General features: G+C 42.3%; 1 protein-coding gene across 1 annotated transcript; it reads left to right on the top strand.

Annotated features, from left to right (window-relative positions):
* The first annotated feature begins 11,474 nt into the window (after window positions 1–11,474).
* On the top strand, window positions 11,475–55,088 carry ZNF326 (zinc finger protein 326). The gene is made up of 10 exons (XM_050962233.1): window positions 11,475–11,663; window positions 18,310–18,439; window positions 20,570–20,975; window positions 23,739–23,934; window positions 35,589–35,703; window positions 37,277–37,424; window positions 38,619–38,718; window positions 41,387–41,517; window positions 42,943–43,038; window positions 54,343–55,088. Exons 1-10 carry the CDS (start codon window positions 11,648–11,650, stop codon window positions 54,520–54,522), a joined length of 1,518 nt encoding a protein of 505 aa, XP_050818190.1. The 5' UTR covers window positions 11,475–11,647; the 3' UTR covers window positions 54,523–55,088.
* Window positions 55,089–72,089: the final 17,001 nt, after the last annotated feature.

Raw genomic sequence — 72,089 nt, 5'->3', positions numbered from 1 at the left:
GGAGGGGGTGCAGGCTCTGGGAGGGAGTTTGGGTGCAGGAGTGGGTTCAGGCTCTGGAAGGGAGTTTGGGTGCCTGAGGGGGTGAGGGGTGTGGGCTCTGGGATGGAGTTTGGGTGTGGGATGCAGGCTCTGGGCTGGGGCAGGGGTATGGGAGGGTGGGAGGGGTGTGGTGCTTACCTCAGGTGGCTCCTGAAAGCAACCCACACATTCCTCTGGCAGTGGCTTCTAGGTGGAGGGACCAGAGGTTTCCGCATGCCACTGCTTGCAGGCACCACTCCCATAGCTTTGAGGGTGGGCAGGAAGCCACTTTAGCCCTGCTGCACTGCTGGTGGTGGCGGTGCGGGCCCCTGGGCTCTTTTAAATTGCCCAGAGGCGGTAGGCACGGACGGGAGATGCTCCGGGAAAGGCGCACAGGGGCAGCAGGTGGGGCTGGTGGAGAGACTTGGCCCCAAACATCGGTGGAGCCAGGCCCCCATGCTCTTGAATATTCCTGGAACAGGGGCACCCTGGGTCCATATAGCTCACCACCCCTGCTTACCAGGCATCTCAACTCCTGCTTCTTGCTCACCGGAGAGCAATTGCTGAGACTGGCTGGGCACCTCAGGAGTGGAGAAAAATTCCTGGCTGCCTGCCCTATTGGGAGCTCCACATCCTCATCTAGCTCCACTTCTCATCAATAACTTCATCCTCCGGGTTAGGTCTTCTTTCCACTGCCTCTGTTCCTGCTGAAGTATCCACGGGGTTCTTGGCAGTGAAGGGGGGTCACCATTGAGGATACCGTCCAGCTCCTTCTAGAAATGGCAGGTCTTAGGTACAGCACTGAAGTGACCATTTGCCTTCCTCGCCTTATGGCACACCTACCTCAGCTCCTTTATCTTTGATCTGCACTGCAGCATGTCCCAATCATAGCCCTTTTCACCCAAGCCTTGAGAAATGTGCCCATAGGTCCCAATTCCTACAGGTCAAGCGCAGCTGGCACTGCACAGACTCCTCTCCTCATGGACTGATCAGATCCAACAGCTCTGCTGTGGTCCAGGCCGGAGTGTTTGGTGCAATAGCCAGCCATGGTCACTGGGAAGACGTGATGAGACCCTCCCTGAGCCAGCAAGCAGAAAATGGAATTTAAAATTCCCGAGGCTTACAAAGGGGATGGGGGGATTGTTGTTTACCTGGCTGCAGGGCAGCGGAGTTCAAACTGCTGACCAAAGCGGTCAGGATGGGCATTGTGGGACACTTCCAGGAGCCCAGATAAAGCGATTAAAGCATGCATGGTGTCTGCACTGGCTCTTTGTTGATAATAAAGGGAAGGGAAAAGAAAAAAAGTCTCTCGTAGGGGTGGAAGTATTTTGTCGCCAAACCCGGGCATTTTTCCTGACAAAAGTCGCATCACAGTGTGTACACACTCACTGTTTTGTCGCCAGAAGGCAGTTTTTGGTGACAAAACTTGGTAGTGTAGACAAACCCTGAATGAGAATTTCAGCTTAAAAAGGTTTATAGCCCTCATGGCTGCAGAGAAAAGCTTGAAAATTTCACTCAAGTGCATCCTAATGGCTTAGAAATTAGAATGCAAATAAAAATAACATTTAAAAAAATCATGGTTTTTAAACCAGTTTCATAATTGTCAGGACCCTGATTCATAATTCTTGAATGCTTTGTGTTGGCAATACTGCATTCCAATTACTTTTCAACTTAGGTCAATATGGAGAAAGGTCTGAAATGGAGAAGTGATTAACAGAGAGCAGAGCTAGGAAGCATGCCTCTGCCCTCCTCCTTCCCCCAAAACACAGACTGAGAGGGCAACAGGGACACTGCTATGCAGTGTTGAATAGGTAGAGAACCAAGGCAGAACAGTAGATTGAGCAAAGCTGCCTGTGATAGGTTGCTTCTGCTCCACCCAGACCAACTGGTATGGAAAGAGACTTTTGTCTTTGGAGTAGCACATCCCCTGAGAGACAGCCCCCTTTCCTCAGGAAGGCTGCATTCTTCCCTTTCTGTCCTCCTGTAGCAAACCCAAGGTTTTTTATATACAGACACGATGTTCAGCAGCAGGGTGGAAACCCAGGCTCTTCAGCAGCAAAAGCAGAAGCCTCTACTACATGAGCTAAACAAATAACTTCATTAGTAAGGCTATGATATAATCACAGATATTTTTAGCAAAAGTCATGGACAGGTCACAGGCAAGAAACAAAAAATCACAGTCCATGACTCAGGGCCAGCTCCAGGCACCAGTGAAGGAAGCAGGTGCTTGGGGTGGTAGGTTGAGGTCTTTGGCGACAATTTGGCAGCAGATCCCTCAGTCCCTCTCTTCATCTTTGAGCTGCTGCCGAACTGCCGCTGAAGAGGAAGAGAGGGAGTGAAGGACTCCCCGCCAAATTGCCACCAAAGAATGAAGTGGCACGATTGAGCTGGAGCTGAAGTGCAGTCAATCCACTTTATCTTTTTTTTTCATTTCGCTTCACCGCTTGGAGCAGCAAAAAAGCTGGAGCTGGCCCTGCCATGACTTATACCATAAATAGCCCTGATTTAATCTTGGGGCGGGGAAGCCCATGGCACCAGCTGGCGGGGGGGAGGGGGAAGGAGGAGAAGCCCTGGGGGGGACCATCCACTGCTCTGGCTGCCCCAGTACTACTGCCAGGAGCCACTGAGCTGCAGTTGCTCCTATCGCCCCTGGGACCACTGCTTAGGCAGTCTCTGGGGTCAGCCACATGGGTCTCTACTGTCACCACTCCCAGTTGTATCCCAGCCAGTACCAAGCTGCTATAGAATGGGAGATCCAGAACATGCTACAGATGGGTATAATCCGCTCATTTACCAGTGCATGGGCGTCTCCAGTGGTTCTGGTACCCAAACCAGATGGGGAAATACGCTTTTGCGTGGACTACCGTAAGCTAAATGCGGTAACTCATCCGGACAACTATCCAATGCCACGCACCGATGAGCTATTGGAGAAGTTGGGACGTGCCCAGTTCATCTCTACAATAGACTTAACCAAGGGGTACTGGCAAGTACCGCTAGATGAACCTGCCAAGGAAAGGTCAGCATTCGTCACCCATGCAGGGGTGTATGAATTTAAAGTCCTTCCTTTCGGGCTGCGAAATGCACCCGCCACCTTCCAGAGGCTGGTAGATGGTCTACTAGCAGGACTGAGCGAATATGCAGTTGCCTACCTTGATGATGTGGCCATTTTTTCTGGCTCCTGGCCCGAACACCTAGAACACCTGGAAAAGGTCTTTGAGCGCATCAGGCAGGCTGGACTAACTGTTAAGGCCAAAAAGTGTCAAATAGGCCAAAACAGAGTAACTTACCTGGGACACCAGGTGGGTCAAGGAACCATAAACCCCCTACAGGCCAAGGTGGATGCTATCCAAAAGTGGCCTGTCTCAAAGTCAAAGAAACAGGTCCAATCCTTCTTAGGCTTGGCCGGGTACTACAGGCGATTTGTACCACACTACAGCCAAATCGCTGCCCCACTGACCGACCTGACCAAAAAGACCCAGCCAAATAAAGTTAAGTGGACTGATGAGTGTCAAAAGGCCTTTACCCAACTTAAGGCGACGCTCATGTCTGACCCTGTGCTCAGGGCCCCGGACTTTGACAAGCCATTCCTAGTAACCACGGATGCATCTGAGCGTGGTATAGGAGCAGTTCTCAATGCAAGAAGCAATGGATCACAACTTCCATCCTGTCGTGTTTCTCAGCAAGAAACTGTCTGAGAGGGAAAGTCACTGGTCAGTCAGTGAAAAGGAATGCTATGCCATTGTGTACGCCCTGGAAAAGCTATGCCCATATGTTTGGGGACGGCGGTTCCAGCTACAAACTGACCATGCTGCGCTAAAGTGGCTTCATATTGCCAAGGGGAACAACAAGAAACTTCTTCGTTGGAGTTTAGCTCTCCGAGATTTTGATTTTGAAATTCAGCACATTTCAGGAGCTTCTAACAAAGTAGCTGATGCTCTCTCCCGTGAGAGTTTCCCAGAATCCAGTAGTTAAAAAGTGTTCTTAAAATGTAAAAGTCTGTTAGTTATATACTTAGTGGTATATGTAAAGGTGCATGTGTTGTATTAATCTGTTTATTTTAAAGTTCTAGGAGGAAATCGCCGCCAGTGAGGTTCCCCACTGTCTGCAATTTGGGGGGTGTCTCATAAACAGATAGCTAAGGGTTAATGTCTCTTTCACCTGGAAAGGGGTAACAAAAAACACCTAACCAGAGGACCAATCAGGAAACAAGACTTTTTCAAATCTGGGTGGAGGGAAGTTTTCGGTGTGAGTTCTTTGTTCTTTGTCTTGTGTCTGTGCCCTCTCGGCTCTGAGAGTGATTTTTCTATCTCCAGGCTTTCTAATCTTCTGTTTCCAAGTTGTAAGTACAGGATAGTAAGACAATAGGTTTATATTGTTTTTTTGTATTTACATGTGTGTAGTTGCTGGAATGTTGCTGTATTCTTTTTGGATAAGGCTGTTTATTCATTTTATTTTCTTTTAAGCAATTGACCCTGTATATTGTCACCTTAATACAGAGACTATATTTTATGTCCTTTTTCATTCTTTTTATATAAAGCTTTCTTTTTAAGACCTGTTGGAGTTTTCTTTAGTGGGGACTCCAGGGAATTGAGTCTGCAGCTCACCAGGGAATTGGTGGGAGGAAGAAGTCAAGGGGGAAATCTCTTTGTGTTAGATTTACTAAGCCTGACTTTGCATACCCTCTGGGTGAGGGGGAAGAGAGATTAGCTCTCTCTGTACTTGTGTTTCCAGGACTTGAAACAGGGAGGGTAGAATCCTTTTGTTTAGATTCACGGAGCTTGCTTCTGTATATCTCTCCAGGAACCCAGGGAGGGAACACCTGGAGGGGAGGAGGGGGAAGGGAAATGGTTTATTCCCCTGGGTTGTGAGACTGAAGGAATCTGAGTCTTGGGGTCCCCCAGGGAAGGTTTTGGGGAGACCACAGTGAGCTAGGCACTGTATAATTCCTAGCTGGTGGCAGCAATACCAGGTCCAAACCGGTAACTAAGCTTGGAGGTTTTCATGCTAACACCCATATTTTGGATGCTAAGGTCCAGATCTGGGAAGAAATGTTATGACAGGGCCAGCCACTGCTCTGGCTGCCCCAGTACCACTGCCAGGAGCCACTGAGCTGCAGTTGCTCCTATCGCCCCTGGGACCACTGCTTAGGCAGTCTCTGGGGTCAGCCACATGGGTCTCTACTGTCACCACTCCCAGCTGTATCCCAGCCAGTACCACTGTTTTAAGGAGGTTTGTTTTTTTTTTAAATGGATAAGTATATTAATCAAACCACAAAAAATCCCATGTGAAAATATATATTATATATAAATGCATTTTATTTATTAGTTCACCACTTGCATTTTTCCTAGGAAAGAAGTGAGGCTTCCCCTGCATATGACTCAGCAGAAATTGTAACATCAAGCTGAAAGAAGAAATGATACAAGGCACTGGTGAGTGGCTACTAGGAAGAGAATAAGGAGCAATGGCAGGATTCCAAATCCTACATTTGCTTGGGACACCAATACAACTAGGATCTCTTTTCTCTCCATGGTCCACCATGGAGGGAAGAGGGGTAGCCAAGGCATGCAGTCCAGCCAGAGTCCTGTACATCTGAAAAGGCACTTTGATCTACAGATCAGATAACTGCAGTTGACATCCAGATTGTGGAAAATGAAGGCCAGTTGTAAATCTAAAAAGCAGTAAGCATAATTGTTAATGAGTAGGGCTCCATGTCAGTCACAGATATTGCAGAAGTTATGGATTCTGTTACTTTCTGTGACCTCCATGACTTCTATAGGGGACCAGTGTGGCTGACCCCAAGGCCACCTAAGTAGGCTCCGGGGACATCCACACCAGCCGCTGCTGGAGTAGCTCTGGGGACAGCCACCCCAGCAGCTGCTCCGGCAGCCCCCAGCAGTGGTCCTGGGGCAGCCAAGGTCCATGGCCCTGGGCAGCAGTCCTTGGGAGGCCAGTCGGAGCAACCGCAGTCTGTGGCCCAGGGCATTGGTCCCTGGGCAACTGGCTGGAGTAGCTGTGGTTTGCAGCTCCTGGGAGCTGGTGCCACTGGCCCCGGGTGTCCCTTCCTCCAGTCTCCTCCCAGCAGCAGCCCCCTGGATGTTGCCCTCCAGCACTACCTCCCACGTTTAATCACAAATATTTTTGTAAATGTCATGGATAGGTCACGGTCCATGAATATTTGTTTATTGCCTGTGACCTGTCCATGAATTTTACTAAAAATACCTGTGACTAAATCATAGCCTTATTAATGAGGTATTTGCATGTTGAAAAGTAGAATACTTCATTGGTAACTTGCTGGTTACTAATATGCTGCTGTGCAGAGATCTTCATGCTCTAGGGAGGTGAGATTATTAAGTCTTCATTCTGTATATATATATATATATATATATATATATATATATACAGAATGAAGACTTAATAATCTCACCTCCCTAGAGCATGAAGATCTCTGCACAGCAGCATATTATATATATTCCCAACCACATACTGCAAAACATATCAAAATTGAACTGGTGAATAAAATGACTGTGAATGCCACCCTAGTATATTTCACTATTGTCAAATTAAATGTTCTTTCAAATTATACTTCTGATTTATGAATGCTATTTATTTATTTCTGAGGAACTATGTTGTCAGGGAAAGAGCAGGGCGAAAGTTTCAGGAACTGTGGTGCTGTGTGCAATAGTTCCCAGAGGATCCCTGGGTTCTGTGGTTCTTACACTCCCAAACCTCTTCCTCAAGAGGGCAGCATATGAAGGAAAAGCTCATGGAATTTACTGAGTTCTCTGTCTACCTCCTGTGGGTTTGATGGTGGCCATCCCACACTATGTGCTATGTGGCCATCCCATCACAGACTGAGTTTGACCCTTCCCTCCCACTCTAGTGTCTGATTTAGTTTTTTGAATGTAGTGCAAAGGAAATGCCAGACTATGGTTCTGCTCAATCTTGAAATTAGAGCCACATGTGCATCTGGGCCCACTATTGGTCTGCCTGCTTGAAGAATCAGGGTCTGCTTATATCTAATTGAAATGAAGGAATTACATTTCAGATTCTAGAAATAAGAATGATTCCAGGTCTCCCCCCAGCTCCCCAGAATATTGTATTGAAATGTGAGAGAAGAAATCAAAGTGATTAGTCTCCTAAAAGTGTCAAATGAAAGAGCCCTTTGTTAATGTCGCTCAAATCCACTGGTGTTAGCAGCACTGGGCCCTGGGAATAGAGAGAAAGAGCTGGAAATCTTTTTGTCAATTAAACTTGCTCTAAATAGGGTTAGAAGACTGAGGCCATGGCTACACTGGCGCTATACAGCGCTGCAACTTTCGAGCTCAGGGGTGTGAAAAAACACCCCCTTGAGCGCTGCAAGATACAGCGCTGTAAAGCCTCAGTGTAATCAGTGCTGCAGCGCGCGGCTCCCAGCGCTGCAAGCTACACCCGCAGAGGATGTGGTTTACGTGCAGCGCTGGGAGAGCTCTCTCCCAGCGCTGGCACTGCGACCACGCTCACACTTCAAAGTGCTGCCGTGGCAGCGCTGCTGCAGTGCTGCCGTGGCAGCGCTTTGAAGTTTCAAGTGTAGCCATACCCACAGGGCCTTGAACCAAAGTCCATGAAAATCAGTGGAAAGACTTTCATTGTCTTCATTGGGCTTTGGATCAAGCCCACAATGCTTAAAACACTGATGACTTGTCCACAGGAGGGCTCCCAACATTGCTAATACCAGTGGAGCTGACCCAATAGTAGAAACTTTTTGCAAATTTTCCTCAGTTTTTAGACAATATTCTGAATGTAGAGAAAGTAACAGAAAACATGGCATCCAAAACAGAGAGAGAATCTGGGTAGTGATAATATCAAACTACAAAAGAGAGATATTTTTATAATAGTCTCATTGCTTCTGAGGCTTGACTAGATGACCAATCATTTTCTTATTCATGGACTGCTCAAAATAATTGACAAAAACACCAGTAAAATAAAGGATGGAATAGAACATAAATTCAAGAGCAGGATGAGAATTCTGAGGGGGATTCTCTGCTTAGCCAAAACATTCACATTTTGGATCACAAAGCACAGTACTATTCTACTCTCGCTCCCCTTTTGTCTCTCCATTTGTTTTTCTTTGCGTTGTTTTTCACTTTTGGGAATCCTGCAAGGAGTTAAAAAAGGAGCCTTTGTTTTAAAAAGGGTCAAACCAAGAGCAGCCAATTGATCTTAATTAAGGCTACACTTGTATTGGCCTGTTTATCTTGAATCGAAAGACTTGTGTGCTACGCCTGCTGCACCTTCAATCTGCTTGCAGGTCCAGTTTCTTAGCACACTCTATCATTTTCTAAGTCCCAAGCTTATTGGGGGCAATGCTTAGTGCCCAAAGCATCTCTGTGTTATTGTTCTGTGTTCATTTTTTTTTGTCATATATCCCTTCTATACCAGTGTGTTACTAATGAGACATATCACTGTCCCCAAGACAGTCTCTTTATCTGTCAGTAATCGTTTTATAATGTAAAATGACCCCAATGTATATAGCAATAATTCTAGTCAGAACTTTGTGTTTTATATTTAAATTATGCTGAACTTTTAATCTTTTTTTGGATGGGGCTCATTCAAAGCTCAGTGAAGTCAATGGGAATCTTTCTACTGACTTCAGTGGTCTTTGGATCAGGTTCTACAGCAGGGGTCGGCAACCGTTCAGAAGTGGTGTGCCAAGTTTTCATTTATTCATTCTAATTTAAGGTTTTGTGTGCCAGTAATACATTTTAACATTTTTAGAAGGTCTCTTTCTATAAGTCTATAATATATAACTAAACTATACTGGTATGTAAAGTAAATAAGGTTTTTAAAATATTTAGGAAGCTTCATTTAAAATTAAATTAAAATGCAGAGCCCCCTAGACTGGTGACCAGGACCGCGCAGTGTGAGTGCCACTGAAAATCAGCTTGTGTGCCGCCTTCAGCACCCATGCCATAGGTTGCCTACCCTTGCTCTATAGACATATTTTGTATGATGTTGATTGTCTCTGTGGGTTACTTCTATCCTTTTGGAATCGAATTTTCATATGCTGGATAGGGAGCTCATGAATCTCAATAGCAAACAGCAGAGAATTATGTGCTCTTGTCAATGGAGACTAGACTTGAGTGAAGAGGTGCTAGAACAGGGTTAGGCAATCTATAGCACGTGTGCCGAAGGCCGCACACGAACTGATTTTCAGTGGCACTCACACTGCCAAGGTCCTGCCCATCAGTCTGCGGGGCTTGACATTTTAATTTAATTTTAAATGAAGCTTCTTAAACATTTTAAAAACCTTATTTACTTGACATACAACAATAGTGTAGTTATATATTATAGACTTATAGAAAGAGACCTTCTAAAAATGTTAAAATGTAATACTGGCACACAAAACCTTAAATTAGAGTGAATAAATGAAGACTCGGCACACCACTTCTGAAAGGTTGCCTGTTCTAGAAGATAGCAGGAAAATTAACATAATAGAACTAGGTGGACATTGCGAATTTATTTCTATGAATGTTAAGTAGAATTTCATTTACTGTTTGTGTCCATTTTGTGTTAATTTTCCAGTGTATTCTAGCATATAAGTTTGGCAGTGGAATGTTAAGAGACAGTGTCTTTTAAGACAACAATGGAAAATATTTGCAGAAAGTCTTGTCTGTCTTGTACCAAGGCCACTTTAGCTCAGGATTGATGAGCCATAGAGGTATCTTAGTCCCATTTCTGTTCCTTCCAGACTTGTACAGAACACAGCTTAGTCAGTCCAGAGGATCTGGGCCATTTTCTGGTGTTAAATGGAATACTCCAACCTATAGGATTATGTGGTAAAGGAATGATTGTAATAGGCTGTTGTGTAGTCTGCTTCTACTTCATGAGCTGTTTATGGAGTCCATTTTATGCCCTTCCACGTGGAAACCAGAAACTTTATTTTAGTTATATTAGTCCTCAAATACATTATTCATAGGAAAATGATTTGTGCACCTATTGATCGACAGGAGCTATGCAACCTTTCTGGATTATGTAACCATAAAGCTACCTATATTGAGCAGTTACTTTCTCTAAGGTGCCACAAGTACTCCTGTTCTTTTCTCCTCTTGATGTCTTTTTTGACATTACATAGGCACCTCCGATTGCCCAGTCAGGCTCATTGGAAAAGTGGTGGGGATTCACTGTATGTGTTCAGTGAATTCTTTAGCATCCTGAAGTGTATGTTGAGTTTCAGGTAGTGATGTTTTAAGGACAAATTTTCAGTGAGGTCTTCATATGTGTGTATGATTCTACACATGAAGATCACTGTGCGGAGAAAAAAATATAATGGGTGTGCACAATGTATTTGTGCTTAATTTATCAAAAAGGTTTAATCCTACATATTATTTCTATCCTTTACATACATTAGTAATAGTAATAAGTAATACAAAAATATTTTGCTTGCATAGGGCTGCATGTGCAAAGGGATATGTACACAGACTGCATGCTGAATACTTGGCTTTCCCTGAGAATAATGCATCTTTGGCTGAGAACTCTGTGATAGAGCCAAGGTGAAGGCTCCATTTGGAAGAAAAATTTCATCCTCTCTGCGCACACCTCTGCCGGGGTGAGAAAGGAGGTTAGATTTTTAGAACAGGATTGCTCTACAAGAAAAGCTATAGTGTGTGACCCTCTCAGTCTACCATTTCTAAAGATCAAGATCAGGAGTATTCTCAATTGCCTCCATGCAGAGATTGAGGGTTGAAAACATACTTACAGTTGCTTTAAAACCTAGTTTTTGGTTTAGGACAAAAAAAGGAGCCTGGTTGTGGGTTAGTCTCATCTTCCTCTCTCCCGTAATACGCTAGAGTAACTTGCCTTGGGTTCATAGACAAGTCGGTGTTGAAAAACATTGGGTTCAGTATATGAGATGGAGATATTAGGTAAATAAGCACACCACTGTCGAAACAGCTCTGCAGTTCTTCAAGAGGGGACTGACCAAGAGGATACATTATATATGTATTTATTTAAGGAATTATATAACTTAACAAATGTAAACGTCTAGGACCTGAGTAAATGTCAGTTACCTTAGAAAATGGTGACTGATGCACTTCTTGTTTATTAAATTATTATTTATATGTGATTAATGTCAAGCTTTATAGGGATGGAAATTGAAAGGCATGCACAACCCTATTTATTTTTTATTAAATACAGCTACCTTCCATGGGATGGATACCTTAAAATACAAAAAGTTAACCATGCCATTGTATTGCATTTAAAGGTGATTTAATAAACAAAGGCCTGAGCTCTGGCTATATGCCAGACTCAAAAATGGCCGCCACCAGAAACCAAGACGGCCGCCGACTAGTCAGCCAGTGACCTACATGGCCCTAAAAAACGATGCCCGAAGCAGACATGGCGGCGCCCACCGCTCTTCCCCTCTGCGTTGTCTTTCATTTCTATGCCCTCTCGATGGTCTTCACGCCCACAGATCGTCACGTGACGCCACGAAGGTGACCAATCGAGGACCGACGTCTGTGTGCGGTCGCTCCCGTGCCCCGCCCAGCCTCGTTCTGGTAGAAGGCGCCATTGAGAGACGCTAGAGTCGTTGCTGTCGTGGTCCCAGGGAGGCGTCCGCCGAGCCCGGGCACAGGGCACCACCGCCGTTGTCATGGATTACGGGGAAGGTGAGGGCGCCCCCCGGAGCGAGGGGAGAGTCCGGCCGCTGCTGCCTCCTCGGGACCCGCCTCTGTCTCAAAATGGCAGCGTCCGCTCTGTGTCGTACAGCGGGAACGGGCGGCCCCGGCTCCGCCTCCCGGCCTGGGGCAGCGGCGCGGTCTGTGCCCGGGAAGCAGGGATCGGGGCCCGAGGAGCAGCCTCGGCGCAGTGGGGTGGGGGGTACGCGCCCCGGCATAGGGAGAGGTCGCGCCGGAGGGGAGTGAGGGGCCCTTGGTGCGAGCTTGTGTCGGGAGCAATAGCTGCCTCGTGGCAGCCCAGCACCAGGGCATTCACGCTGGCCCACCCCTCCCAGCTGCGGCTCCCCAGGCACTCCCTTGCGAGATGGTGTGACTGTACACAGCGGGTCAGTTTCAAGAGTGAGCAGCAAATACAGTCCAAAGCGATCTGCCTGACAAGCCACTGGTGATAATAACAAGGTTATTCGCTTGAGTGGGTATAACGTGCACTGGCTGTACACATGATCTGGATCTAGATTAATTGTAATAAAAAACCATGAAAAGGAGTTGCGTGTCTGCGTGGACATATCAATACAAACCTCTGCTCGTTCAAAAAAAAAAAAGGGGGGGGGAAATAAAATGTTGAGCTATTCAAAGAATGGGATGGAAAATAATGAAAAAAATAGAATGCTATTCCTTGGAATACTGTGCTCACTTCTTATTACTCTATATCACAAATGACATAGTAGAAATAGAGCAGGGTTTGTTGTCATCCCACTTTTACAGGCCTGGAAAAACTTCCATATGAGTAAAGATTGGGATTGTGTAGTTTAGAGATGACTTGAGTAAGAAGGGACTTGAAAAGAATCTGAAAGAATAAATGGTTCAGAGAAGGCAAATTGTTCTTATTTTATGAAAAAGGATTTTAAAAATGAGGCCACAGATTTAAGTGATAAAAGTAATAAATGTTAACGTGATGCATAATTAAGGCTACGTTTAGTCACAGGTATTTTTAGTACAAGTCATGGACAGGTCATGGGCAATAAACAGAATTTGCGGCCTGTGACCTGTCCATGACTTGTACTATAAACACCCCTGACTAACTCTTAGGTGCTTCTAGGGGGCTCCAGGGTGCCACGCCTGCTCTGGGGAAAGGGAGGCTGACCTGCGGGGTGTCACACCTGCTCTGGGGAAAGGGGGGCTAGGGGGCGGAGTGGCCCGGGGCACTCTCACTACTCCTGCTCTGGCATCCTCTGGGGAAAGCTGCTTGGGTCTGCAGGAGCAGTGGCTGGCCCCCGGGCTGCCCCAGCAGCTCTGGGATCAGCCACCCTACAGTTGCAGAAGTCATGGAGGTCCCAGAAAGTCATGGAATCCCTGACTTCCATGACAGACTCACAGCTTTATGTATGGAATTCATTTCTATGAGAACTACAAGGATGAGATAATGATTCAAAAAAGGGTTAAACAGCAGTATTCTCATTAACTGTATCCACCCTTACATTAGAATGGCTTTTTAAAAAGAATTAGGTCTTCTAAATCCTAATGCTTCAGTACATAAACATCCACTAAAAGACTGGGAATTTAAAGATGTTCCCCCAATAGGCAGATCATTTCATAATTGTTCCCTATAGGATTTCTTGTAAGCACCTCTAAATAGTATCAGAGGGGTAGCCATGTTAGTCTGGATCTGTAAAAGCAGCAAAGAATCCTGTGGCACCTTATAGACTAACTAAATTTGACACCATCAGCTCAGGATTGAACAAAGACTGTGAATGGCTTGCCAACTACAGAACCAGTTTCTCCTCTCTTGGTTTTCACACCTCAACTGCTAGAACAGGGCCTCATCCTCCCTGATTGAACTGACCTTGTTATCTCTAGCTTGCTTGCTAGCATATATATACCTGCCCTTGGATATTTCCACCACATGCATCTGAAGAAGTGGGTATTCACCCACGAAAGCTCATGCTCCAAAACGTCTGTTAGTCTATAAGGTGCCACAGGATTCTTTGCTGCTTTTACACCTCTAAATAGCCACTATCTGAAACAGAATACTAGATCCCAGTGTGGCAGTTCCTATGGTATGGTCTTTCAGCCTTTGGCTGAATGTATTCCCAATAAATCCAAAGTTTGATTGTCTTTTATAGAAGCCAAAATAACCTGTTTAAAATCTTTCATCTTGATATTAAGTTAAAATGCCCATCTTTAGTAATTTTCAGCTTTTTAGTGTTAAGTGCATTGTCAGTGGAAGAGACTGGAATGAAAAATGCAATTTTTATATGGGCATTTAAAATATTGAAACTTTCAGTAAAATTATTAACCAAATGGGATGACTCTAAAACCTGTCTGCTGAAAAATGCTGTGAAAGATCTGGTTGGTATTATTTATCATTATTAAAATGAATCCAAAATCAGTTTTCTCTCTGAATGAGGGGTATATCATATCATTAGAATGTAACTTTAAGGTGCTTCTAAAATGGCTTCACTTTACATTAGTTAAAATAAAAGAGAACACTTTTAAAAAGTACTAAAAGAAATCAGTTGTGATGCCAGAGACACTATAGGATCAGACCTTAATCCTTGCCATGTGTGCTGTAAAAGGGGATGTGTAATCAATCCATTGTTGCATCCTGATTGGTTCAATTCTACCTTACAAGCAGTGTGGTTTGCAAGTTAAATTGTAAATGTCCAGTAGGTGGCAATAGAGGGGACACACTGCATATTAGTACAGTAAATGGACTTTTATGTTTTTCTCAATTAACTCTGGTTTGAGTTTTTGGCAAGTTTCTGTCTGATGGAATATTTTTAGCCAGTTCTAAGCACTTTTTAAAGGTTGCCTTATGACTGCTGTAACTCTTCTAGGACCTATAGCTAGGGTCTGAAATTGTGAAGGGACAGTAAAAACTTGGAGCTCTTTGTGGAATAAATTACCTAAAACGATAGTAAATTAATGTAAATACATAGACTGCTGTAATCAATTTCATTTTAATCTGGAAAGAAAATGAACTAGGTGCATACATGTTCTAGAACATACCTGAATGTTACTTATTACACATTTTAAATATGCTCATGTCTGTATATATAACTCAGTTCCTAAATGTTTTATGTGCACATAAATCCTCATTCCACAAATTCATCTATATGAATGGATGAGGCATTGACTTGAGTGGGGCTCTTTATGCACAGAGGTGTGACTTTCTGAATCTAATTGTGGGACAGGGGCCTTAAAAGGGACATACTCAACTTTAACACACAAGTTTTGCCAGAAAACATTTGACTTATTGTTGCACAACCAAGACTTAAGATTACTATAGGCAATTCTGGTTGTAAAATGGCAAGATATTGAATTTTGCCATCTGAAATGGATAGAAGTTGCTCCAGTAAAAGATATTACCTCATCCATCTTGCCCCTCTAATATTCTGGGACCAATACAGCTACAGCAACACTGCATATAGGAATTGTCAGTCAAGAGGAGTCCCTTCGCTTAGATTTTTAAACTTTCCTTTTAAAGATAGTTTCTTTAAGGATGGCATGGAAATTATTCACAAAAAGGTTTTTCTTTTGCATTAGCTGTTTCAAATCAGTGTTAGCAAGAACTTTCTTTTTTCTGTCCCTGTTTCTTATTCATTCTTTTGACTTTATTCTGTGCTTGAAAATTATGCTGGTCCTTTTGGTTCTAAATATATTTATAGTAGTTTCTAATTTTATGTTGAATGCCTTGAAAGGGCAGGCCCCTGTTAGGGATGACGTTAGTTGGGCATTCACAAACTCTTAAGCTTTTTATTAGCTCAGCAGATTTGTGGGTGTTTATTTAAAAAAAAAAAAAGCCAGAAAATAATGCAATAGCAATTTCAAGCTAAAACATATGTTTAGGTATTTTTTTTCAGGTGTTAAGTCAAAAAGGCTAACTTTTCCAAGGAGCTTTAAAATAAATTAATAATCTGAAAGAGTAACATCAGCTCAGTTTTCAGTGGTATTCTGGAATATTGCTTTATTACAGGGTTTTCATTAACTTTTTAAAAAAGTTTACATATAACTTGTGCTGTCCTAGGAGCATTGATTTTTGCCTCAGCTTGGCCCTCCCTCCTTTGTCCCCTATCACACATATGCATCAGTGTTCCCTCTAATTTTTCCCTCCCCTGTGCAGAATCGATTTTGTTATGTGCACCAATATGAAGGTGACACATTACCTCCATTTTGGTGCACATAACAAAATTCATGTGGCAGGGTGGGGTCACGGGGTTCAGAGTGTGTGAGAGGGCTCAGGGCTCGGGCAGAGGGTTAGGGTGCAGGGGCAGGTGAGGGATCTGGTTGGGGGTGCGGGCTCTGGGGTGAGGCTGGGGATGAGGAGTTTGGGGTGCAGTGGGGTTCCCCATGGCGGCAGTGGAGAGAGGACCCCACCACACGTTTTCTTTCCCCATGGAAACACCTGGGCTGAGTGGGAGAAGCACCTCTCCCCCAGCCGTGGCAGGTCCAGGCTGGGCTGGGGGAGTGGTGCCTGTCCCCTTGCTGTGGCAGGTTTGGAGCCAGCAGAGGGGCACCGGTCCCTTGGCCACAGCAAGTTTGGGGCTGGGTTGGGCCCGGGGGAGAGGCATTGCGTCAGATCTGGGACTTGGGAAGAGGCATCTCTCCCCACTACAGCACTGACCGCCTGCACGGTGCTTAATAGGCAGCTGTGTGGCCACACAGCTTAGAGAGAACTTAATTGTGCATTTGCCCCTGTTGTGGTAGGGTTGGGAACAGCTGAAGTGATCCTTATCTGGTCTTAACTCTCTTGAAATTCCCCTCCCCCCCCGCAGGAATGAAAAAGTGCCAACATGAAAAGGTTCAATAAAATGTTGTTTTAATAGTTAAATTACTTCTTGATTTTAAATAAAGTAGGCAAAATGATTTGTGTGTAAATAAAGAACAGGAAATATAAAGTCTGCTGGACAGAAACGTTTTAGCAAGCACAGACATACAGACTAGTACTCAAGAATTCAATACCAATAGCTAACAATAGTGGGGGAGCTGCTTTTGAAACTTCTAGCCTTCTAGGAACAGAAAAAGGGACACTAGTGCACCATTCCAGATGCAAGACTAACAACCTCCCCCAAGTAATTCTCTGCTTAACTTCCCATTGCTTTCCCACTACTCATACCTCTCCTGCAGGGGTGAGGGAGGAACTGCATGGATTGTAAAAAGGCATATGCTCCTCCTAGTTGTGGACCACTTCACTGTGCCTCCAACAGGGAGATGCTAGAATAGGAAACTCTTAAAACAGTAACAAAACTATGCATAAGTAAATTTATGCAGAAGATTTTTATTAAAAGCTTTTTATCTCGAGCTTTTAAGTGCACTCCAGATCCTGAGTTTGGCATTGTATTGTATTGTATTGACACACAGCTTTCCTTCCAACACCTGTTGTACTTGTGTGTTATCATACCTTTCCCACCATTATGGGCACGGTATCGTGAGGCAATATAATAAATGTTATCATCCAATCAGTGTTAGTGCTTCTATTGGTGAACCTTCACTAGTGCTAAAGCACTGTTGAGAGAATTGCTGAAATATCTGTGTAAACACTGCCTTTGTTTAAATAAACCTTAAAACAGGAAGGAGGGCCTCTCCTGGGTAGCGCAGGCAGGGAGTGATGGTCAGTCTGTGGGTGATTTGTCAGCTAGCCAGCTGATTATGTTGAAACTGGGGCATAACTTGCATTTCATATCGTCAGTTTGGGCACTATGGTAAACATTTTTGTCACTCTACAAATTTAATTTTGAAACCTTATTTGTATGGAATATCCATTCAAAAGAATAGAGTGTTTGACCACACCAAATAAGCACATTAGCTTGATGGTTCTGAAGTTGAAATTGACATTGAATCAGGCAGCAAAGTGGGGGAAGTCCACACCACTTTTAGCGCCAATGTTCCAGTCTGTCTGAAGACTCTTCACTGCATCTCTCCACACGTGGAAGATTATGTGACCAAAGGATTAGACACTTCTTAAAGTAAATTTATGTTTTGTGGAAAGCACTGTGAACATAAGAAAAAAATATATACTTGAGGGAGACTGCAAATGCATGTATACACAGGCTGATTAACAATGCCGAATCATCACAACAAAACTGTCTGCTCACGTCTCTTTGCAGAATCTTTAATGATTGTGATGGATGAGAGAACATAGATCACAGAAGTTTTTGGTGGTAGCAAGAATTAATTTTGATTTGCAAATAATATGATATGGAAGTCACTCTAACAATCAACATAGAACTTGATCACTTAAAAATTACTCTTATGACAACAGGTTCTTAATCCCAGAGCTGGATAAATTTGTGGTCCACAGGGAAACATCTTTTTGATTTTGTAAAATGTTTTCCTTAGAATTTTTCTAACCTTTATTGGGTTATTTCCATATTCCAGGTATTTTCTACAGCCGGTAATTCCATTTTACCCAGAGTGAACCTAGATAGTCAAGCCGACTGTCATCCAAGCATTGGTCTTTGACAGGCTGTAGGCAAGCAAGGACACTATACAATGACAATCTTGATCAAAAAGATGAGCTGCATGTCAGCTGCATGCTCTACCAGATCCATGGATACCATCTCATGCAGATCTACTTTACCTGTTTCTCAAAATAAAAGAGAACCTCTAATACATGTTTCTTTCTTGTTCTTTTAAGAAATGGACCGTGACTACGGACATGGAGCTTATGGTGGCCCAAGATCCATGGACTCTTATCTAAATCAATCTTACGGAATGGAGAGTCATGGAGGAGGAGGTGGCGGTGGAGGAGGAGGAGGTGGTAACAGGTAAAATAATCATTCAGTTGTCTCAAGAACTTAACAAATCCAGTTAAAATTTTGAAGTATATCTTTTTTCAACTTAAGTGTTCCTTAGGCATGTTGTGTGATATATATGGAGTTCCATTCTTCATGTTTAATAAAGAATGTAAAAGTTATGCTATGGCATCTTGATAGTCCAAGTCAGTACCTTTGTGGATAATTCTTGCAATCATAATAACATACTTACTTTTTTTTTAAGTAAAACTTATGATGCTCTTTTTGTATTTAGTGACTTTCAGCAATCTGTGGCTGATCAGTAAATTTAGACTGGTTTAATTTAATGTCTCTTAATTTAGCAGTCTATAGGTAAAATGTTTTAATTGGTTCAGTGCTTTAGATTGAATCTAAGAATAGAATCAACATTCCATTTCCAAGGAACATTTAGGATCTATGTTTACCCCTTCAATTCTAATGTAAACTGTGAGAATGTTCACTGGTATTATGACTTAAAGTCATGTCCAGATTATTTTATTGGCAGGTACTAATTACACCAAAATTGTGTATGCTGGGCTATTTTGTAAGATGCATTGGTCTGAAAGTAAAATTTCTGGTGCCATGTTGCATATTTAATCCTTAAGTGTTCCTGATACTCTTTCAGGCTAAATTTACACATACAGTATATACCAACTGGTTTATTTCAGGTTTTAAAATCCTGTGCAGATTAGTTTCAACTGGGACAAAATAAAGCTGGAAGAAAATGTAGTAACTTGTTGGTATCCTCATTTACACAGTTGAATCCTCGACTGGAGGTAGCAGGACTACTGTATAGAAACTGTATGTAGCCATTGCAGTGCCGTTGGGCAAGGACAGGTGGGAGAATAGAGAAAATGCCATTGCAGTGTCATTGGGCAAGTAGGGAGAACAGAGAAAATATACTTTGCAGTTTTGTTAGACTACTAGTTGATCAATATTAGGATTTGCAAATGATAAATGTTATGATCAATTAAAATCTGTGCACAGATCCAGGAATAAGATGTACCTACCATTTAGTAATCTGTATATGATTGAGGTTGACTGGAGACCTGAAACACATTAAAATGTCTGTTGCCATAAAACCTTGCAATTATGCATGGACTGTTTCTGTAAATAATGTCATTTTGTGTGTAGTTTTGGGTCTTCTGAGACTAACGTCTTTAAAATAAAGGCGTTCATGTTACCATAGACACGGGAAGCAATTGAGTCCGTTTATTAGTTTGTATTTCTGTTAGTAAAGGGCTTCCCTTTCCCTATTTCTGTGGAATTGCCCTATTTTAATTTTCTGGGGAGACTAATGAGCTCCCCTTCGCAACATGGTTAGAGATTATAATGATTCCTTGCCCCACCTCCTCCCTACCCCAAAAAACTAAAAACAAAACAAACCCCAGTGAATAACTAAAGAGTTCTGCTACTTATCACTCTACCTTGAGATTCCCATGGACCATCTCCATGTGTAATGTGTACATATTGTACAGATTTTCCAAACGCTGAAGTTGCTAGACTTTATGGTCTACAAGTAAAAGATGGAGGGGTATTGGTGATCATGATCTCTGTGACTGGAAAATTTTAAATTTTACAAGAAGAATGTCCAAAAATACAAATGAGTACTATAGATCACTTCTTTTCTGTTTTTTAAAGTAAAACTGTGGGGGTGTAAAAATCACCTCTGTTGTATTATAAATACTAAAAATATTTTGGCCAATTTTCCCAATTGAAAATTAAGCTATTTTAAATGCTGTTTAATTGTTAAAATGTAGGCATGACTTTGAAAAAGAAACAGTTTGATTACCCTGTGAGCTTCTGCAGGTGATTATTTTCCTGAGACTAGGGCTGGGCTCAAATGATGTTTAGTAAATACTGCTGAGAAATTAAATTGAACAAAGTTCAGACATACTGAACTTTAGAATTGTTTGTACAGAAAATGACTCAGATAGTGTTCTATCTGGTCACAGCTTGAATTGCCCAGCCCTAATCAAGATAAAAACAGTAAAACAACCGTACAAACCCGTATAGTATACATTGATTTTAGTTGATAAATGTCAACTGATAACTTGTCTTTTGAAATGTATAACACTAGTAAGCTTACTTTTTTTTTTTTTCCCCACTGTGCAACTTTTCCAGGTTTGGACCTTATGAGTCTTACGACTCCGGGTCTTCTCTGGGTGGGCGAGATCTGTACAGATCTGGCTATGGTTATAATGAACCCGAACAAAGCCGCTTCGGAGGTAGTTATGGTGGTCGATTTGACAGCTCCTACCGGAATAGCCTTGACTCTTTCGGAGGTAGAAACCAGGGCGGGTCTAGCTGGGAAGCACCTTACTCACGTTCAAAATTGAGGCCTGGGTTTATGGAGGACAGAGGAAGAGAGAGTTACTCTTCCTACAGCAGTTTTTCTTCACCCCATATGAAGCCTGCACCTGTAGGCTCTCGGGGGAGAGGAACGCCTGCTTATCCTGAAAGTGGATTTGGAAGCAGAAGCTATGATGCTTTTGGAGGACCATCAACAGGCAGAGGCCGAGGCCGAGGAGTAAGTACAGAATCTTTTCAGATTCTTTTCACTAGTCACTCTTTTAAACCCTTTCAAGACCACAGCTTTAAAACTAATACACTGTCTGACCAAGCAAACTGTCATGGTCGATCAGCCTGGTAATCACTTTGAAGTTGATTTATGAAGAAATACGAGACCCTCTGTTTTGGAAGTAAAGAGCAATATAAGATTAGTTGAAAAGGTTTTGTTAAATCTCTCCTTTTGTTTGAAAGGTGAAGATAAAAGTACTAGGTTTGGTCTAAAAGGGGTTAAAAGGAGTTGCCTTTTTCCTTGTAAACACTAGCATAATTGCTGGTGGGAAAGTTCTTGGATAATTATAAAAGGTTAACTTGAACCTTTTTGAAGTTTTGAGTAGGTTAAAGGTGCAATGTATATGTAAAAATAAAATGTTAGGCTCTGTATGCCATAAAACAGTTTTTTTTTCTTCTTCATATGGGCAGGTGAAATTTTAGCTAATTCTTTGTTAATCACATGCTTGACCAAACAGGAGGTCTCATTTTTAACTTAGTTCTTACTCTAACTTGTATCTGGGGAAAGGGGCAGAAATGTCAAAGGTAGGTGGCAAGCACTTATAGTGGTTTTTCTTAAATTTAAAGTATTGTTTAAAAGGGTGTCATCAGCTTGAAATCTAGTCATCTTAAAAGGAATTAAAATTAGTTTCATATACTACATCTACTTATCCCACTACCTCTGCCAATTTTGTTTTGCTTACACATTTCCCATGTTGCTATGTAAAAGAGCCAGGCAGATAGGAAATAGTGAAACTGATTGCACAAAGTAGAAAAGCTGAAAGATTGAAGAAACATTCTCTACATTTTTCAGTTTGTTTAATTTTAGATGTTATAACAGGGAAAAATATCCAGACAGAATTTATATTTAAGTTGATAGTGTCTCTAACTTAATTTTATAATTCCATCTTTGATTTTTTTTCATGCAAATAGTTCACCTATTGAACATTTTTTGCCTGTACTTTAGAGAGAACTTACTATCTTATACAATTTGTAAACATACCATGGTCCTTTATGAAGCAGTTTTGTTATAGTAAACTATATAGCTTATTTGTAGCTTAAAATGTAGATGAGAATAATTTGTATTGGGTCTTCTAAATGCCTGTGTGTTTTGGTTTTTTGTTAAAAAGGTTTCCTAACCAATATTCTTAAGTAATATAGCTGCCATAATCAGTTTAGCCCAGAAAACCTACACATAGCTGCTAGCTAATGTCCAGCTTAGCAATTGAAAGAGATTCTTATTTTTATATCCCTGTTTGTCAAATTGAAAGTGGTGGGGTTTTAAATTCAGATGCCTTCCTTTTAGAACTGTTTCAGAGCTAAAAGTTCTGTCTAAAAATACAGTATAGTACTTTTATCTAAACTTTTTTTCTTAAAAAATAATGTTATCAGTTTTAGCCTTCAGAAAGGAATTATTTGAGGACAATATAAAAGCTAAACAACTTACCATATTTAAAATGCATTGCACCTTTAATAGATGATGGAAGTATTTGCTTGTAAAAATGTGGATCACCTGGAAAGACTGTTTATTCAAGTGTGTACTTCACATCAAATTTAAATACATGCAGTCTGAACACACTTGCTAGATACCTTTATAGTAGTACTTTGATAATTAAATAGATAAATTGGAATTACTTGAGCATTTGTGCATGGACTTTTATTTTTTTAAACTGTAAATATACCTATTTTAAATATGTGCCGTATTCCAGCCGTGTGTGTTTAAAATGTATTCACCGTTTATGAATATATATATTTTCATATAGTACATTACACTAAACGATTCTAAGGTACTCTTAATTTGAGTAATAAAACATTTAGTTTTGTTTTTGTGACAGTACAGTTATTTCTGCTTATCTGATTCATCCATCCAGTCACATGGACTTTCCTGTCTACCCTCTGTTAATCAAGTAAATGAGCCAATAGGAGATCAGTTTTGTGCTGTTACGCCTTGGTTCCTCCTCTTCAGATTACTCCATTGCCTCCAAAGAGTTGACTGTCACAGATACAGCTCTCCAGACTTCTGCACCATTGTACAGTCTCTTTCAGAGATAAGACAGAAAGAAATTAAGGGATTTGTCATCTAGCCCAATTCCTTGTCCCTGTTGCTGACCTGTTCAGCTTCTTTTTGCATGGATGTTTTTGCCTCCAAAAGCAGTTTTGTAAAGAAGTCCTAAATTCACTGGGTTCACTGTCTTAAATCCTCCTGACAGGATAAAGTTGCTAGAGTATGTTGGGTGTTCTCCAGTAGTCAGTGATCGACGCCGGACAACTTCTGTGCTTTTAGGTTACCATCAAAATAGAAAAATCTTGACAGTCATCTCTATTTCCTTGTCCCAAACCCACAAAGAAAACATCTTTTCTGGCTGTCAGCTGCGTTTTAAAGAATTTGGATGGCTTTCTCATGAGAGAAGAGAACAGAGGTATCAACTAGAGAGTCTAAAGAGAAGGAGCTGAGGTGTACTGAGCTATGAATTCTGATAGGTATACTCATAGCCTGGACTAATGGTTCTGAATAAGCAGAAACCCAGTTCATAGGTGCACATTTAATCTATTAGTGAAGCATCAACAAAGTCATTAGCACCCAGTTTTGATGTGTTTTAATTTAGCAGTGTTTTGTTCCAGAGAGCAGATTTTTATCTGCTTAAACGTATTTACAAATATTTACATGTAGCAATTGTGTTGTTTCTGTTGATTTCATATACTAATACTTTTTGTTGATTTCACAAATTTCCAGCATATGGGAGACTTTGGAGGGATGCATAGACCTGGAATTATTGTTGACTATCATAACAAACCCAGTTCTGCAGCAGTTGCTGCAAGAGGAATAAAGAGAAAAATTATACAGCAGCCATATAACAAACCTGGTGGGACATTTATCAAGAAACCCAAACTGACAAAACCTATTATGATGAACCAGAACAAACTACCTAGTAAGTAATTAAATGAAAAATACTACTAATGGTATTGTTTAATTTCCTTTTTTTAGACGCAGGCATTTCTAATGTTTTGCCATTCTTCAGCACTAAAATTCTCTATTAGGGCTTGATGTTGGCACAGGTCAAAGCTTTATTAACTAGGGGCTAGAAAAACTAGATCAGATCGCCACGTTGGTATGTAGATATTATGGTCATGGACATGTTAGAAATGCATATAGGTAGAAGGTGAATCTATTCAGGTGTATCTTATTTTCTCCAACAAATTGTTTATTTAAATAAACTTTCTCGCTCTTTTATTGTGAAGATAGCTTATCAAATGAGAATAAGTGTCGTGTTGGTGTGTTAAGTAAGTATTGCAGAAGACTGTCTCTAAACAAAGAGCATCACAGCAAATTTGTTATTAAATAATCCCCCTTCATTATTTAAAGTAATTTCAGATCAGAGGATCACTTAAATGCAAATATTAAACCTGAGAGTATGACATTCGACTTGGACTTGGGCATTCATTTTAAGTATTGAACCTTGCTTTGGGTTTCTTTTTCGCGCCTGGCTCTGAGGCTGTAAGAATGTGGTTGTGTATACCTTTATCCTTGTTTTAAAACACATTCCCAGTATACAATCCTCTGTGGAAAAACTGCAGTGTGATGTATCAGTGTCTGCTCAGATGCTACGAGTTCAGTAAAGATGCATGATAAATGCTTGCTATTCCATCAGATTTTGTATTGTAGATGTTGAGACTTGACAAGTCTTAAAAAGTGCATTGTTGTATAAGCCAGAGGAATGGAAACTTGATTCCAGTTTTGAATTTTTCTACTGTGTTTTAGTTCTTGTCAGTTGCCATAACTAATGCTTCAGGGTGCCCTTTTTGTTTCTTTCTTAATGTACTTGACAAGGATGAAAGCAGTTTGCTTCTGCTTCCCTGTAAACCAAGTCCTACTGGTTCTTTACTACAGTGTTCTTAGGGGGCTCGATAGCTCAGTGGTTTGAGCATTGGCCTGCTAAACCCAGGCTTGCGAGTTCAATCCTTGAGGGGGCCACTTGGGGATCTGGGGCAAAAATCAGTACTTGGTCCTGCTAGTGAAGGTAGGGGGCTGGACCTTTCAAGGTCCCTTTCAATTCTAGGAGATAGATATATCTCCAATTATTATTATTCCTACCTCATTAGCAACTCCTGAGCATCCCTTTTGATCACACCACAGGAAACTTATCTACAGTGCAACTGAAAGAGTAGCAGAGGTGATGGGTGGGGAAGAAGAGGGAAGGGGGAAAAAAGGGAGTGAGGAAGTAATGAAAGTCATTAAAAGGTAAATGGGAAGGGAAGATGTTTGTGGCTGAGAAAAGAAGAAATTCATTAATGAAGGAAAAGGAGACAGGCCCCAAGCCCCTTCACACCCTTTCCTGGGGAGGCTTGAGAATAATGTGAGTATCAGTCCTTTGTCTCTTGGATATTGAAAGTCAATCAGGTTCTTAAAGGAAGAACTTTAAATAAAGTAAAAGGATCATACCTGCAAAATCAGGATGGAAGGTAACTTTACAGAGTAATAAAAGGATTTAAAACATAGAGGATTCCTCTCTAGACTCAGCTTCAAAGTTACAAAAAACTCCATCTTAGCATAGGGAAAATTCACATGCTAAAACAAAAGATAATCTAACACGTTTCCTTTCCCTTACAGTTTTTGTAATCTTAGATGGATTATTTCAGGTATGTTTTACCTGCCTGGTCTCTCTTTCCCTCCCAGGAGGGAGAGAACAACAAAGAAAGCCCAAACAACCCCTGCCTCTGATTTGAAAGTATCTTCTTTCCTTATTGGTCCTTTTGGTAAGGTGCCAACCAGGTTATTTGAGCTTCTTAACCCCTTACAAGTAAAGTGATTTAGAACAGCTTCCCAGGAGGGATTCCATGTTACCTTTATCTCTTTGTTTATGACAAGTAATGACAGAAAGTTATTAATGGAACTTGAATGAATTGTTTGCTTTTGCAGCACATGAATTTAAGGATCAAAAATCTTAAATTGTATGCCCAGCAGTCAGTTTTCTTACACCAGAACTTTAAGTCCTAATTGCATATATGTTATTGTATCCTTGCTAATTAAGTGTTGTTGATGGATATGCAATGTTTTCTGTAAATCCTGTTTTCAAATTGCACCTGCAAAATAAGTTTAAAAATCGCCTTATAAACTTGTGAGGTAAAGTTAATACGCAGATATTGGATAAACTTCCACATGCAAGCCATTGTCTAATATATTGACTTTGTAATAATACTGTGAATTGCACAGCTCTAGATGGACAATGGAGTGTTACAGATATTTGTCCCCTTGCCTTTCACTCCAGGAATACTGTAAAACTTTTCCTGGACTAATTGCAGTGAGTGCTGAGGAAACATTCCTATATGCATTACATAGGAGAGACAGCGTTGCTTAACTTGTCCAAAGTTGGTGTGACAGAATGAGTCTGTAAAATACACATTCAGGTACTTCACAAAGCTGTGCTGTATATTTTAAAGATCTCCTAATTTGCTTTTGGAGCTGCGTAACCCAGTTGTGCTAAGCTGGCGTTTGTGGAGGTGACTCGATTGTAGATATTCATCGCATTGCTGGGTAAGTGGCACTGTAAGAATGATAAAGCGTTCTTTTTTTTAAACATACAAAAATCAGTAAGTCTAGTGTTTTGAGAGATACTATACTGACTGCACTAGAAAAGTGAAGTGCTCTATTTGAAGAACAGATACAACAGCAACATTGAAAGCTTACACACACGTGCATAGACATTGGCCTTGCCATTGTACTTTGACCTTGAAGGACTTTTATCTAGAGGTTGGATAGTCATTCGTTCTCTCTGATCATTCAATTTGTGATCTTCTTTTGGGATTACTAAAAAGTAACAATTGTGATGATAGATATTGTGATTTGAAGACTTATACACCTGGAACTAGAAATCTCCAATCTATACAGGCCACAAAACGTCCATCAGGTAACTGGATAGGTTAGTAGTGACAGTCAAGCTATTGACCTTAAGTTATGACCTGTTCATTAACAATTTTCTAAGACATCCATTTCCTTTAATTACTGTTCTTTTATGCCGTATTCAAATATTCAGGTATACGTGCCATATTCAAAATGTTGCTGTTCCTTTTGTAGCGAAAAGTGTTTTCTTGTTACAAATCCCTGTGGATCTTTTTCCAGCTGAACTGTTTCCAGGGCACAATTTATAAATGTCAGAATATATTTTAAATTTCAAAATAATTTCTCCCATTGTCGTTTGCTACCTCTTTCCTTCCAGGTGTTCAAATAGGTTACTGAGCCCACGTTTCCTTGTGCCTGCTTGTATTTTTTTCCATTTATTCAGGTTAAAGGCTTGATCCCGGTGATCATATCTGCATAATAAATCTGTCAGTGGTGCTGGCAACAGGATTGCAGAGATAAAGTTGAGCAGCCCTAACCATTTTCACTCTGCTACTGGCATCATTACAGAAGTTCAAGAGAGCAGAGATTCTATTAATTTGAAAGAGACTGAAATGAGAGGCAGTCAGGAGATGGAGTTAAAAAAAACACTATCATACAAAAATAAGTCTGGAGTATATCTGCCTGAGTCTTTTCTTCCACAGCTCTACACAGTTACTCTTCTTCCCACCCCCCTTTTAAAGAGGCAGATTTAATTTTTTTTAATTAAAGCTAATGTTAAAATTATCTAATACACAAGGAAAGGGTTTCTATACATCTGGGTATAATGCTTAAATTATCCAAAAAAACAAAGTTTGGTTTAAAAGCCATAAAATACATATAGTCCATAATCTGCAGTATCCCAAATTAAAGTTAATACATTTAACAGTACAGTTAAAATACTAGCATCCAAATATTCAGGTACATCACTCATAAAAAGTTATACTAAGAGTAGCTTGTGGGAAGCAATTATAGCAGTGAGTGTAGATTGTTCCTCAATAATTGAAAATTTAGGATAGGTTGTCCCTCAGTAAGTACAATATATCAGAGAAGTATTTCAATTACTTTCCTGACTTCACTTCTCAGCAACACTCCAGCCCATCTCTCCTTATGTTGCCGATGTCTGGTGATATGTTCTAAATAGATGTCCCTTGACCACCCGATGGAATCCAGCACCATAAGTTGCCACATCATCCGAGCGTAGCGCTGACTGATTCCGTATTCTTGCAACACTTGCTCATTACTGGGGTCCCATGCGCTCAAGACTCTGGCGATCAGAGCGTGTGTTTGAACCTCGTACCCCTAGCTCCCGAGCATCAGCCACGTTTTGAGCTTGGGCGTCTCAGAGGGCCGGGGTCCTGGTCTCAGAGGGAACTGTGATATCCAGACCAGATATCCACCATGACAGTCTTCTTATGTTCCTTGTTAGTGAGCGTGGTTGTCTAACTGGAAAATATTCACGATTTTTGGTGTTTATGTGCTTGTCACCTCATTATGTTTTGATCGTATTTGTATGTTATGCTTATTTTGATTCTTTTGGTATCTTAGACTTAGTGGTCACTTACATGTTATTTGTCTTACCAGTAGGTTATCCTTATATTTGTACTTATTGAATGTTGCATTGAATCTTAGGTAAGTTGATTATAAAAATAATGGATTAGTTAACTGAGAGTTGCTCTTATAAAAATATTTATGTCCACTGTATTGATATAATCTTATTACTGAAACAGGTAAATAATTGATTTCTGTTAAATAAATTTCAGCTTATATGTTAACCACAATATTTTCAAACACAAAGAAACAGGTTTTTGTATTTTGTGTCGTGTATTTTGCAGTTGTATGTGTGGAGGCTGGTAGGGGCAGTCTGCTGGGGGAGAAGCTGAGCCCTGATTAGGGAGCTGGGCTTCCCTGCTTAGGGGTCCTGTAAAGGTAGCCATCCAGTCAGGCAGCGGCATACACAGCTGCATCAGCACAGCAGCCAGCAAACAGAGCTGTAAACAGGGGAAATTCAGTGGGAGTTTACAGGGAGAGGTTGTGGGGGAGACTTAGAAACCTAAGCAGAGGAACTGACAGGCTAGTGAAGGGAGTGGGTGGTGGTCTGCCAGTGTTCTGGTGCCTGTTGGAGGTTTGTTTTGGTTTGTGTTTCTTGAACTAACAGGTTTTAGGTGGGAAGGCTGTGACCGATACAGAGGCAGCAGTGAAAAACACAATGAGGCTGACTGGATGTGAAAGCTGCGTCATGTACATGATCCTGGAGGGGGGTACCTGAAAAGAGTTTCGTCTGCATGAAGTGCTGCCTGATAGAGCTGATGGAAGAAAAGATCCGAGGACTGGAGATGCAGGTGGAAACTCTGGTTGAGTTTAGAAGGGGGTTTGAGTAGATGATGGAGCAAAGACATGAGGAGGCTGAAGGGATAAGCTCAGACTTGCAGATGGAAGCAGGACCAAAGAAGTCTGAGGGGAGACTGCTTGGTGAGGAAAGTGGACGGTGGAAGCATGTGACTAAGAGAACCAGGCAGAAGAAAAGACAGGCCAGTGAAGGAGAAATAGAGCTCAGGAACAGGTTTGCTGAGTTGGAAAATGAAGAAGGGGCACAGCAGGTGTCACTGAAGGTGAGAGGGCAAGGAAGAAGAGAAGAGCAGCTAGTCCTACAGGAAGAGGGGAAGAGTCAATGGAGACAACACCAAATATGAGCCCCAGGAGGATACGGGATGGGTTGCGGAGGATTGCAAGGGTGAATAGGAATCGAGAGGACCTGCAGCCAGGGGGAGCGGAGGATAGACCAGAGAATCACACTGTCACCAGGAAAAGGCAAGTCTACGTGATTGGGGACTCCTTATTGAGAAGAGTAGACAGGCCTGTAACTAGAGCTGATCCGGAGAACAGAAGAGTGTGCTGTCTGCTGGGTGCTAAGATATGAGATGTGGACCTGAGGCTGAAAAGGATCCTAATGGGAGCGGGAGAGAATCTGTTGATTGCCCTTCATGTGGGAACGAATGATACGGCTAGATTCTCGCTGGAACGTATCAAGGGAGACTATGCCAGACTGGGGAAGACGCTTAAGGAAATCGAGGCTCAGGTGATCTTCAGTGGGATTCTGCCTGTTCCTAGAGAAGGGCAACAAAGGTGTGACAAGATTATGGCTATCAACAGATGGCTCAGGCAGTGGTGCTGTAAGGAGGGCTTTGGGATGTACGGCCACTGGGAAGCATTCATGGACAGAGGGCTGTTCTCTCGGGATGGACTTCACCTGAGTAAGGAGGGAAATAGACTTAGGATGGAGGCTCGCCCAACTGATTAAGAGAGCTTTAAACTAGGAATTTGGGGGAGATGTTGGGAGATGTCCAGGTAATCTCCACGCCAGAATTTAACATTGAGAGGTAAGAAAACAAAGTAAGAGAGGATACAGCCATGGGCAGAAGAATGGATATAAGGAGGAAGGCTAATGTAGATACCAGTCTAATAGGTGATACTGGTGGTAGAATGTCTGTGCCTAACCGGGTAAAGAATATCAGTGAAGCCAAACAGCAAAAATTACGATGTCTGTACACTAATGCGAGAAGCCTAGGTAACAAAATGGAGGAACTAGCGCTTCTGGTGCAGGAAGTGAAACTGGATATTATAGGGATAACAGAAATATGGTGAAATAGTAGTCATGACTGGAGTACAGGTATTGAAGGCTATGTGCTGTTTATGAAAGACAGAAATAAAGGCAAAGGTGGTGGAGTAGCATTGTATATCAATGATGAGGTAGACTGTAAAGAAATAAGAAGGGATGGAATGGAGAAGACAGTGTGTGTCTGGTCAGAAATCACATTGGGAAAGAAAGCTACTAGAGCCTCCCCTGAGATAATGCTTGGGGTGTGCTACAGACCGCTGGGATCTGATTTGGATATGGATAGAGACCTCTTCAATGTTTTTAATGACGTAAACACTTTTGGGAATTGTGTGATCATGGGAGACTTTAACTTCCCAGATATAGACTGGAGGACAAGTGCTAGTAACAATAATAGGGCTCAGATTTTTCTGGATGTGATAGGTGATGGATTTCTTCACCAAGTAGTTGAAGAACCAACAAGAGGGGACGCCATTTTAGATTTGGTTTTGGTGAGTAGTGAGGACCTCATAGAAGAAATGATTGTAAGGGACAACCTTGGTTCGAGTGATCATGAGCTAATTCAGTTCAAACTAGATGGAAGGATAAACAAAAATAGATCTGGGGCTAGGGTTCTTGATTTCAAAAGGGCTAACTTTAAAGAATTAAGGAAATTAGTTAGGGAAGTGGATTGGACTGAAGAACTTGTGGCTCTAAAGGCGGAGAAGGCCTGGAATTACTTCATGTCAAAGTTGCAGAAACTATCAGAAGCCTGCATCCCAAGAAAGGGGGAAAAAAATCATAGGCAGGAGTTGTAGACCGAGCTGGATGAGCAAGCATCTCAGAGAGGTGATTAAGAAAAAGCAGAAAGCTTACAAGGAGTGGAAGATGGGCGGGATTAGCAAGGAAAGCTACCTTATTGAGATCAGAACATGCAGGGATGAAGTGAGAAAGACTAAAAGCCATGTAGAGTTGGACCTTGCAAAGGGAATTGAAACTAATAGTAAAAGGTTCTATAGCCATATAAATAAGAAGAAAACAAAGAAAGAAGAAGTGGGACCGCTAAACACTGAGAATGGAATGGAGGTTAAGGATAATCTAGGCATGGCCCAATATCCGAATAAATACTTTGCCTCAGTCTTTAATAAGGCTAACGAGGAGCTTAGGGATAATGGCAGATGACAAATGGGAATGAGGATATGGAGGTAGATATTACCATATTACGATATCTGAGGTAGAAGCCAAACTTGAACAGCTTAATGGGAGAAAATTGGAGGACCAAGAAAATCTTCATTCAAGAATATTAAAGGAACTGGCACATGAAATTGCAAACCCATTAGCAAGAATTTTTAATGAATCAGTAAACTCAGGGGTTGTACCATATGACTGGAGAATTGTTAACATGGTTCCTATTTTTAAGAAAGGGAAAAAATGTGATCCGAGTAACTATAGGCCTGTTAATTTGACATCTGTAGTATGTAAGGTCTTGGAAAAAATTTTGAAGGAGAAAGTAGTTAAGGACATTGAGGTCAATGGTAATTGGGACAAAATACAGCATCGTTTTACAGAAGGTAGATCGTGCCAAACTAACTTGATCTCCTTCTTTCAGAAGGTAACAGATTTTTTAGACAAAGGAAACACAGTGGATCTAATTTACCTCGATTTCAGTAAGGCATTTGACACAGTTCCTCATGGGGAATTATTAGTTAAATTGGAAAAGATGGGGATCAGTATGAAAATTGAAAGGTGAATGAGTTGGTTAAAGGAGAGACTACAATGGGTTGTACTGAAAGGTGAACTGTCAGGCTGAAAGGAGGTTACTAGTGGAGTTCCTCAGGGATCTGTTTTGGGACCAATCTTATTTAACCTTTTTATTACTGACCTTGGCACAAAAAGCGGGAATGTGCTAATAAAGTTCGCGGATGACACAAAGCTGGAAGGTATTGCTAACACAGAGAAGGACCGGGATATCATACAGGAAGATCTGGATGACCTTGTAAACTGGAGTAATAGTAATAGGATGAAATTTAATAGTGGAAAGTGCAAGGTCATGCATTTAGGGATTAATAGCAAGAATTTTAGTTATAAATTGAGGACGCATCAGTTGGAAGTAATAGAGGAGGAGAAGGACCTCAGAGTATTCGTTGACCACAGGATGACTATGAGCTGCCAATGTGATATGGCTGTTAAAAAAGCTAATGCAGTTTTAGGATGCATCAGGCGAGGTATTTCCAGCAAAGATAAGGAGGTGTTAGTACCGTTGTACAAGGCACTGGTGAGACCTCATCTGGAATACTGTGTGCAGTTCTGGTCTCCCATGTTTAAGAAGGATGAATTCAAACTGGAACAGGTACAGAGAAGGGCTACTAGGATGATCTGAGGAATGGAAAGCCTTCCTTACGAAAGGAGACTCCAAGAGCTTGGCTTGTTTAGCCTAACCAAAAGAAGGTTGAGGCGGGATATGATTGCTCTTTATAAATATATCAGAGGGATTAATATCAGGGAGGGAGAGAAATTATTTAAGCTTAGTACCAATGTGGACACAAGAACAAATGGATATAAACTGGGCACTAGGAAGTTTAGGCTTGAAATTAGACGAAGGTTTCTGACCATTAGAGCAGAGAAGTTCTGGAACAGGGGAATAGTGGGGGCAAAAGACATATCTGGCTTTAAGACTAAGCTTGATAAGTTTATGGAGGGGATGGTATGATGGGATAGCCTAATTTTGGCAATTAATTTAGCAATTGTTCTTTGATTATCAGCAGGTATGTATGCCCAGTGGTCTGTGGTGGGATGTTAGATGGGTTGGGATCTGAGTTACTACAGATAATTCTTTCCTGGGTGCCGGCTGGTGAGTCTTGCCCACATGCTCGGGGTTTAACTGATCGCCATATTTGGGGTCGGGAAGGAATTTTCCTCCAGGGCAGATTGGCAGAGGCCCTGGAGGTTTTTTGCCTCCCTCTGCAGAATGGAGCATGGGTCACTTGCTTTAGGATTCTCTGCAGCTTGAGGTCTTCAAACCACAGCTCGAGGACTTCAGTAACTCAGACAAAGGTTAGGGGTTTGTTAGAGAAGTGGATGGGTGAGATTCTGTGGCCTGCATTGTGCAGGAGGTCAGACTAGATGATCATAATGGTCCCTTCTGACCTTAAAGTCTATGAGTCTGAGTAATTTTGAGGCTGAAACTCTGTCGTAAATCCCCTTTTCTGATATGCCTTGCTATTGTATATATGGTTTGTCTGATAACAAGGAATGCTGAAAAGTAGCTGCAAATTGTACAAAGTTTGTTTTCTTGGAATGCTGTGGGCATACTTTTCATACTGTGTAATGGACTTTCCATTAAACTATAACACACCTTTTTGTTTGTGTGGTTACCCTGCTTACAAGACCAACTGAAATCTGCAGAACCGTTTCTGAGACTTTCACTCAATAATTGCATAATACTGCAAATCATTTACTTTAAATAGTAAATTGTACAGAATGAACTGCTAGTTACTATTTTGCAGGTGTGCTTTTCCAATGAGGTCCTGTATGAAACATTGCAAATCTCTGGATCCATCAATAATGCCACTTTAGCAAATGCATGTGAAAATTTATGCAGCTCTTTAAATTAATGCAATGTCATGCAGGAAAGTGGGAGACTCAAGTTTATATCTGGACTCAGGCTTCCATTCCCCTGGCCTGGAGAGCCTGGGCATTTTAAAGGTATCTACTGATCTTGAGGGTAAGATGCTCAGGCCATTTCACTCCATAAAACTCCATACCAGATGATTTATGCAGCAGTTAAACAAGAAATTCTTTGCCCATCTTCTGGGTTGAAGGTAAGGTGTCGCATTGAAATTTTTAACCCTGGAGCGCTTTATTGGGAAATGTAAAAAGAATGATACAGGTGGGGGATATTCTCTTTCCTGTTGGAGCGGAGTAGTGTTCAGGTCCTACATGGAAGGTGAAGAGCCTATTCCACAAAATAAAATACAAAATGTCTTTGGAGGCCAATAGGGAAGCACAGCTCTTCTAAAGTAATTATGAATGTTTTGAACACTTAATACTACTTCTGGTCCCAGCTAGCTTTTTGAAATTCTCTTCACTGAGATGAGTTTGTCATGGGGGTGTGTACACATTTTCTGCTATTGTTTGGCTGGACACACGTTTTAGGGGAAATGACCTTTCTTTAAAGTTGACCTGCAAAAAGAAAAACAAATTATACCTTCTTACTTCTTGTGAACGGTGCCTGACTTTTTTTTTTTTTTTTTTTTAACATATGTTGTTCATAGAATCCTAGAGTAGAAATATAGAACTATTGTGATTGGTAAAAGACTGAAAACTGAGCAGTTAAGAAAGGGAGGGACTTTTAGTCAGATATTTAAAAACTTAGTTACTTGGCAACATATTCTTACTCAAATGCCTGAGAAACACTTTACAGAATTTCTTTGCTTAAGATTCTACTATCCCTGCTAAGAAAATTCATCCTCCACTACTCTCGTCCTCTAGCAAAAACCAGGAAGATATATTATTTATCTTTAAGCTATAAGCCAAAAGTGTGGGGTGGAAGATTTAAAAATTGATATTCAGTGCCTATACATCATAAATAATCAAAAAGAGACATTAACAATTGTGTTTTTTCCTTGTAGATCATCTTTGTATTTGTTTTCATTGTATAAGCTATCTTCACAACAAAAGAGGTGGCTAGAGACTGATTTCTTTTTGATGATAAATTGTTTTATGCAACAGCAAATTTTGCCATAAAACACTAAAATTGTGGGGTATTTGAATAATTGCAATTTTCCAGTGTCGCTCATGGTCACTTGCTTGCAAATACCTTTAGTATCTAGGCAAAATGGGGTTGGGTTGGCTTTAACTCTGAATTTCCTCACTTTGAGAGTTTAATTCAGGCCCTTAACCGCTAAACTTGCATATTAATGTTTACTGATTTTTTTTTTTATTTTAAAAATACCCAAAACTTATACCATTGAATCACTATGACTTGAATTTATTTCATATTTTGGGACTAGAAAAGATGGTTGTTAAAGAGGTAGGGGAAGTCAAGCATTCCACTTTCTACTCTCTGGATTTTGGAGATAAAAAGTGTTTAACTCAATTCACTGTATGTTAAGGTACCAAACCAGAGGTCAAAAGTGAAGAGGAGGAAAAACGCCGAATTGAGGCAAGAAGAGAGAAACAGAGGCGTAGAAGAGAGAAAAACAGTGAAAAATATGGTGATGGATACAGGTTTGTGCTGTTGGTGTTTTCTATTTAACATATATCATCATTCCCAGTACAGGGATCGGCAGCCTTTGGCACGCGGCCGGGATGGTTTGTTTACCTTCAGCGTCCGCAGGTTTGGCTGATCACGGCTCCCACTGGCTGCGGTTCGCCATCTGAGGCCAAAGGGGGCTGTCGGAGGCGGCGCAGGCCGAGGAATATGCTGGCCACTGCTTCCCGCAGTCCCCATTGACCTGGAGCCGTGAACCATGGCCAGTGGGAGCTGCAATTGGCCAAACCTGTGGATGCTGCAGGTAAACCGTCCCGGCCCGCCAGAGGTTTACCCTGATGGGCTGCGTGCCAAAGGTTGCCCATCCCTGCCCTTGTAGCACCTTTTGCTGGGTGCTTTCTATAGAGGAATACATCAAAGGGTGCTAGGTATACAACAGTGTTTTTAAAAGAACAATCTCTCTTGGAGGAGAGGAGATTGCTCAATTAGAGTACTTGAAACATTTTGGAGATATAGTAGCATTAATTTTTCTGAAAGTATATTATTGCACACCACTATGCTCATGAGATGTTCAAATAATCATCTTTTACAGTAGTACCATCTTCCAGTACTACGCAATATGTTTCTAGCACAATTAGATGAATCTACATGCTGAAAGGGTATTCCTGCTATCCTTCTTAAGCTCCTTGGGATAGGAATTGATCTTATTCTGTCTTTCATTTGTCTCCATTTTAAGCATTACAAAAGTGCCAAATTATCTAGGAGGCCTGTTTTTCACACAAAAATCAAATACTTTAGTAAATAAGGGGAGTATTCAGTTTCAAATATATTCCACTAAACTGTGCCCCAGGAAAATGGATTCATTAAGATTATACCGGGATCTCAAACTCTCCAGAGTGCAAGGGGAATTTTGATGTAAGATTTCAGCTTTGTAGTAAAAATAAATTGAGATCTCCCTGATGTGATCTTATTCTGAAGTAGGTTAGGTTTTTGGGTTTTTTTGGGTAGTCTTGTGATTATATAGGATTATGTATTATATGGCTGGAAGGAAAGAAAAGCTCTTGGGCTATATCTGTTCCTCAAACTGTCTCCATTTTTTTTGGTCCTCTTTTCTGTCCCTGCTGTTTGTACCTTTCCCCACCAATATGAGATTGACACACCTGATAGTTTTGCTATTGCTAAACACTAACAGAATTTTTGAATATCAGCAATAAAATTAACCAACCTATTTCATTCTACAGTTAACAAAATGTTGAGTAACAGTTCAGTACATGCCTGTTTGAAAATTCAAATAGACATCACTGGCTGGGTTTGCATGCAGCTCACTTTTGGCCCTTACCTTCAGAACCATAGCACTGCAAATTTAGCTTTCTCTTATGTAAATGTCATTAATAAAAATTATAGAAAAATTTGGCTTAATTTTCTACACTTAACTAGGGAAAACTTTCCTACTTGTCACAGGTGACTGGATTTAACTGGATTTATGTCCCCACATAAGCCATGTAGGTAATTCTTGAAAAACACTGACTTAAAAACACCCACACAAACTTACTGAACAGTAACATCTTTAACATACGTTTTTCCTGCTAGAATGGCATTCACTTGCTCATTTTGTAAATTTCGAACCTTTGAAGAGAAAGACATTGAAGCTCATTTGGAAAGTGCTGCTCACCAGGAAACTTTGGATCATATTCAGAAGCAAACCAAATTTGACAAAGTAGTGATGGAGTTTCTGCACGTAAGTCATTATGTTCATAGAATCATAGAAATGTAGGGCTGGAATGGACCCCAAGAGATCACCTAGTACAGCCTCCTGTGCTGAGACATGACCAAGTAAACCCAGATCATCCCTGACAGGTGTTAGTCCAGCCTTTTCTTGAAAGCCTCCAGTGACTCTTCTACAACCTAAGGATATTCCAGAATTTAACTACCCTTACAGTTAGAACATTTTTCTTAAAATCTGACCTAAATCTCTCTGCTTGCTTTAGAGTAAGCACATTACTTCTTGTCCTACCTTCAGTGGACATGGAGAACAATTAATTGTGGTCCTCTTTATATGTGCACTGACAGTGGTATGTAGAGTTCAGTCACAGCATGAAAAGCTAGCACCAGGAAAAATACAGTGTATACAGTAAGGCCTGGCTTAGGTAGAATAGAGTAAGTGCCCTGAACCCCTAGGTTATATACCCTAAATGGCTCTCTACATGCCTCCCATGTCGACACTTCAAGTTTTAGTAGTGTAGTGTCCAGCTGCCTCTGCATTGCCAAAGCCATTTCCCACGATGAAAGAAAGGAGACAGTGGGGAGAGGTGATGGCGGGGGGACAGGGAAAGGTTCTGATGGGTGGAGGGGAAGGGAGCAGGAGAAGCAGTGGTGGTGGGATGGGGAGGGAGCAGGGGAGATAATGGGAAAGGGCTCTGTCCTCTATGATTTCTTGAAGGTAATTGTTAATAGTTCTGAGACTAAATACCCTTGGATGAATTTTGTCAGACCTTACCAACTTGAATACATCTAAATTATCTTGATTTGTAGGTCACTTGCATATTGGAGTTTAAATTAAATTGTACCATTTATTATCTTCAAAACATGTATTTAATTTTTCATTAGATCATTTCACTTAGGAAAAGGGTTGTCCACAGTAAACACTACTGAACAGAAAGGCAAGTTCAGAATTTTTGACAAGTAGCATTGCTTCACAGCTAGGTAACAAAATAAGCCATTATTGAAGCTAATAGTTTTGAATGTCTTTGTTAGTCACTATGCCAGAACATTCCCTTGGAACAAATAATAGTTGGTATATACACATCTAATAATCAAGAGTAGAAAGAGCTGGGTAACTTTCAAAATTTAGTACGTTTCTGATTTGGGGTGTTGTGTAGGTTATAAAATATGTCAGTCATTTAAAATTGATGTTGTGTTTCCTGCATTCTAGGAGTGTATGGTGAATAAATTCAAAAAGACAGCTATGCGCAAACAGCAGACCAACAACCAAACTGAAAATGTCCAAGTTATTGAAAAAGATGTAATGGAAGGCAAGTAACAGACTCCATATGAAAGCACATGTTTTGGGAATACCCAGGTCTTTTTTCTTTTCTTTTAATTTAATTTTATTCTCATTTGAACATGCTGATCTGATGTTTGGATTAAAATCAGTTCCAGTGCACTTTATTAAATCTGCTGAACTCCCTTTAAAAGCTGTTTACTCCAAAGTCTCCTCCTTTTAGTTCTACAATTCTGGTCTCCCGTGCATCTGTAATGTTAAAGATCTCAAAACCTTCCAAAACTAGGTACTATTACTAAGATTTTGAGTCACATTACATAATCATTTATTCCACCCCCTTCCTCTTTTGGGATGAGATTCTGTTCTGGGCCTTTAAGAAGTGCAGCACTAAACTCGCAACTTGGGGAGGTGTTAGGGCTAAAATGACTTCTAAGCCACTGTTGTAGCCATTCTGGGCCTGTCCTAGGGGCTAGAGAAGCCCTTGGTGTAACTTAGCCCTAGAGACTGTTCTGAATTACAGTGACCTCCTTGCCTTATGAGCTGCGGTACTGTATAAGCAGCCCTGCCCCAACACCCCTCTCAGTCCAGGTGGAGCTTCTATGCTAGATCTTACAAGAGGTCTTCCGGAGGCAGCATTGTGGCTGTTTTCCACAGTGTGCACACTAAGAAGAATCCTCGTTCATGCTACTCTGGCCCTTTTGTAGAGCATATAGTGGCCAGGATCTTAGCCTTGATCTTTGTCTTGTCTTAATTAGCACAGCACTTATCAGATAAGACATCCACTGGATCAAAAATCCACATGCTTCATGTGTAGGCAAGCCCTTAGACCTTTGGTCCAGTGGATGTCCTATCTGCTAAATGCGGTATAAATTACAGTGTACTATAAAACATTTACAATAGTTTAAATTAAACTATTTACAGCAGTTCTAAAGTGTCACCCCCTTAAATTCTTTGTGTGTGTGTGTGTGTGTGTATATATATATATATATATACATACACACACATATATATATATAGGAAAAGCTTTTCATGTCAGCTTGTTAACAGAAAACCTTGAATGCAAATATTGTAAGTTTTTAAGTAGAATTTGAGTCCTGCAACTTTTCCTGTTTGGGCGAGGGGAGGGGCAAGTCGTATATCCTTATGGAGTGCAGAGTGGCAATTCATACAGCTACTATAATAGGATCAATCCTATGGAAAATTCTTTTTTTTTATTTTTTTAACTTTAAAAATATCTAAGTACCCTAAATAAAATTAGGTTCTTCTTTGAGTGCTGGTCCCTATGTGTATTCCACACATGGGTACCTATGCATGCCGTGTACCCGAGTCCAGAAATTCTTAGTAAGCATTGTCTGGTGGCCTTCGCATGCAAAGTTGCTATCCTTGTGCTGCAGACCAAAAGCATAAGAGTCAGTGCAGGCTGACGTCTCTCCTGTTCAGTCTTACTGCTACATCACCTGACTCAGCCTTAGTCTACACTGGGGGTTCATCCTAAGATACGCAACTTCAGCTACGTGAATAGTGTAGCTGAAGTCGGCATATCTTAGGTCGATTTACCTGGCCGTGAGGACGGTGATGAGTCGACCGCTGCCGCTCCCTGGTCGACTCAGCTTCTGCCTCTCGTGAGCTGGAGTTCCAGAGTTGACAGGGAGTGTGTTCGGGCATCGATTTATCTGCATCTAGATGAGACGTGATAAACTGATCCCTGATAGATCGATCCCTACCCGCCGATCCGGCGGCTAGTGAAGACCTGCCCTCAGAATCCTCTGGGTCCACAGTTTTCCCCAGCTTGTTTCATAGCAGCTTGTAAATATATATTGTAAATAGTTTTAATATTTAGCATAGTTAAAGTTTTGTGATAATATAGTTAGTTTGTCTTAGCTTTTCCCATCTTGGTGTCCCAGGGTTCAAGAATTGGATATCTTGCCCTCGCTCCTTCTCCATGAGCAGTTAGCACCAGTGCTGCCACTGCTGTCTGGGGAAAATGCATATCTCAGCAAAGTGCAGTGTTTAAAATTTGTTTCCCCCATGAATATGTGATGCTCATGATGTTCTGCTTGGGGAAACACCTCATGGAGAAGGCCATGAGATCTAACTTGGATTCAGGCAAGGGAGACTCCCCTGTATATTGACTTTAACTGATGAGCAGCAATCCTCTGAGGATGAGCTTGAGAGTGGAGTCTAGAGCTGCTAAGCCCAGGAATTGTCACCAAGGGCTTTGCACAAGAGGGGTACTCTCATAGATACAAGGACAGATCCCCATCCAGGTCTACTCCTAAAAGAAGAGACCTCTCCCTGACACTCTCTAGGTCAGGTGAGCCTTCGCACACAATTGTGAAGGGCTCAGGACCACTTAAGACCCTGGGCAGGTGGTTAAAATGCGTAAGAAAAAGGATCTGTCAGGACTGCCTTTGGTTCCGATTTCTAAACATAAAGACTGTCATCCACCAGCTCCATTTAAGAGTGCTAGACCTGAGTCTTTGGTATTTTTGTTTTTTAAATAAATCAGATCTTTGAAATATTAAAGTGAGTTTGATTTATTTGACCAGGAGCATCTTTATGACTTTCAGTTATGCAACTGTGTCTTACTTTGGCAAATTTAAATAGCATGAACTGAACTTTGTAAATGTTTGCTTGTGTATGATTGATATAGACAATAAAGCCTCATAATTGTGGTAATGCCTTGTTTTCTTTGCTAGGCGTTACTGCTGATGATCACATGATGAAAGTTGAGACTGTTCACTGCAGTGCTTGCAGTGTGTATGTTCCTGCACTACACAGTTCTGTTCAACAGCACTTAAAATCTCCTGATCACACAAAGGGAAAACAAGTAAGATTTAGTATTTTAGAAATGTGTAATGCTCAGTTCTTAATTACTTGTTCTGTGAACTGCTGAAGGTATTCAATCTAATCTGAAGAGAAAATAGAACGCAGGTTTCCTTTTTAACTTTAGAATCTTATGTTTTGATACTGGGCATCTAATGAGGAGCAGTAACGTAAGTTGTCTATTTGACAAGAGGGCGGAGTTTGTGATCTGTAGCTGCGGGGTTTTTTAGTTGTGATTCAGTGTAAGATTTAGATTTATATTCTGACTAATAAGTATACACTCTGATATGCTAGTTTTTTTAGTGAAAGTAATGGTTTATGAAGGTTCAACTTTCCAGTAACAGTGTATACATTAATAATAAGGTGCTTAAGGCAGCCAATAAGGATCAAAAGAAATACTTCTCTATTAAATTCCTCTATTAGAAATTGAAACTAGTAAGAAAACTTACTGCACTGAATATTCAGGTGTACTGTTCTTGGTTGAATGCATGAGAAAACTGAAAGGAATTGTTGGAACAATAGTTGTTTAAATTTATAAATAGGAGTTTAGATCATTGATTTAGGTAATTATTTATAGTGATATTGCATTAATAGCTCATTGGTCTTTCCTATCTATAGCAGACTTTAATGTATACCTAATGCAAGGACTACATTCATATATTTTGGGTGTTGCTGCTGCCATCATTCCTCTGCAGGTTTCATATAGACATATGCATGCCACCTTGCTGTTGTTTAAAGCCAAGGTGTTCCTTCTCATTGTTAAGCACGTTTTTAATCAGAAGGAAAAGTCTGAGATAGAAAGAATTAGAGCAGTTGAGAAGTAGTAGTGATCCACAGAAACAAAATTTCCATTGCAACTTAAAATGCTGCATTTTTAATTTAACTAATCTAGTAAGGTGAATGGTTGAAAGAGGAACATGATTGGAAAAATGGTGGTAGCTGGTGAGTGGGGCTTGGAGAATAATATAAATCTGCAGTAGTTTTAACATACCTTTTCCATTGTACAGTTACTGAGTTTGTGTGTATTTTTAATAATTATAATAATAAATTACAGAAAATGATTAGCGACCAATGTAAGTTTAAATGCGCATTAAATACATTCAGAGAAACCAGTTACATGGTTGCAGTTTGTAATGTAGATGACGGCTTAACTGTCCCTAAACAAGGCTAAAGCCATGGGCCAGTCCACTCATCCACATTCAAATACAGCTGTGTTGTACCCAGTTCCTCTGATTTCATTTATTGTGTAGGTTGGACCTTTGATGCCAAGAGTTAGTGTTTCCTGCTTTGACAAGAAATGTGTAACAACAGCTCTAAAGCAGTAGCTAATATAGCAGCCCCTAACCAATATATCATGAATTAAATTTGTATCACATAACTGTTTAAATAGATCAGGTTTGTAATAGTTGCAATTAAATCCATTTCATAGGCCTACAGAGAACAAATAAAAAGGGAGAGTGTACTGACTGCTACCAGCATCTTGAATAACCCAATAGTGAAGGCACGATATGAGCTGTATGTCAAGGTAAGATATGAATGGAAAAATGATACTGTCATCTCTGATCTTGTGTACGGAGTCACCCTGTTCTCTCTACATCCCCCATTGATGCTAATCTTAGTGCATGTTTGTCTCCTCTGCCTTCTTACAGACCACCCCAACCCCTGGAATATCCTCCCATCTTGATTCACTGAGCCACCTCTTTACCCTCTTTTACATACCTCACAAAAATTTTGTGGTGCCAGTAAGTCAGCTATTAACACTTTAAAAAAAATCCTATTGCATTCCCATTTTGGGGTGACCTAGTTTGTCCAGTCTTGTCCCTTTTTTAGTTTTTAAGCAGAGACTCATGTTGAGTTTGTAAATTAGGTGCAGTGTGATGCTCTATTAGTAAATAACAGTATGTATGATACCGACTCTTGCAGAGGTTTCAGATTCTGTGACTTTGTATTAAAGCTGCACTAATCCTTTTGCCCAAATATCCTACTTCATCAGTAGCATAAATTCAAAGATTCCATTGCACATCTCATAACTGTCATACTAATTTGCTAATATGTCCAGAGACCACTTGATTATTCCACTTCTGTTTGCTGCCGAAAAAAATGACTAGTCTGATATAGTTTATTTCAGTGTCCAAATAAATCAGCATTACCGATAGCAGTCGGTGCCACCATAAACTTAAAATTAAAGTACCTTTGTAACCCTTGAGCAGGACATCTGTTGGGGTGCCTGTCAATGCAGTTTCGTATATAATGCCTAATTTTCTGGATCAACTAAATATACCCTCTGATATTTAAACTGTAGTGAGAGTAACTATAAGTAGGTGTCAAAATAGCCATCATTTTGTCCGTACAAAGGTGTCAAAATAATACAGATTTTTCAATCTATACGGACAAGAGTAAAGTCTTCAGGAAAAATTACACGATTGCAATCAATATGCCAGATAACCAGCATTTAAAATGTCAAATTGTTCTGATGCTGTGAGATTTAGCAAGGATGCATCAGTTGAAACCACGAGCTCCAGCCTCTTGAGTCTTTAATTAAATTCTGCAAATACACAGAACTTGGACTTACAGTTCAATATCCTTAGCAAAACATTTCTGGCATGCAAGCTAAGGGGGAGGGGGGACGGGAAGAGAAGAGAGAATAGAAGTAAATTTGTTTAGGTGACTTTAAAAGTGCACTTCTATACTTTCAACTTAGAATTTCCTGGTTTTCTTGCATTTAGTTCTTAAAGCTAATAGTTTAAATGTCTTTCCCTGAAGTTGCAGATGGTAATATTGAACATGTACAACAATTTAAGGAAGGTTCAGAATTTTGAGTTATATACACTTTACACTAACTGATCTATTAAATATTCATTTCACTACTGCCAAAGATGAGTTGTGATTGTAGCTGGACATAATAGCAACCTACAGTTGACCTGCAAAGGAATTTGAAAAAAATAAACAAACTATACTTCTTTGAGAATTTGTGCACACATCTCACTGTAGGTGTGTGCACATAAATCTGAAATCTTTTAGCCATAAGTGACGCTTTGGGTTTCATGTGCAACCGGTGTACTGTTGCACCTCTCACAGGAAGGGTATAAAAGGCAGAGAAGCACCAACTGCCATCAGTTCCTTCTGACTGCTTGTGGTAGTGAGTAGGGTGGCCAACTTGAGTCCTTCTCAGGCTCAGGTTGGCCATCCCTGAGCTACATGGCATTGTAAGCAATCTCATCATACCATCCCCTCCATAAGCTTATTGAGCTCAGTCTTGAAGTAAGTTAGTTTTTTGCCCCTACTGCTCCCCTTGGAAGGCTGTTCCAGAACTTCACTTCTCTGATGGTTAGAAACTTTCATCTAATTTCAAGCCTAAACTTGTTCACGGTCAGTTTATATCCATTTGTTCTTGTGTCCACATGGGACCTTAACTTAAATAACGTCTCTCCCTCCCTGGTATTTATCCCTCTGATATATTCGTAGAGAGCAATCATATCTCCCCCACAGCCTTCTTTTCATTAAACCTACTCTGATTTCTGTGGTGGTATTCTGCAAAGCTTCAGCTACTGGTTGGTACTCTGTCTCCTCATCGATGCCTAAACATGATCAAGACCAAAATAAAGAAAAGAATTTTATAATACATTATTTTGGATTTGTAATTAATTATGTTATGAAATACTTACTGGCTTTGAAGCACTCAGGGCTTTTACTTAACTCTGTTAGGGTCCATCTGGCCACAGATCAGCATATAATCTATATGTTGATGGTCATTTGATTTTCCCATCACCCTATGTTTTTAAAAGGCCTAATTCATATATTTCCACCAATATTAAGGAACCATTTGCTACTTGGGACTTGAGTGTGGTTCTTATGTCTGATGGACCCTCCATTTGAACTTATCTTCTTTTTATTGCCTCTGTGTTTAAAGTGATGTTTTTGGTAGCTATCACCTCAGCACACAAGATGAGCAAAATTCAAGTTTTGATGGCTGACCTTCCATATGCTGTTTCATAAGGACAGAGTTACGTTCAGGCTACATCCAAGATTTTTACCAAAAGTAGTTTTGGACTTTCATATAAATCAGTTTCTTCTCTTACTGGTATTTTTTCTTAAGCCTCATGACTCTCTTCTGTGGAGACTCAACTCCACACATTTAGACATTCTTAGGGATGTGCCCTTTTATCTTTTCACAACAAAGGCTTTTTGTAAATCATCTAGACTTTTTTTTGTAGTTTTGGTAGTAAGTCTGAGGGGCAGGCTGTATCCTCTCAGACTCTGTAAATAGGTTAGACTGCATTAAAATTTCCTATTCTTCGAGTGCTTGCTCATATCCATTCCAGTAGGTATGCTCGCGCCGCGTGCACGTTCGTCGGAGATTTTTACCCTAGCAACACTCGGAGGGCCGGCAGGCGCCCCCTGGAGTGGCACCGCCATGGCGCTTGATATATACCCCTGCTGGCCCATCTGCTCCTCTGTTCCTTCTTACCGCCCGTGTCGGTCGTTGGAACAGTGGAGCGCGGCTTAGCTGATCTCCACCTCCCTAGCTCTTCACTCGTTTATATAGTTAGTGTGTACATAGTTAGTTTCTCCTTAGTTATAGTTAACTTTTGTAGTATTAGTAGTTTTATAGTAGTTGTGTAAATAGTTAGAGGGTCAGGGGCTAGCCCCTTCTCCTCCCCCGGTACGGGGGCCCATGCCCGGTTCACCAGGCTTCAAACCTTGCACGACCTGTCATCGGCTGATGCCCACAGGAGATCCGCACGACTCCTGTTTAAAGTGCCTGGGAGAGTCCCACCTTGCGGACAAGTGCCGAATCTGCAAGGCGTTCAAGCCCCGAACGAAGAAAGAGTGGGACTTTCGCCTCAAGCAACTCTTGATGGAGGCAGCTCTAACTCCTCCATCCTTGGCACTGACTCCGGCACCGGGGACGAGTGCTTCCGCCTTCACTGTCTCAACCCTCCGGCAGACACCGATCCCTCTCCCCGAGGAGCAAGAGGCACAAGGCTCCTGCGGCACCTGTTTCTATGCCGCAGTCAGAGCGTACATCTAAAGCGGACCGCCCGGCACCATCAACTGCTGCGGCACCGCTTGCCTCCGCACCGTTGATTCCGGTCTCTCGGGAACTGTCGAGTCCGGTGCCTACCAGCACCCCAGCGCATGCTGTGGTCGAGCTCGTCGTGTCTTCGACGCCGGAGACTTTCTCCACGGCTCGGGAGCTAATTGCTCTGATGGAGCCCGAGCTGCCCCAACCCCCGGCACCGCCAGTGCGGGTTGTTCAGTCTTTGGGCAAGCCCACCATGATGAGGCCATCGTTGCCGGACACCGTGCAACGCCGCCGGTCCCGATCCAGGTCCCGCGGACGCTTGCGGTCCCGCCATCGCTCTCGCTCTCGGCGCCACTCACAGTCCTGGTACCGCTCTCCATCCCAGTACTGGTCGTACTTGCGGCACCGCTTGAGATCCCGGTCTCCATCACGGTACTCTCGGCACCGGTCCAGATCCCGGCACCGCCGTACCTCTTGCAGCCGATCTTGGCACGGCGATGCGAGGCACCGCTCTGATCGCAGGTCCCGGTCCCGGTCCCGCTCCCGGCACTGCTACGACTCTCGGTACCGTTCGCCGGTACCACGCAGACAGGAGTCCAATGGACGCAGAGACCTGGTCCAAGGGTCTTTGGCTCCTCCGTGGCCCTCGCATCACCCATCCGTCTCTTCCCATGCGGACAGTGCCTCCTATGGGGACTGAGATGCGCATACCCATGGCCAGAACCACGGACCTCATCCGTGGTCCTTTTGGACACCTTGGGCGTATCATCAAGCCCAAGGCGAATCGACTGGCCCATCACGCTCAGGTCACTCAGAGCACTGTGTGCCCGAGGCCACCGTCAGCCTGCCTCTCCCCGCTGACACAGAGGAAACCAGTGCACACGCACCGGAACTGCATGACCTTCCGGAGACGGAGGTGCCCCCCCCGACCAGGCCTCAGTGCAGGACCCACTCGTCCCGGGGCTGTCATCCTCCTCTTCCCCAGATGAGGCAGTAGCGGGGACGTCATCATCGGGACCACCTCCGATTGACCTCCGGTCACACCAGGACCTTCTGCGTCGTGTCGCCCAGAATATCAACCTGCCGGTAGAGGAGGTTCCAAAGGTGGAGGACCCGGTGATTAGCATTTTGTCTGCAGAGACACCTACCAGAGTGGCTCTCCCATTCATCCGTTCAATCCAGGCTAGAGCAGACACCATCTGGCAGTCTCCGGCTTCCATCCCACCCACAGCCAAGGGAGTCGAACGGAAGTACATGGTGCGTTCCAAGGGGTATGAGTACCTCTACGTGCACCCTGCTTCCTGTTCCTTGGTGGTACAGTCCATCAACGAACGGGAGCGTCATGGCCAACAAGCCTACGCGCCTAAATCTAGGGAGGCCTGGCGCATGGATTTGTTGGGGCGAAAGATCTATTCTTGCGGGAGGTCTCCAGCTCCGCATAGCAAACCAACAGGCCCTCCTTGGCAGATACAGTTACAATATCTGGGAGGCTGTCGGGAAGTTTGCCGAGTTGGTTCCACAGGATTCCCGCCAGGAATTTGTAGCACTCCTGGAGGAGGGAAAGAGGGTTGTGAGGACCTCCTTACAAGCCTCGTTAGATGCCGCCGATTCGGCAGCCAGAACAGTCGCTTCTGGCATAGCCATGCGCCGTATATCATGGTTGCAAGTGTCCGGCCTGCCACCTGAATTGCAACATACGGTGCAAGACTTGCCTTTTGATGGTCAGGGGTTGTTTTCACAAAAGACGGACCCTCGACTGCAGAGCCTCAAGGACAATAGAGTGATTATGTGTTCGTTGGGAATGCATACCCCCCAGACTCAAAGCTGGTCCTTCCGCTTCCAACCGCAGCACCCTTACCCCCCGCCTCGGCCGCAGCAAGACTTTGCCAGAAGACGAGGTCGCACTAATCGCAGACGTCAGTCTGGACCGCAAGTGGGCAACAATTCCGGTCCCACCCAACCAACGCCGGGACCCAAACCAAACTTTTGAGGGTGCGCCCGAGAGCAGTGTACCAATTGCCTCCCCCGGATCCCTTTCAGTTCTACAACCGCCTTTCCCCGTTCCTTCTGGCATGGTCCCAGTTGATGTCAGATCGTTGGGTCCTACGCACGGTGGAGCTTGGATACCGTCTTCAGTTTGTTTCACCCCCTCCTTCCCACCCCCCTCCTCGTCCCTCTTCAGGGACCCCTCTCACGAGCAACTCCTCATCCAGGAGGTCCACAAGCTCCTCTCAATCGGAGCTATAGAGGAGGTTCCGGCGGAGTTAAGGGGCAAGGGGTTTTATTCTCGTTGTTTCCTCATTCCCAAGGCGAAAGGTGGCCTTCGGCCTATCCTAGACCTGCGAGGACTGACCAGATTCATCAAAAAGTTCAAGTTCCGCATGGTTTCCCTGGGAACCATTATTCCTTCCCTGGATCCCGGAGATTGGTACGCCGCTCTCGATATGCAGGATGCATATTTCCACATAGCAATTTATCCCCCTCACAGGAAGTATCTGCGCTTTGTGGTAAACCATCGACACTACCAGTTTACTGTCCTCCCCTTTGGCCTCTCCTCAGCCCCTCGTGTCTTTACGAAGTGTATGGCGGTTGTCGCTGCTTCTCTATGCCGTCGTCGGATACACGTCTTCCCCTGCCTCGACTACTGGCTTATCCGAGGGGTCTCCGAGGCACAAGTCATCAGCCATGTGGCCATTATCAAGGACCTCTTTCTGCGTCTAGGCCTGATCATCAACTTAGACAAGTCCACTCTGGTGCCAGTGCAGAGGATAGAGTTTATCGGAGCAATGCTGGACTCCAACCTTGCAACGGCCAGTTTACCCCTACACCGGTTTCAGGCCATTGTCTCACTTGTCCAAAGTCTTCAGCGTTTTCCAACAACCTCTGCCCGCACTTGCCTTGGTCTCCTCAGTCACATGGCTGTGTGCACATTCGTCACAAAGCACGCCAGACTGCGAATGCGTCCTCTCCAAATCCGGCTCGCCTCCGTCTATCGGCCCCGCAGAGACGCCATAGACCTCATTCTGACAATTCCGCCGAGTGTTCTCGGCTCCCTCGACTGGTGGTGAATGTCCTCCCGGGTGTGTGCAGGACGACCGTTCCATCCTCCCCAGCTCTCCATGTCCCTAACAACCAACGCACCCTCCCTGGGCTGGGGCGCTCACCTAGGGAGCCTGTGCAGTCAAGGCCTTTGGTCGTCCCAAGAGTTGACACTTCACATCAATGTCCGGGAGCTGAGAGCGGTCCGGCTGGTGTGCCAAGTGTTTCAGCGCCATCTACAGGGCTGTTGTATTGCAGTCTTCACGGACAACACAACGGCCATGTATTATATAAACAAACAGGGAGGGACACGGTCTTCCTCCTTGTGTCAGGAAGCGATCCAACTGTGGGACTTCTGCATAGCCCACTCCATAGACCTTGTGGCCTCCTTCCTCCCTGGAGTCCGGAACACACTCGCAGATCATCTGAGCAGGTCCTTCCTGACGCACGAGTGGTCTATCCGTCCAGACATTCTCCATTCAGTTTTCCGGAGGTGGGACTTTCCCCAAATAGACCTCTTTGCCTCCAGGGAGAACAGGAAATGCCAGGAGTTCTGCTCCCTGCAAGGTCGCTCCCCGGGCTCCCTGTCCCCGGGCTCCCTGTGTTCCTCCTTCCATGGACAGGCCACTTCTGTTATGCCTTCCTACCGTTTCCTCTTGTCCACCGAGTTCTGCTCAAAATGCACAGGGACAAAGCCCGCCTTATCGTGATTGCTCTGGCTTGGCCGTGGCAGCATTGGTACACCATGCTGCTCGACCTATCTCTGTCAGACCTGATTCCCCTGCCTCTCTGCCCAGACCTGATCATGCAGGACTTTGGCAGGCTACACCACCCAGACCTGCAGTCCCTTCATCTAACTGCATGGCTGCTGGCTGGTTAAGCCAATCGGAGCTGCGTTGTTCTGCCGCAGTGCAACAAGTGCTGCTGGGAAGCAGAAAGCCCTCCACGCTATCAACATACCTTGCAATATGGAAGTGCCTCTGTCACTGGAGCGCTTAGCAGGACCTTGTTCCGCAGTCTGTATCAGTCCCCACCATCTTGGACTATTTATGGTTTCTCAGAGAGCAAGGTCTAGCGATCTCTTCGCTAAGAGTGCACCTTGCAGCTATTTCCACCTTCCATCCTGGGGAGGCTGGCAGTTCCATCTTCTCCCATCATATAGTTTCCAGATTCCTTAAGGGCTTGGAGCGACTCTATCCCCAGGTCAGACAACCAGCCCCTACCTGGGACCTGAACCTCGTCTTGACCAGGCTCATGGGGCCCCCCTTTGAGCCTTTAGCCACATGCTCGCTGCTGTACCTGTCCTGGAAGACAGCATTCCTAGTCGCTGTCACCTCGGCAAGACGAGTCTCGGAACTTAGAGCTTTGACTGTGGATCCTCCGTATACGGTGTTCCATAAGGACAAGGTACAGCTGCGACCGCACCTGGCGTTCCTCCCTAAGGTTGTCTCCTCCTTTCACATCAATCAGGACATCATCCTGCCAGTCTTTTTTCCAAAACCGCACACATTGCGACGGGAACAGCAGCTGCATACTTTAGATGTCCGCAAGGCTCTCGCGTTTTTACATCGAGAGGACCAGACCTTTCCGATGTTCACCTCAGCTATTTGTAGTGGTGGCAGAATGCGCGAAGAGCATGGCAATCTTTTCCCAGCGGATTGCTTCTTGGATGACATCGTGTATTTGGACATGCTACGACTTGGCTTATGTTCCGACTGGCCATCTTACCGCCCATTCTACTCGGGCTCAAGCCTCATCTGCCGCGTTTTTGGCCCATGTTCCCATACAGGAAATCTGCCGCGCGGCCAGCTGGTCTTCCGTCCACACCTTTGCATCGCATTATGCATTCGTCCAACAGTCTAGAGACGATGCCGCCTTCGGCTCAGTGGTTTTACATTCTGCAACGTCTCGCTTCGACCCCACCGCCTAGGTAATTCTTGGGAATCACCTACTGGAATGGATATGAGCAAGCACTCGAAGAAGAAAAGACGGTTACTCACCTTTGTAACTGTTGTTCTTCAAGATGTGTTGCTCATATCCATTCCACACCCGCCCTCCTTCCCCACTGTTGGAGTAGCCGGCAAGAAGGAACTGAGGAGCGGATGGGCCGGCAGGGGTATGTATCAAGCTCCATGGCGGCGCCACTCCAGGGGATGCCTACCAGCCCTCCGAGTGTTGCTAGGGTAAATATCTCCGACGAATGTGCATGCAGCGCGCGCACACCTACTGGAATGGATATGAGCAACACATCTCGAAGAACGACAGTTACGAAGGTGAGTAACCGTCTTTTCTTTTGAATAAGCCACCTGTTTCCCCCTCAAGTTAGGATACACTCTTCTAGGATGCAGTTGATATCTGTGGCTTCTTTCAGAAATTTCTTGTTTCTGAAATTTGTAGAACAGCTACTTGAAGTTCTGTTCATACATTTACCAATCATTGCTTCATTGTGACAGGTTCTAGATCAGATGCCAAGTTAGGTAGGACTGTTCTACAGTTGTCATTTAGATAGGACTCTGTCACCCACCTCCTTGAAGGATAACTGCTCGTTCTGCACTCAGATCCATGTGGATAAATGCCTGAAGAAGAGAGATTACTTATGTTACAGTAACCGGAGTTCTTCAAGATGTTTTTGTTCACATGGATCCCAGGACCCACCTGCCTTCTCCACTGATACAGATTTCTTACCTGGATTTCTGTATTAGTGAAAGAACTGATTGTAAGTTTGGGCTGCTTTATACTTTTCCTATAAGAACCATCCATGAAGGTACACAGAGTGCATTCACAACCCCAGTGGACACTTCCACGTTTTAGGTGCACGTGTCTGCATTGGGATCCATGTGGACAAAAACGTCTTGAACTCCAGTTACTGTAAGGTAAGTAACCTCTGTTTTCAGGCTGTGTGTATGTATCTCAAAAAAGGAGCATAAATCCAGATTCAAGTGTTGCTTTTTTAATCTTAGTGTAACGCTCTCTCACTCACCCCAGAGGAGGGAGGTTCCTGGAGGGCCGCGATAGCCTGTCTCTGTTTATCTGAGTACTGGGCTTGCCGGGGCTCAGGCGGCCAGCACACAACACAGTCTTAAGGGGGCTGGCTATAGCCTGGGCGGGGCTCAGGCAGCCAGCAAACAAAGTCTTACAGGTAGGATGGGGTTACTTCTCTTCAGGGTGTGATGGCCAGGGGAACACGGGCCCTCCCTACTCCACTGCGTCCCAGCCCAGGGCCCTGGCAGGGCAGAGTTAGCTGCCCCGGGGTCGGCGGGGATCCAGCCGCAACACGCTGACGCTGGGGGTCCGGGCCTTGCAGTCAACCCTACAGCAGCTGCCCCTGGGCCACTTCCTGCCTCCCCTGGGGTGGGTACCTCCTGCGTCCAGGCGTTGTCCAGCTCCTCCAGGTAAACAGCAGCAGCCACTCCAGGCCAGTCGTCGTCCATGTCTGGGGCATGGACTGGGCTAGGGGGGGATCTGCCTCTAGCTGCTCCAGACCCAGCAGGACGTCCTTCCCCTCTGCAGGTTTCCCCTTGAATGGACTGCGGGTCTGGTCTTTTATGCTTCTGGCCCCACCCTTCTTCTGGCGAGGGGGGCGGGTAATGCTCCCTCATTCACCCCAGAGGAGGGAGGCCCGTCCGCCTCACAACACTTAAAAATATTGATGTTATCAAGTTCCAGTCATGTCTGTTGTCCTCCAAAGTTGATCTTGAATAACACTGTGGTGCTTGAAAAACATCTTAAAAAATAAACTCCAAACGTATATGGCTTTCTTTGCACATCATAAGCAAAAAAGGCAGAAGCCCAATATTTTTTTCATTTTCTGATGACCTTTAAGTAATACTCTTGGAAAACTAGTTGTGCTTTAATTAGTAGCTTGTGCAAAACAGCTGTCTACTTTTCATGTAATTCCATTGTTTTTACTGCTTACTGTTAATACATAGTTCTTAAAGGTGTACAGCAAAAGAGAAATGTTCTGTGTTGAATGTCACTACTAAACAGGGAGAGCATTCAGGAGAAAATTAAGTTTTGACTCATCTATTTAAAATAAACTTCGGTCTTTGAAATCTGCTTGCCACTTCCTGGTTCACTGAGGATAACCAAGAATATGAATTTCAGATCAGACAATTTCAGTGACCATTAAAAGGTTTATAATTCTGGGTTTAATTTGGTTTTAATTTTGCCTTACAGTTCACCTTTTTTAATAGAATAGAATTGTCTTCTTGAGAATGAATAGACTGACTTAGTGTGAATAAGAGAAGGTGGAAGGAGACCAGTTTTTTCAAATTCACCCTTCAATCCCTGGAGCAAAGCTGCTGGAGCTATATGAAGATTTGCTTCTTTGTGATGTTTAAGCATGCCGTTTTATCTATTGAGTTGTTAATGCTGAAATGATACTGAGGTTTTATCTGCATATCTAACACTTGGGTGCTTTCAGTCTGCCGCAGCTCAAACTGTTAAGTGCCAGTTCTGATTTCATTAGAGCCGAGTATTGAGATCATGATTTCTAACATCTAGAGATTAATACTTCCATTTTTCACTTCATACTTATGTGGTGTCTGTTGAAAATATAAAAATTAGATGTTGTCCATCATGAACCTCAAAATCCATTTTTTGAACTCCGTGCCCCAGAAATAATGTAACAAATGTGGGCATTATTTCAACAGTTTTTTCTCTTAGATGACTTGACGGTGCATATTTTTGCTAAATAAAATTAAGGTTTCGTTTTTATTGTCTTACATTTCAAAATATTTAAACAGTTTCATTTCTCTGTTTTAGGGTGAAAATCCTTTTGAAATTACTGACCAATCTCAGGATCAGCAGGCAGGGGAAGAAGAAGAAGAAGAAGACAAGGCTGATGAGCCTGCTGAAGAGGAAGAGGAAGAGGAGGAGGAGGAGGAGGAGGAAGAAACAGAAGAACAAACTGACTTCACCCTTGACCAAACAGAAGATAACTAAATGCATGAAAATGAAAAAAATTCAAATTGAAAAACAGCTTTTTATTTCTGTTCTGAAGTGGCTAAATGTAAGACTTTGTAATAGTTTCACAGATGAGACTTGTGTAACATCCTCACCCTATGCATGCATTCCATTATGCGAAGAACTTGTTTATATAACTTCTGTGTTTCCCATTTGTTTAAAATGACATTAAGATGATTTTAGTTGAGCTTTTATAGCAACCAAACTGTTAGAGCTGATTAAAACATTTTGTGTTGTATATTTTTTTAAGCTTTCCTTTTCCTTTTTTGGTGTTGAAAATTGGCTATATTACTAGTGTTTGTTCTAATCACTTCAGAAAGGTAGTTTGAGGGTAAATATTCCAAGTGCTGTGTGACACAATACATTATGTAGCTCATAATATTTACCCCTTAGGGCTACGATGCATAAACTTAAAAATTGTGTTGTGAGTGTGGCTATTTTTTGGACTGTATTGCACACTGTATAGTAGTGTACATGTTATAAACATGCCTTGCAGCTTTTTGTGATAAAATGTACCAGTTTGTAGCAATAAAATGTTTTAGAAACGTGAGTGTTCTTATTTTGTGTAGCTATATACAAACAAAAAATAATTTTTTCAGTAGTTGTGGGGAAATGTCTGTAAGTAAAAATTCAAATATAAATCCCACTAACTCAATTTGCAAACCTACTATTCCATTTGCAGCTCAGTGATTGACATGGCACCCTTTATTTGATGCTTCACAGTTTCAGTCCCCACCTATCAATATGCATTCCAGGCTTCCACCTGGTTTGTATGTATATGTGGAGAGCGTGTGTGTGTTTGTGCACACTGTGCATACAGTTCTATCCAATTGGGGTGAAAGCCCCGTGCTAACCTGCTGTGAAATATCTGTCCTCGTGGGCCTTTGTGACATGCATTAACATTTAATATGCTTTGATCTAGTCCTCTTTTGAACTGGATTAATCAAAACACATTAACAAACTGTTAATTTGTAGCTATTTCACTGCCATTTTTATATTGCAGACAAGGTTGAGAATAAAGGAGTTTAGGGAGAGGAGGGAGGAAACTAGCGATGGTGGAAACTAAGAGATAATTTATGTGATATAGACCAGGTTGGAGTTTCTAGACCTCTAATACAATCTGGAGTGAAAAGGTGAGAAGGGGTTGGCTGAAAGAGAATGTTACTTGCGAAATATAAGGTAGGTGGTCTGTGAAACTAAAACATTCAAGACGTGATCATTGACACTGTGATGCTGTGCTCCATATTCTTTATGAAAATATCCTTATATAAATATGACATAACATATACTTTATGCAAGATGGGTCTTGTAAGGTATCATTGGACATGGTACGCTGCCTTCGACTTGAAGGACGTGTACTTTCACGTGTCCATAATTCTGTGCCACAGACAGATCCTCCAATTCGTGATCAGCAACATGGCCCTCCCCTTCAGCCTCTCGGCAGCCCCTCGAGTGTTCGCCAAGTGCATGTCCGTTGTGGCAGCCTTCCTGCGGAAGCAGCAGGTGCAAGTATTCCCATACTTAGACAACTAGCTAATCAAGGGCTGCTCCCAGGCCCAAGTGGAGGACCAAATGAGCCTGTGGACAACGTTCCACAGGCTTGGCCTCATTCTGAATGTAGCAAAGTCAACCATAACCCCCACTCAATAGAGTTCATCTGAGCCCTCCTGGATTCCAGTCAGGCCAGAACATTCCTCCTGGAATCTAGCTTCCTCGCCATGAATTCCATCATAGAGAATCTCAGAAGATTTCTTACCTCTACAACATGGAATTACCTGAGACTACTCAGGAATATGGCTGCTTGAATGTATGTGGTATAGGATGCCAGGCTGTGGATCAGGCCTGTGCAGACTTGGCTAGCCCGGGTGTACAGGCCGAACCAGGACCACCTAGACTGGTCACACTCACTCCTCAGGTCCTCGAGTCCCTCCGGTGGTGGCTTGACTTGCAAGCGGTAATACCCTTTTCTAGACCTCAGCCATTGCTGTCTCTAGTCATAGATGCATTGTTAATGGGATGGGGGGCGGGCACATCTAGGAAAACTCAGGACTCAAGGTCTTTGGTCCCAGGCAGAACTTTCGCTGCACATCAATGTCAGGGAGCAGTCTGCCGTGCGCCTCGTTTGCCAGACCCTCCAAACCCATCTACAGGGCAGATGTGTATTGGTATTGACCAAACAATATCACAGCAATGTTCTGTATAAACAGACAGGGTGGTGCTCTCTCCTCTCCCATGGGTCAGGAAGCCCTCAAGCTGTGGGACTTCTGCATCACCCATTCAATATATTTGAACATATTGTATCTTCTCTGCTTGCAGAACAAATTGGCTGATCACCTCAGCAAGTCTTTTTATGGTCACGAGTGGTCTCTCTGCCCTGATGTCGTGATCAACATTTTCCAGAGATGGGGATTTCCCCAGATAGACTGGTTCGGAACACATCGCAACAGGAAGTGTCAGCAATTCTGCTCCTTCCTGAATCATAGCCCAGGCTTGCACATGGATGCCTTTCTCCTTCCTTGGAAGGGGTTGCTGTATACATTTCTGCCTTTCCAGCTCATCCTCAAGGTCTGATGAGAGGATGCATCAATAATTTTGATAGCACCAGCATGGCCACATCAGCTGCTAGACCTGTCAGTCTGCTAGATGCCTATAACTCTGCCCATAGTTCCAGACTTGATCACACAGGACCACAGTCGCTTCTAGCATCCCAATCTAGAGTCTCTTCACTTCCATGGCATGGAAACTCCATGGCTAAACCCATTAGAGCTTGCATGCTCAGACTGGGTTAGGGAGGTTCTCCTTGGCAGCAGAAAGCCATCCACTTGGGCCACTTATCTGGCTAAGTGGAAAAGGTTTTCAGTTTGGTCTCTGCTGAAGGGCACTCCTCCGTTGCAGTCATTGATTCCCTTCACCCTGAACTATTTACTTCAGCTGGATGATCAGTATTCGCTAACCCTATGGTTGGCTGCTTCCTCAAAGGGCTAGACAGACTGTACCCGCAAGTAAGGCAGCCGATTCCTCCGTGGAATCTCAAGGCTGATGGGCCCGCCCTTTGAGCCTCTAGCAACATGCCCTCTTTTTGACCTTTCTTGGAAGGTGGCATTCCTAGTGGCTATAACATCAGTGAGGAAGGTGTCTGAGCTCAAGGCCTTGACGTATGAGGCCCCTTACGCTGTGTTTTATAAAGACAAGGTGCAGTTGTGGCCGCATCCAGCTTTCCTCCCGTAGGTGCTCTTGCAGTTTTGAGTGAACCAGGACGTTTTTCTTCCAGTCTTCTTTCCTAAGCCACATGCTAGTAACCGTGAATGGATGCTCCATTCCTTAGACATCAGATGAGCATTAGCTTTGACCATTGAGCAGAAAAAGCTGTTTCAGAAATCAACACAGCTTTTTATTGCGATTACTAAGCAGATGAAGGGGCTTCTGGTGTTCTTCATGGATCACAGCATGTATCAGGGCGAGCGGTGACCTAGCAAAGATACCAGCCCCAGTATTAATGGCGCACTCCACAAGAGTGCAAGCTTTGTCTGCTGCATTCCTGGCGCAGGTTCCTATTCAAGACATCTGCAGGGTGGTGATGTGGTCGTCTATTCACACCTTTACGTCGCACTACACCATTACACAGCAGGCTAGAGATGATGTTGCATTTGTCAGAGCAGTGCTACAGTCTGCAACTTAGTAAATTCCGACCCCCTCCTAGGGACTGCTTGGGAGTCACCTACTTGCAATCAACATGAGCAATCACTTGAAGAAAAAACAGCTTTCTACCATGTGTTGCTCATGTCCATTCCAAGACTGACCCACCTCCTCTTTGTCAGAGTATCCGGCAAGAAGGAACTGAAGAGGTAGTGGATTGTCAGGGAGTTACGTACACCTCCATGAAGGCATGCCTTCAGGGGGTTCCACAGCTGAACCGGCAGGTACCACAAGGGGAAAAAACCTTCCAGCACCTGTGCATGCCGCCCACACACACCTACTTGTAACGAATATGAGCAGCACATCTCAAAGAACAGCAGTTACGAAAGGTAGGTAACTGTTTTTTGGGGGTTTTTTTTGCTTGCAAGCCATTGGCCCTGCCTAAGTGGGATCAACAGGCAATCAAAGAATAATTTGGCCCCTGGTAAAAGGCTCCAACAATAATCTTTAGCAGCAGTGGTGGAAACTAACAGGAACTGTGGCAGCATGTCAAAACCTATTCCTCAGTTGACAAGAAAACTGAGGAATTGTGCTACTGATATATTTCTGTAAGTATCTTCTGCCATATACTCTGCACATGTATTCTTGGCCTGGTTCAGAAAGGTCAAGAAGCTGCTCCTGTTATAGGGCAAGGATTCATAAACCCTTCTAAACAAACTCTAAATATCTTTCTCCTTAGTTGCCACTTCCACTACAGACTCTAAGAATCTCTTTACATCTTTGAACTTAGTGGCAATCAATGAAGTACCTGGGTGACAATTGGGCAGTATATGGAAAACTACGAGGCACGCTAAGTGGCAGCCTCAACCCAACTTCAGAAAGCTCAACAATGTCATTGCAGATGTAATGCAAAGAAAGAAAAGTGGGCTCTGCCACATGCTCTTCCATGAAAAACAGGATTCCTTTTTGTATCTGTTTCATCTGATTCAATCAAATGGGTCTTCCACCATCCTGAGGAAAAGTATGGCGATAGGAACCTCAGAGACAGAATGTGACTTCAGGCTCCCCCACTCCAGACAATGCAAATTGTTGGTACAATTACACACTTCCCCAAGAGTGCCAATCTGAAATTGGCTTACTTTAGTCCTAGAATCTCAACAAAAATAAACCCAACGACTCCAGGGAGTTTGGGATGGAGATGCTGACGACACCCTAGAATATACCACAAGTACTTACACAGCTATCAGGAAGGCATGTATACATTTCACTATCAAAAAGCCACAGGAAGCTCTTCAGGTTTACTTTCATGTTCTTTGTCAAAGCTCAGCCATTCACAACTGTCCTGGTCACAGTCAGACCAAGGAGTGTACCACCCCCTTGGAGTCATTTCTAAATGATATATCTGAGGTGTCAACTATCGAGAGATGCCAACCAAAGCTGGCCCAAAGCTTTATTTACTGTTCTTCATCAACACATTGCGCTAAATGCAGCATTGTCAATTTCCTAATCAGTTTTTCTATAGCACTCATCACTAATGTATCTGAGTGCTTCTCAAACATTCATGAATTTATTTTTACACCACCACTGTCCCATGAGGTATTGGCATTATTGCCATTTACAGATGGAACCTGATTTTTCAAAGTACTTGCCATTTTGATAGCAAATGTTCAGAACAGTTCCCACTGACTCCAGTTGCAGTTGAGTGCTTAGCACTTCTATGAATCAGACCCTAGGGTCTCAAATTGGGCACCCAAAAAAATGAGGAACACACAGTGACCACCTGTGAAAAGTTTGGTTTAAGTGACTTGTGAAGCATCACCCAGGGACTCTGACAAAAATGGAGGTGGAAACCAATTTTCCAAAGTAGCATTCAGCTGCCTAAATCATGAGACCACCCTGTCTTTTCCTGCAATCCCTTGTCTCATTCACCACACACCTAACGTCTGCAACAAATGAAGCAAGAGGGTCCTTGTGATGGGGTGTCCACCCCAGATAAGGAGTGATGAAGGGGTTAAGGTGGCTAGGTGGGCCAACTAATTGCCAAGACTGCAGCTGGAGGAAGAGCCAGGGAGTCAATTAGACGAGGCTCAGCTGAACAGGAACATGAGGGGCTCTATAATGCCCAGGAGGAGCTGAGAGCAGCTGAGGCTTCATGGTTTAGTAGTGGGAGAAGGGAGGTGTGTTGGAGGCTACAAAGGCAAGTAGCCTACAGTTACTCCCTGTGGGGTGGGAGTGTGGGGCTGGCAAACCCAGGGAAGTGGGGAGAGGCAGAAAGTAAGGAAGGGCTCAGGAAGATTCAATTCTGCTTCAAATATCAGTCCATTCTTCCAATATTTTTGAGAAGCCAATAAGCAAAAATTTGCTGAGCAAGCCTTAGAAATGTCTTATTACTGCAAATTCTTTGTAAGTGACCGTGGGATATGAATAACACAGCCTCTCTTCAGATAGGTTTGTTCCACCTAAATGTAGTCTTGCACACTGCAGTTGTTAAAACTGTAGGGAAAACCTTTGTCAGAAAAGATTCCATACCAGTCAGAAGCAAGGTCTCTTTTCCTCCGTGTGTCCTCTGTAGTGAGTAGGGTCTAAAATCTGCAACAACCTTTGAATCTTTGTGGCATGCTGGTGTAACCGACTTGAAATTCTGCAGCAGATTCATTTAAATAAAAATGGAGATTTGTCATGAATTAAATATGAAGATGAATGAATTATTTATATTATACATAGTGGTATAGTAGCTCCTGTTTATTCTGATATTAAATTCATTTTTTTTGTCATTTTCAGTTTTCAGTGTTGTACAGGCTTTCCTTCTGACCATGCCTAATTGTATTGTAGAAGATGGAGGGGAAATTGGAGATTTTGGAAGCTGACTTGGGGACAGTCTGGGATTTTTTTATGTGGGGGTTGTAGGATAACCACATTAGGTCAATGTTTCTCTTGAAAGAAGAATAAAATGTTTCATATTAATGTTTTAATTGTCATTAGGCTTGAGACAACAACTTATGGCGGTTAATGGGACTGTTCATACCTCTGAGCATTTGTTTCAGACTGTCTGGAGACTTGGGAAGACAACACAGTGTTGGTTTGCATTATTGTTTTCAAGGTTACCTTCACAACCCTGTAGACTGTAAACTTTTTAAAATAAAAGCTTAGCTTGATACTGGAGCACAATTCTTTGGCAACAGGTAGATTCTCTGACCGAAAAGGATTGTTTTTTACTTGGTCATTGTTGGTCAGGGGAGTTAGGTAACGCAGATGGACTTTTAAGTTATAAGAATTGTAACAAATTTCAGCCTTGAGTGCCTAAAATTCTAGGCATCTCAAGTCATATGCAGTAACATAAATAAAAGTAATTCTATTTTTAGAAGAGCTGAGCACCTGCACTTCAAGATGATACAGTTTAAATAAGATTTTGAATATTTTTAAATAGAGTCAAGTGCATATAGAGCATGGGGTACATTTCTTCATTTCTTCATAAATAATAAAAATATAACAAATTGATCTAATGCCTAAAACCAAAAAGAGTCTTATCTCCCTCCACAAAAGCACTCTCTCATCTCACTCTCCTGTCTATTCAACTTACTTCTGCAAAAAGCCCGAGCAAACTGATAAATGTCTGCAGTGGGACTTGTAGGTCAAGTCACCAAATTGGCTTAGTAGAAAAAGGAATAAAAATCATTCTACAGTCGAAGTCCTCTTCCCTGTGAACAGCCTCCCCCAGGTTCTTTCTAGTTTAAGCCAGAGGACTGTTTGCTTGGGCACCTCAGCTGGTCACAGTAACCCTTCAAGGGACTTTTACAGTATACAAGTACACTAACAATTCTGGGATAGTTTCCCCACTTCAGTTCACAGTCCCTTAGTATTAAGATTTTCATTGCACTGCAACTTGATTTTTTCATGCCAAGCACATCTCTCTCCTTCTGGGGGCTCTTTGTTCCAACGCCAGGAAAGAATGATTTGTCCTCCTTGGTCATGTAACTTCTCATACCCTTTGATTTCTTTTTTTATTCATAGGCATCTCTGTGGTGTTAATCAAGACTGGAAAAGATTCTGAGGAACTTTAGAGGCACCTGACAAAGCTAGGGGGATGGAGAATACAATGACAGATAAAATTCAGGGTGGATACATGCAAGGTAATGTGCATTAGAATGAATAATTTGAGCTACTTGTACAGCTTCCTGGGTTCTAAATGAATTAAAACAACTTAGGAAAAGATTTGGGCATCGCTGTGGGCAGATGAATGAAACATCTACTCAGTGTGCAGTGATGGCCAATAAAGTAAACAAAGTTTGATGCAGTAACCAATGGGATGAAAAATTACACTGAAAATACGGTACCATTATGTATATAATGGTAAGCCCTCACTTGGATTTGTAGGCCTGAGATCTGATCAATTCCCCCACCCCATCCCCCAAACCAGGCTTATGTGAAACTCAGGGAGTTCATCACCAAAACTAAAAAAAGAATGTTCTGCTGTGGATAAAGCACCCCCCTTCCTCCCCCACACCCCTCAGGAATGTCTCTAACAAGAGTTATAGCCACCAAGGTTGTAAAGTAGACACACTCAGATGCTGGGACATTAGGGATACAGAGAGAGAGACTCAATAAATGGTAAAATAAGCTCTACCCAGTGTTTTTATGCTGACCATCAGCATAAACAGGCAAGGTCATAACTAAGTTACAATATGGGCTTGAATGGTAAAATGTAAAAAACGGGTAGGAAGGAGGACCCATCGGTGCCAGTGTGTAATTGGTTAACATTTTTGTTGTTTAGGAGTGTGGAATAATGTGATAGGTTTAATAAATTTGAAGGAGGGAAGACTGTTTTTCATTTACATTATATAGGTAAAACAATGCTCTTTGGGAACCATTTCCAGACTGCAGTTCAACATCAAGCTTCTGGAACTCTGACCCTCTGCACGACCGTGATGTCCAGAGGCATTGCCGGGAACCCCCAGATGAGTGGCTCCGGACTGGCCATTGGGTGAAATTTGTCTTTATATTGGGAGTGGTGAACATAAGAGATTTGCTTGGTATACGTATTCTGTGTGTGCTGCTAATAAGTAGAGGTTTAGAACACAGCTGTGTAAGGCTTTTTCACTGGGAAAAGGTTCCACAGACCCGTAGTGCCCTATGCTCTGAGGGAAAGGATGGGTACTTAAATTGACTCGGTTTCTTTCTGAGCCCTGGGGGTAAGGATAGGTGCTTTACTCCCTGAGCCCTCAGCTGGGATATCAGTTGGTGGCTCCTCCATGAAGTTGTGAGCACAGGCATGTACTTGGCGCACTTCAGCCCTGGCCCTGACGCCAGCCCCTTTTGTGGCATGAGGGAGACCCTAGTGCACATATACCATGAGTGTGCTGGGTTGCAGCCCCTATTCCCGCTCCTCCTGGAAATCCTTTTATGTTTTTGGCTGCACTTCCCCCCCACACCTTCTTCTATGTGCACACCCTCTCTGTGGCCCCACAAAGTTATGGGACCTCCTCGTCAACCACCTCCTAGCACTGGCCAAAGTGGCCATTTGTAACACCAGGGAGAGGAAGTTGGCTGAGGGGGTTTCCTGCGACTGGGGCCTATTTCCTATACTGCCTTCGCTCACATATCCAGGCAGAGTTCCTCTGGGTGGTGTCCGCTGGCTCCCTTGACACCCTTGAGGAGCAGTGGGTGCTGTCTGGGTTTCTGTAGGGGATACAGAGCAGAGGTTTCCTACTTTTGACCCTTTGACCTTCACACTTGTCCTTGTTGTTTTTTCTGTTGTCCCAAGTAATTATTTGAGTTCCGGGTCTGATGGATCCTCCCCATAGGCTGTGGGAGGGACCTTTACCAGACAAGCCTGCCCACTTTCTGGAACCCCACATGAAGGGAAAGGGTGGGGGTGCCTAAATTGATTGGGTCACACCTTCAGCTCTTGGTAGGGTATAGGCAGGCTGCCCTAGATTTTAGCAGGTGACAGATTACTCTAAATTCATAGATCCAGAAGGAACCACTCTGATTATCTAGTCTGACCTTCTGCATGACACAGGTTATAGAATTTGATGTAGTGATTCCTATGTTCTATTCTTGACTCAACCATAGGCTCCTAGGGGTGTTATGAAGTTAACTCAATGTTTATGAAGTGCATTAAAATCCTTGGAAGGAAAGCACTATACAATTGCACATTATTAAATTTTACAACATAATTCACTATGGGGAAAACGTAGTCCCCTCTTTGGCTGTGGATGCCCCTTTGGTTGTAGAAGTAGCATGATTCTGCTTCCTAAAAAGGGGATGGGGGTTCGATTTGAGGATGCATATCTTTCGTGGTGCCCTGGTCTATGCTAGCTCCCTGTGTGATAGTGCACAGAGAGTGGGCCTGGGGAGGGCAGGGCTGGAGGTTCTATCTCTGCTCAGATCCTCTTGCCCTTCCCTGGCAAAGGCTTACTGAGACTACTTGAGTCATTGAGTTAGGGTAGCCTCCATGGCCTGTGAAAGGATTCCTTCCTGGCACATCCATCAAGTGTGTGGTACTTCTGAGCAGACTTCCGTCCCTGTGCGGAGCCCCATTGATTTCAGTGGAACTCTGCATGAGTGTAAGGGTTAGTTTGTGCTGATCAGGCTGCAGCACTGGATCTTAGCCTTTACCAATGAAAAAAAACTCTGCAGCTGTCCATCAGGATCTACAGAGCATCTTCATACTGCATCTGATTGGCTGAATTCCAGATTAGTGTAACAAATTATTGTCTTTTATTTTTGAACTGCTAACTTTAATGTAGGAGTTCAATCCCTTAATGTGCATGTCCAGGTTTTTTTAGTAGCACGTTTATAAAAATTTTTGAATGAGGAATCTAATACTGCACATCAAATCCTAATGACCCTTTATCAGGCTGTCTATTTTGTATAAGTGAAGTTAAGTTAATATGTGAATAATCTTTTGTGTGCAGCAATTTTAATTAAACTATATTCTAACACTCTTTATTATTATTTTATTATTATTCTGAGGCTAAAAGCCTCAGTAGAATGTGGTGTAGTAACATGCAGCAGCCCTAATGCTAGAGGTCTCAACTCACCCTTTACCAAAGGGTTAATGTGTTTCCATCACTGGGGATTTGAATTGCTTGTCAGTGCTGAGGTCACTGTCACTGTTAAATGACAGATGTCTTCCTGAAAATCCCTTGCATCTTTCCTTGTGATGTAAAGTTCAGTGACTGCAATAACAGGGTGTTGTTCTTTAATAACTGTTAAATTTATTCTTTAGAGATTTTACAAAAATGTCCTATTGCTTCTGGAGAGCTCCCTTGACACCAAACTCTGCATTTTCTTTTTGCATAATGCCTACAGATTTAGAGTCACTGTACTCCCTGTTGTATAGCTTCTCTATCCCTGGTTCTGTGCTGCTGAAATACTCGTAAATCTCCTTACTTCTAGTGTCTTTGTGCAGCAGCTGGGGTATGACAATAAGGTCCCTGATCTATAATTCCAGACAGCCCCTGAGGGTGAACAGGTTGACCAATCCTGAGCCTCTACGTCAGTTAAAGTGATGAAGCCTGGAGAACTCTGTATCCCCAGGAGGTAGTCATCTAATGCTTCCTATTTGTATTCTACATGAAACTCTTCTTCATGCTGGACTGTTATTCACTCAGAGAATTGTCCAGTGTGCAAGGTATAAACTCCCACTAGAGATTGAATACATCTAAATAAAAGCGTGCCTAAAGTATGACATAATGTAACTCTAAGTGAAAAAGAATGCACTAAATCTAAACACCATTTAAGGCTGCATACACTGTTCAAATTGTAGAATGGTTAATAAACTCAGTATCTGCATTTAAATATGGCATTAGTACATTCAAAGAGAGTATCTCTGAAATTTCTAATTACAGGAATTTCTTTTTATTGAATTTGATTCAAAAATACAGAATTGGCTGTTCAAACTAACTGAGCTGTTTTCAAAGTACTAATGTGAAATATCACCATGTAGTTCCTTATGGAATGTGGTAAAGAGCCCAATTTGAAAAACTAGCTTTTATTTTATTATTTTTGGATTTGTTTTGTGGAAATATGATTATGTAGCTGTTTATTTCACAACACCCAAAAGCATGCCAAATGCTTCAAAGTGCAGATAGAAAAGCAAGGTTCCTGCCCCAAAGACTGTGCAGTCATTGTAATCTCTAACTGTATTAATGCTCATCGGGTGGAATGGGAGGAGTAGTGGTTTGACTTTCATATCTGTATGATGTGTCTTAAGTGTCTTGTGTACTTTAATTAAAACACAATTTAAAAGGTTCTTGGAGACAAATGGACATATCTAGAGACAAACATTCAGCTTTTCATAAATGTTACACATCTACTGTAAACTTTAGGATGAAACAACATATAAAGAGTGCGATATATTTTTAAATGTTAAAAATATAGTGTTTATATATTCGCCTTTTTTTAAAAAAAATCAAGGGGGTACTCTTGTGTTACTAACCTGTAATTGCACTTGGCTCAACTATGCAGAGTTAGTGCAGATTCATTTCTTGGAGTTTTGGGAGTCACGTTAGATGTTAGCTTAATTATATTGCAGATGGCAATTTTAAAACAATTAAAAATGTTCAGTTCTAGGGATTTAATATTTGCCAGAAAAATGTTGTAATATATTTTTAGTTAAATGAAGAGCAAAACATTTGTACAAGAAGAATGGCATGAGTGAAATCCTGGCTGCAATGAAGTCAATGGCAAAATGCCTATGGATTTCTGTGGTGCTGGGATTTCACCCTGTATGTTTAAAATACCGATAAAGTGCCTAGCAATTTTCACCACAAAAAGTCTACAAAAAGTAAGAATAGAATGACTGATACTTTAGGAATTCATTTACACACATACTATAAGAAGGCTAATCCACAATTATCAAGGCATTATCAGATTCTGTCCTTAAAATTGTTTACTACTTCATGTCATTTCATTTTACCGGGCTACATATTTTTAAAATTAGTTATTAACATTTACATTTTATACACAACTATGTATGAGACAGATCCAACTCTTCCTTAAAGTCACTGGGCGACCCGGCTGTCAGAACAAACAGGCACAGTTAAATCCAGGCTCCAGAGAACAAAGAAAAGGAAATCCAAATAGGCATCTTTGCCTTGTATTTCAGTCTCCCATATTAAAGATGGCTATGTTCATAACCTTCAGTCTGTCCTCTTTCACAAAGAGCGTTGAGGTGGGGGAGGAGAGGAAATCCTGTATAAAAGTTAGAAGAGGAATCCATGTCCCCTGCAGCCTGTGTTGTTATTTTAAATGGAACATTATATTGCTCACATTTAATTTGGAAAGTGCATAAAATCCATCCCTAGTAAAATAAATACTGTACTGCAGCAAACTGAAACAATGTATAATATTTATTAAGGAAAAGGATATAGTATAGTGAGTCATAGAATTCAGCATGTTCTGAAAGAAAAGCAAGAGCTACATAGTTACTGTTCTACAGTAACTGATATCATACAGTTACTATCAGAGCACCACAAGTTACCTATTTTTAAGCTTTTTAGTTCTGTTCACTGTGTGCTCTTATGCAAAGCAGAAAACAACTGTCCTACTCTTTCAACTAGAAAAATAGTAACCTTCATGCACTTGTGTAAGGAAAGAAAAAAGCACGGTGGATAAAAATCAATAATTTAAAAAAATTAGATTTTTAAACTTTGGATTTTTTAAATTTAAATTAAATACAGGTTTATTTCAAAAAAATCTATTTACAAATAAATTTGAAATTGACAACCCATATTAAAGCCTAAACATAATCTATTAAAACTAAACACAAAAATATTAAATGGTATATATTTGTTAGCAAGCTTTAAAGAAAGTCAAACCACTGAATTAGTTAAAAACAGTGGCTAAGCACCTAGAACCAGAGTGTATTGATGCTGCATCAGCTTTAGACAGCAGCAGCCTCTTCTGCAGGTACAAAGAGAATATTTTTTTCACTTCAGTTTATTCAACTACTTCAGTTCAATTACTAGTTCATTCAAAGTTAAGAAACCATTTGAGAGATGGAAAAACTGGAAAGCTTGTTTTTGCTCCACCAAACTATGAATTAAAACTAGTCATGAAAGGATGAGCTCTACTAGTTCTAAAATCTTGAAGGATGTTGTGACCAGAGATAATCAGTTTAATTTATTAGCTGCAGATAATACTTCCTTTGTTTAATTAATCAGTTTTAAATGCAAAACATGTTTTGATAAACTATGTTAAACTTTTTTTCTGTTTCCAGCACATTTAAGGTAGCTTTATTTATAAAATAAATACATACATAAAATGCTGTTTTTGTTCATTTTTAATGGAATTTGAATGTCCATCCAAATTGAGCTTGACACTAATCACAAGTAAATTAATCATCACCTAATAAAGCATGATTCACTATTTCTGAACTTAATACAAAATATAAAAATTGAGACTCTCAATAAATGTAAGTTAAGCTATATAATTGTTTAAATACATGTGTATAAATACAGGGTATTCTTCTGGTTTCCAAAAAGAAGCATAGCATTTTGTGTAAAGGCTATATTTAGTTGTAAATCAACATGTTTTAATAGTTATCAATCACTGAGAATTAATATTTCTTTAGGAAAATGACTAAAGTACAAATACAAGATGAAATTAAAATCAATTATTTAAATTAAGGTTTAAATCATGATTAAAATCCATGTTTTAAATCATTTTGATTTAAATCAATCTGCCCTGGAAGAAAGAAACAGAAAAATAAAAGATTACAGAAGGAAAGTAACCAGATATAAATGCGTATTTGTGGAATATTAAACTACCATCATTGTTTGAGGTGGAGGAATGTATAATATCTCAGTTGCCTTTTTGGCATCAGGTAGTCAAATGAGATGTTGATCTGGGGTGGGAAAGCAACCAAGATACTTATTATTGTCTCTTTAAAGTCTTGGCTGATTACAATCATCATTTGTGCTTACCAAATCCCAGTGAAATTCAGACATTTTATATAAAAAATGGTAGGCAAATAATTTAGTGACAAGATGCTGCAGTTAAGTGATTTATTATTTAAGCACCACTACTGTGCTTGGTGCTGTGCAAGAAACAGAAACTCATGGATCCTGCCTGAAAGAACTTTCCAATGTAAAAAATGTAGCCTCAGTCAGTGAAAATAAACTTATCCAGAATCTAATCAATCAGTTCTTTATTCCGTAATGCTCTCTAGAGATTCTTTTTTAGCACCACATCCGTGGCTATTTGATCCCAGAATGTTAGACCTGGTTGAAAAATTAAAAAAAAAAAAAAAAAGATTTTGCCAATAATGTTAAACTGTTTCTATTTTGCAGGGTTTGAAATGCACCAATTTTCATCTGTTTTGTAAAAATGTCTGTAATATTTTTACCAGAGTTTGTAAACCAAACTTGAAGTAATTTTAAAATGTTTAAATTTTTTTCATTTATCAAGAACCTGGTTTTTAATAAGAAAATGTGGTTTACAGTAAACAAAATTCAGCAATGATTTTGAAAACTATTTCAATATAAAACATTAAAGATATTGTAGAAAATGTCAAGGGGTGTGTGTGTGTGTGTATTTTCCAGATTTAAAATTGTGCCTAGTGTTTATTTGGGTACTGGGTATCATACACTTAATTCCACTACCTGTGCCATGAAATAGTCACTTCATTTCTCTAAGATTCTTTCTTCTTGCCCAGGTAGCACAAGTAGAATTGGTGAAGGCTGGATTCTTTCCCTTCCATAGGATTTATTTTCCTCCTTTTTCTGCTGCATCCAGGGCTCTTTACATGTCTCAAGTGCATGAAAAGTGCTATAATGGTTCCTCCAAGTAATTGCTTTCATTCTGCTTCCTCACAGGTATTCAGTTGCTCTTTTCCACATGTATTCAAGTTAAGCAATTTGGGCAGCAGCTTTTCCATAAATGCTGCGGGGTCCAGATTTTCCTTCTCTGCTGGAGTGCCCAGAATGGATATGTTCTGGGAACACACCTGGTTTTCTAATCATTCTTCCTGTCTCTCAGGTAAAGCATTACTTTTAGCGAGAGGTTAATACTTAGAGTTTGATGATATTATACTCAGTTAAGATTGGTTTGCTTTGTTTTTTCCTTTATTTTTCCATTATGTTCTGTTTTTTTTTTCTATTTTTTTCCACTGTGGTCAATCTACCATCCGTAGCTTCTGATTTCCCCTCTAATGAAGTCATAGGGTATGTATACACCAATGGTGCAAGTAGATTTTTAACTCTTATCAGTACGGTACTGTCGTCCCCCTCCAACCCCTTCCAATAAATGTTCCATGACTAGAGCCCTGTGCGGATACAAACTTATACCTATGGATGTGGATATCTGCGGGTAGAAATCGGTGTCCCCTGAACCACAGGGCTCTCCCAGGAACCGCAGTGGTTGAAAGGAGCAGAACTTGCAGGCACCATGTGCCAGCAGCTCCTCTGGCATGGCTGTACTGCCCCCGCCCCACCCCCAGCCCTTTCATACAGCTGTGTCTCCTGTCTGGGGTCTGTACAGCCCTGCCAGAGAACAGGGCTGAGGGCGGTACAGCCGTGCAAGAGGAGCTGCCGGTGCAGGATTCTGGCTCCTGGGAGCAGCGGCCCCAAGTTCTGTTCCTTTCGCTGCTGTGGTTCCCGGGAGAGCCCTGTGGTTCAACGGATACCGATTTCTACCCACAGATATCCACATCCATGGGTATACATTTCTATACATGCGGGGCTCTACAATTCATTCTTGAAAATGTGTCTTTCCGGTACGGCGTCTTAATGGCACAGCGTACCTCACCGTACTGGCTTACTTGTACCATTAGCATTCACTGCAATGTAAACCTGGGCTCAGACTCAGGCTCACCCCCCTCTTCCATCTACACACAATTCTCTCTGACTTGGGCCCAGGCCCTGCAGGAGGGAGAGGGATTGAGCTGGGTCCTTCGGGGGCTTGGGATCAAACATAATCGTTTTGCAAAAGGGGCCTGATTGGGCCCAGGGCCCCCATACTTCGGCCCTGAGAGTCCACCAACACTATCCCACAATCCCATGGGCCAGTATTCTTTTGTTACTCCTGGGATAAAGAGGACAATCAACCCCAAGGAAGCAGAAGGAACCCTGACTGACTGCTGAGCTACAAACAGAGTGAACCATGTCTTGCATTAGCTATGGCCACCAACAAAAAGTAGTCCTGTTCCAAGTCTGCCACTTACTTGTTAGGGGAGCACAGCCAGATTTTGGTGAATCTGTGGGACAAGGCGAGCAAGAAATTTGATTTTAGCAAGAAGTCTAGGAATGATCATGCATACCAGGAAAGAGAAAAGAAGCTGATAGCATTGGGGATTCACCAGGCTGCTGCCTGGTGCAGAGAGAGGATTAAGTGGCTCAAGACCGACTACTGGAAAGCCAGGGAAAAGAACCACACCTCTGGGAACTTGCTGTCACACTGCACTTTTTATGAGAAATTGGACCGAGTACTGGCTACGGTCCCAAGCACTGAGCCACCAGCACTTCGTGACAGCCTGGCCAGCCAGGGGCCTAACCTTCTCATCCACAAATCCAGTATAGGAGTAGAGGGAGCCAGCAGGTGCTTGATGAGGCTACTGAAATGACTCTACTACTGAAGCTTTGCTGCTGGAGCAGCTGCAGCACATCATGGGTCCCTACTTGGAGGAGCTTTTTGATGCAGTTAGAAATGGAAGAGGCAGAAGTTGCCATGGACCAATGCAAACGTTATTACCAGCTATGTGTAACAGCACGTATCCACGAATGGTGAATTACATGCCAGGGGCTTAGTGTCCCGCTTCTCACCCACCACCAGCATTACATGGAATTTTAATAGAAACCTCACACATTCTTGTTACCACGTACTGGGGTGTTAAAAATATGACCCTTATGTTAACTTCTCTGTTACTATTCTGCTTTGTACCAGCCTGTAAACAGTGAACTGTACTG

This window comes from Gopherus flavomarginatus, chromosome 7, assembly GCF_025201925.1.
Source record: "Gopherus flavomarginatus isolate rGopFla2 chromosome 7, rGopFla2.mat.asm, whole genome shotgun sequence".
In the NCBI taxonomy this organism is placed as follows: Eukaryota; Metazoa; Chordata; order Testudines; family Testudinidae; genus Gopherus; species Gopherus flavomarginatus.
Note: the sequence above shows the minus strand (reverse complement) of the source record. Positions and strands in the feature narration are given on the sequence as shown.

Excerpts from the sequence above, each read along its gene's own strand:
- ZNF326 (XM_050962233.1), top strand. Across the intron at positions 41,518-42,942 it reads ATCACACAAAGGGAAAACAA|GCCTACAGAGAACAAATAAA; the intron begins GTAAGATTTAGT and ends TCCATTTCATAG. Across the intron at positions 43,039-54,342 it reads GATATGAGCTGTATGTCAAG|GGTGAAAATCCTTTTGAAAT; the intron begins GTAAGATATGAA and ends TCTCTGTTTTAG.